Raw genomic sequence first — 72,089 nt, 5'->3', positions numbered from 1 at the left:
CATGCTGCAAGCTCTGACTGCTGACCCTGTGAACAGATTATAGATGAGGTAGAAAGGATGAGCATCACAAAATGCAGAGATTTTTGCAAAAAGAATGATCCAAAAACTTAGTTTTAGTTTCCCACTGAAATCATCTCGGATCTACCGATTTTCAAACTCGGTGATACCGAAGCAGTTTTGGAACCTAAACTAGTGAACTCGGTAGGACCGAGTCACAGTTCGGTGGCACCGAGACTGCTAGGGTTTCACAGAGTTCCAAAATCGGTCACACCGATAAGTAATTCTCGGTCAGACCGAGTCTCACTTGTGCAATGGCATAAGCCAAATCGGTGGGACCGAGTTTTTCAACTCGGTGGGTCCGAGATGGTTTCGGCGGAAACCTAAACCTAGAATTTTCGAATCAAACCTAATCTACGGGCGTTTTGACTGGATAGGAGTGTTTCAATCGTGGCAAGAATCATGATGATCACAATGTGCTAGGAATCAGATTGAGGAATAGCACAAAGATCAAGTCCATACCCTAGTTCGGCGGGGACTTGCTACGGCGGCAACGGCGGGGCAGAATTCCCGTTGACGGCGACAGGAGACCAGCTACTGGAGGCGGCTGGCGGCGAGAAGACGATCCGGAGACCACGTGGCAGAGCAGGCTATCGCGCGGGCGAAGGGGTTCGGAGAAATTTCCAAAATTTTGCCCGTGACTATATATAGCCCGACCCTGTCGGTGTGACCGAGTGGAACAACTCGGTGGCACCGAGATTCATAACTGCGTGCAGTTACTGAAACTCGGTGTGACCGAAATGTTCAAATCGGTTGCACCGAGATCGAAAACCTAGATCAACTTAATGATCTCGGTAGGACCGAAAGTGGAGTATCGGTCAGACCGAGAATCATAAAGAGGTTTTGGAAGTTTAAGTCTATGACGAATCGGGGACTCCGAGCGCTCCTCACACAGAGTGGTTCGAATCTGACTTGATCAAATTTTGTGATGCAGCATGAATAGAGTTTGAGACGAGAAAAGCATAGATAGCTAGAGGAGGTACTTAGGCATTCTTGTCCATCCACTTGGCAAGAAGAAATAAAGCCGAACAATCAAAACAACAAGTGGATGTCCTCGAATGAGTAAAATATGCAACCAGCATGCTCACACAATAAGATGGCAAATGAAATATGTGACAAGGCATGCACAACCAATTCTAGCATCTATCAAGCAATTTGCGATGACTCGGTCATCTATATATGAGTATATTGACTTAGGAGTCAAGTGAGAACACTTGATCATAGGTCATACTCATCGTTTAAGCTCAAGTGGGGTTACCACTTTTACATAAAGCATTGTTGTGTTCACATCTTTAGAGTTGCTTTAGCTCAAGTCTTAGAGTAAAGCTCCCCCTAGATGTGATATCCCCCCTAAGAGGGATGAACTAACCTTGGGTTTTGTCGATGATGACTTCATGTAGATGTTGAAGATGTGGATGCTCAATGTTGATGTAGATCACTTGGAGCTATCCATTTGAGTGAATTGCACTTTCAATACCTACATGGGTTAGTCCCACAAGGAACAAACAAGGATATCCATAGACATAGAGTGATGCACACACAAGATGATGTCCATGAAAACTTTTAGGTTACCTTGTCCCTTGTCTTACCAACAAGAGGGTTTGTGACTCCTTGAACTAGTGCAAGATGTGGAAGTTGATTGCACTTGTTCTTGCCAAAATGATGAGAGTGAAGTATGTTGGCGGAGTCACCCTCAAGAACTCTCTAGTTCTTCTTCTTTTGGATCCACATCATCTTGATGGGAATCCTTGGAGTTGTAGTCGTACTTGATGAAGTGGAACTTGAAGTAGTCTTGGGAATCCACTTGACTAAGGTCTTAGGAGCTTCTTCAAATGCATCAATTTCCTCTTGAAGCTTGTCCTTGCCTTTTTGCTTGTAGTCTTGTGGTGGAAGATCATCTTGAGCTTGTGTCCCCTTGAAAGAAGCATCATACTTCTCTTGTTGAGGGACAAACTTTGTCTTGGGGTATTGATCTTCTTCCCACTCAACTCCATTGGCATTGAACTTTCGTTCAAAACCAACACCTTGATTCTTCCGGTGCATTCCTTGCTTGCGTACAATTTCCTCGAATTGCTTACTCCCGGCAAGGCTTTTGTACACTCCTTTCTCTATAATTCCCTTCAATAAACTATTTTCTTGCTCAAGTGTAACTTGGCTAAGAGAATCATTAGTGGAATCAAGAGAACTACTAGAAGCAACAATATTGGATTTAACATGATCATTGTTACTGCTAGAGGAAGAATCTTTCTTGTTCTTGTTACTAGACTTGACTTGAGGCATGTAAGTGGATAAGAGTAAACGCTTGGCAATGTAAGAAGAACTTTTCTTGCGGAGATCATCATTGATTGCCTTTAAGAACTCATGCTCTTGCTCAAGATTGAGCTTTTCAAAGCGTAATTTCTCATGAGCTCTTAAAAGTTCTCGATGATCTTCGAAGATAGTTTCATGAGCTAACTTAAGAGTGTTTAGTTCTTTAGTTAGAGCCTCAATCTTCTCCTTATCATTGTCATTCGTTTTATCTTGATTAGCATGATTAATTGGTCTTTCATCATAATATTCATCACTAGAGTTGTCAACAAGCAAATCATCACCTAACAAGTCATCTTCATCACTATTGAAATCAACATACTCGGGGTGTGTTACCTTAGGACCTTTGGCCATGAAGCATCTTCCAATTCCTTCATTTGGTGAGTCAAATATGTCGTAGGAGTTGGTTGACACAAGTGCTAGACCGGCAACACCTTCATCTTGAGTATCTTCGGAGTCGGAGTGATAACTTCTCTCGGAGTGGCTGTCGGAGTCGGAGCCGGATACCCATTCACCAACATGAGCTTGATGTCTTCGTCTTGTGTAGCTCCTTGATGATTTTTCCTTCCTTTCCGAATCCTTGCTTCTCCGTGAGTATCTTCGTTCATAACGATCATCTCTACTCCTTCTCTCTCTTGGTGGTGATTCTTTGCTTCTTCTTCTTGGAGAATCTTCTCTTCTCTTGTAGGGAGCCGTACACTCATTGGAATAGTGTCCGGGTCTTCCACAATTGTAGCAGTTTCGCTCTCGACTAGAAGATCTTTTGTCATTGTAGGACCTTGACTTGAAGCTTCTATCTTTGCTTCTACTCTTGTAGAACTTGTTGAAGTTCTTCACCATTAAGCTCAATTCTTCATTGAAGTCTTGTTTCTCACTTGATGATGTAGGGGCTTCACATGAGGCTTTATAGGCACCACTTGATTTGTTGTGAAGTTCCTCTTTATCCTTAAGTGACATCTCATGAGCAACAATTCTTCCAATCACCTCCGTTGGCTTGAGATCTTTGTAATTGGGCATCATTTGGATCAATGTGCACACGGTATCATATTTTCCATCCAAGGCTCTTAGAATCTTCTTGATGATGAATCTGTCGGTCATCTCTTCACTTCCTAAGCCGGCAATCTCATTTGTGATGAGAGCAAGCCTAGAGTACATTTCAGCGACACCTTCACCATCCTTCATCTTGAACTTGTCAAGTTGGCTTTGAAGCACATCCAACTTGGATTCCTTGACGGAGTCGGTACCTTCGTGCATATCAATCAAAGTGTCCCAAATTTCCTTTGCATTCTCAAGACGGCTGATTTTGTTGAATTCTTCGGGGCACAATCCGTTGAAGAGAATATCACAAGCTTGAGCATTGTATTGCAACATCTTCAACTCATCCGCGGTAGCTTCACGGTTTGGTTCTCTCCCATCAAAGAAGTCACCTTGCAAACCAACACACACAATAGCCCAAACGGCGGGGTTATGTCCAAGAATATGCATTTTCATTTTATGCTTCCAACTAGCAAAATTAGTACCATCAAAGTAAGGACCTCTACGGTGATAATTTCCCTCGCTAGACGCCATACTCTCCTAGGTTGTGAAACCAAGGCTATGACCACCAAAAGCTATGGAGATCAAGCAAATGGAGACCAAAGCTCTGATACCACTTGTAGGATCGAAAGTATGTCTAGAGGGGGGGTGATTAGACTACTTGACCAAATAAAAACTTAACCTTTTCCCAATTTTAGTTCTTGGCAGATTTTAGCTAATTTAGGACAAGTCAAGCAATCATCACATAATTCAAGCAAGCATGCAAAGAGTATATAGGCAGCGGAAAGTAAAGCATGCAACTTGCAAGAATGTAAAGGGAGAGGTTTGGAGAATTCAAACGCAATTGGAGACACGGATGTTTTTCCCGTGGTTCGGATAGGTGGTGCTATCCTACATCCACGTTGATGGAGACTTCAACCCACGAAGGGTAACGGTTGCGCGAGTCCACACAGGGCTCCACCCAAGGGTAACGGTTGCGCGAGTCCACACAGGGCTCCACCCACGAAGGGTCCACGAAGAAGCAACCACCCACAAAGGGTCCACGAAGAAGCAACCTTGTCTATCCCACCATGGCCATCGCCCACACAGGACTTGCCTCACTAGCGGTAGATCTTCACGAAGTAGGCGATCTCCTTGCCCTTACAAACTCCTTGGTTCACTCCACAATCTTGTCGGAGGCTCCCAAGTGACACCTAGCCAATCTAGGAGACACCACTCTCCAAGAAGTAACAAATGGTGTGTAGGTAATGAACTCCTTGCTCTTGTGCTTCAAATGATAGTCTCCCCAACACTCAACTCTCTCTCATAGGATTTGGATTTGGTGGAAAGAAGGTTTGAGTGGAAAGCAACTTGGGAAGGCTAGAGATCAAGATTCATATGGTAGGAATGGAATATCTTGGTCTCAACACATGAGTAGGTGGTTCTCTCTCAGAACATATGAGTTGGAATGGTGTGTGTGTTCTGATGGCTCTCTCCATGAATGAAGAGGAGGTGGAGGGGTATATATAGCCTCCACACAAAATCCAACCGTTACACAGTTTTCCAATCTCGGTGGGACCGAATCAATAGGCTCGGTCGGACCGAAAATGTAAACCTAGTGACCGTTAGTGATTTTCGGTGGGATTGACATGCAACTCGGTAGGACCGATATGGTTAGGGTTTGGGCATAACGTAATCTCGGTGAGACCGATTACACAAACTCGGTGAGACAGAATTTGGTAATTAGCTAACCAGAGAGTTGGTCAAGCAAACTCGGTGGGACCGATTTTCTCTTTCGGTGAGACTGAGTGGAACTCGGTGAGACCGAAAAGTTACAAAGGGGAAACACTGAGTTTACATTGCAATCTCGGTGGGACCGATTCGCTCTTTCGGTGAGACCAAAAAGTTACGAAAGGGAAACAGAGAGTTTGCAACCCCATCTCGGTGAGACCGAGATCCTCATCGGTAGGACCGAATTTCTAGGGTTTGGCAGTGGCTAATGACAAGTGAAACTTGGTGGTGCCAGATAGGAAGAATCGGTAGGACCGAGTTTGGCTTAGGGTTTAGGTCAAATGTGGATATGGGAAAGTAGTTGAGGGTTTTGGAGCATATCACTAAGCACATGAAGCAAGAGGCTCATTAAGCAACACCTCATCCCTCCTTGATAGTATTGGCTTTTCCTAAAGACTCAATGTGATCTTGGATCACTAAAATATAAAATGAAGAGTCTTGAGCTTTTGAGCTTGAGCCAATCCTTTGTCCTTAGCATTTTGAGGGTTCCACTTTCACATCCATGAGGGTTCCACTTTCACATCCATGCCATGCCAATCATTGAGCTTTCCTGAAATAATCATCTTGGAATAGCATTAGCTCAATGAGCTATATGTTGTTATGAATTACCAAAACCACCTAGGGATAGTTGCACTTTCAGTTGTATTCCAGTAACTTTTAAAATTTCGAAAGCAGACTAAGGAATACTAAGACGGTGCTTAAAGTGCCATAAAGAAGAAAGTTTTAACAGAATAAACCCAAATAATAAAGTTTAAAGATACACCATTTTTAGTGAAGATGGAGTAATATGTGGGAGCATGTTGTATGACCTATACAACACCTGCTGTTAGCTCTATAAAGGAGGAATGAGTAAACATGGATCTTGTGATAAAGGTCCCTGTAAAACCTATTGCTTCTCGGAAATGAAAGACTATAGAATTAATTTGCCTCTTGGAAATGACAGAGCAACAACAGCCCCATATGAAAGAAGTGCTATTACCTGAGACATAGATGGTCTCAAGGAATGAGAAAAAAGCAGATACTTCTGATTATTATAAAGTATATGTTAGTGAAATTCAAATGGAGGTTGATCCTACCTCATTTAAAGCACTCAGACGAGCTTAGAGAAGTGTATGTTTGTCTAAATGATAAGAGACTATGTGAGATGAAATAAAATTGGTGAATCCCGACAATGTTTGGGACTCATAAATAATTTTCAATGGAGCATAAATAGTAGGCTTTAAAGGGTCTACAAGGTCAATGTGACTCAAAAGGAAATATGTAAAGGTGTAAAGCGCGACTAAATCGAAAGATTTTGTGCAAATAGAACGACCAAATTACAATAAGTGTTAGTGGAACATCATGACCGACATCATGATCTGAGTTACATTAGATGAAAGTAAAGACCACAAGGGATACTGCTTCAAGAAGTCTTTTATGTACTAGAGCAAGTCTCTAGACAACGGCATTTAATGTTAGAAGAATCAGATGTTATTTTGGGTTAAAGAGAATGAGAGGACAATTGTATTCATGCAAAGTTATAGAATGAGAAATTCATTCCCTAATCCTGTGCATGTGGATGGCGTCCTACTTGCTAGTGGTGATGTCAATCTACTATAGGAGGAGAAAAGAATTTCTTGTCCTCAAAGTTCAAAAGAATGTTCTTGGTAGAGTGTCTCTCATTCTAAATATCGAGATTCACCAAGAAAAGAATAAAATGGGGTATTAGGAATGTCGCATGGACATGCTAAGAAAGGTCTCTAAAGTATGCATGAGAGAAAACCTACGCCTATTCTTATAGTCAAGGGTAATGGAACTAGAAACTACGGTGTTCCAAAAGTTGATGAGAAAAGATTGAAAACATATATGCATGGTACCATATACTTCAGCTGTTGGAAGTTTAATGAATACAAAAGTATGATTTTACCCTAACGTAGTTCATGTATCCGGGTTTTTCGGCAATGCCCAATCCATATATAGATCATGGAATGGAGTCAAAGATATTGGCCTCATGCTGAAAGAAATAAGTGCTCTCAAAAGATTGTGAGTACAAAGACAAGACTTGTGAAATGTGTAGCGGAATCCACAATTGTCGCTAAGTTTCACACTTGGAGTTTTTTTTTGTGGAAAAGCTCCAAAGAATGAAACAATTATCACCAATGTGATGTAGAGATATGTTATAGCTTGATATGAGGCTGAGGGACGGGCAAAATGATTAAGGGGACCTGTACCCGGAGTTGATAATGGTTGACAACAACGATAACCATTTCAAGTTTTTCGCTCCTATTCAACGAGTCAAGTGTTGATGCCAAGCACACGGTGATGCCCTCGATTCAATCATACACTAATCATACACGCAAATGTGTACGATCAAGATCAAGGACTCACGGGAAGATATCACAACACAACTCTAGACACAAATTTCAAATAATACAAGCTTTATATTACAAGCCAGGGGCCTCGAGGGCTCGAATACACAAGAGTCAGTGGAAGCAACAATATCTGAGTACAGACATAAGTTAGACAGGTCTGCCTTAAGAAGGCTAGCACAAAAGCAACAATGATCGAAAAGGCAAGGCCTCCTACCCGGGAGCCTCCTAACTACGCCAGGTCGTCAGCGACCATCATGTAGTAGTAGGCACCCTTGGGGTAGTAGTAGTCATCAGTGGTGTCGTCTGGCTCCTGGGATCCGTCATCTGGTCGCAACAATCAGGTATAGGGGAAAAAGAGGTAGCAAAGCAACCGTGAGTACTCATCCAAAGTACTCGCAAGACTTACATCAGATCTAAACTAAGTATGCATCTGTATCAAAGGAAATGGGCTATATCTGTGGACTAAACTGCAGGATGCCAGAAGAGAAGGGGAAAGCCTAGCCTATCGAAGACTAGCATCTTCAAGCATCTTGCAGCATTTAGAAGAGTACGGATCAACATAATGTAAAGTAGTAGTAGTGTTATCAACCTCGGCCAGAGATCCTTTCTCGACTCCCTGCGAGAAAGCAATCCCAGAGCCATACTATCCAGTTATCACCTCAAGTATCCAGTTCTAGTTGTATCGATCGGGATGCAACTCCAAGTGTCTGTTACCGTAGGACAGGCTATCGATAGATGTTTTCTTCCCTGCAGGGTGCACCAACGTACCCACCACGCTCGATTAACTCCGGGCGGACACACTTTCCTGGGTCATGCCTGGCCTGACCAAACAATACGCCGCAACCCGACCTAGGCTTAATAGAGAGGTAAATCACGCCGGGCTACACAAATGCCCACAGGGGTCATGGGCCATCACCCCGGGAATTCCTGCATGTTGCGAACGCGGCCGGTGAGCAGACCTAGCTACCCCCTTCAAAAGGGTAGGTGCTTACCAGTCCAACCCCGCATGCGCCGCTTAGTCGCTGACATCTATTAAGCTTCTGCTGATGCATACGATGCAGAACGCCCATACACTGCCCACATGATGGTTACTGCTATCAGGCCAGATGCCCCTCGGATCAAATATCCAAATCGTAGTGAATTAGGAATGCGCGGTAACAAGCAGAGACTCACGAAAGATGTGACCCCGTCACCCCGTCTCGAGGACTTGTGGCAAGGGCTAAGAATGCCCAGCCATGCCTCGTAATTATCTCGCGGGCACCCTCCAGGTGAACCCGACTCCTCATCACTCGCAAAAATGCTCGCGCGGGTACCCCTCATGGCCGACCCGTCTTTAGTAACATGGTTTAGTGTAAAGTCATAGTAACCATAGTAACTGTGTGTCTAACACCAAGGGGAAAACCCAAGGAATCACCCCTGGTGAATTGCACTTGATGTAATCATCAAGGTGAACGTAAGAGGATCCACCCTCGAGGTTCACACTTGAGGGGTTGCATGACAGAGCCGTATCGGAAGTTGTTAAGGAGGAAATCACCCTCGATGACCACGACCGGATAGCTACACTACAGAGATCTCATCAGGAGTCATGTATGAGGGTCCACCCTCGGCACTCGATGGTAACTCTGCAGAGTCGAGCAACAAAAGGGGCATGAAGTGATGTGAGGTGTCGGGCTCTGGTCTTCGATCACGTTGATCGAGTCATCGATGATGAAGCAGGGGCAACAAGGACAAGGTGGGGGTCACTGATGGATCACTAACCAACCTATACTAAGAAGTTAGGATATGCAGGTAAGGTAACAATAAGCAGGTTACAAAAGCAGGCTATGCATCAGAATAGGAGCAAACAATAACAGTAGCAAAATCTAATGCAAGCATGAGAGAATGGAATGGGCGGTATCGGGATGATCAAAGGGGGGGCTTGCTTGCCTGGAAGCTCTATTGAAAAGAAGAAGTGTCGTCGACGTAGTCGATCACAGGGGCGGCATCGGTCTCGGGGTCTACTGGAGAGAAGAGGGGGAAGAAACAGTAAATATAGAGCAAACAGATGCATCACTAAGCATTACATGATGATAGGCAGAGCTAGGGTTGTCCTAATGTAGTTCTACACGTTGCAGACGGAGGGGATAAACATCCGAGGATGAATTCCCGACGTTAGACGAATTTCAGACAAGGGGAAGAGAGGGGACGGTTCCATGTTCATCATGCTAGGAGCACGTGATAGATGAAAGGATCATGTAATTGGATTCGTTGGATTTTTTGAGCAACTCTCATGTAGAAAACATTTTCATCCGAGTTACGGTTTATTTTCTATGAATTTTCAAAGATTAAACCACTTTCTGGGATTAATTAAATTAACAGAAAAGAATTACTATGTCATCATGACATCACTGTGACGTCAGCAGTAAACAGGACGGCTGACCAGGTCAAATTGACCAGTGGGTCCCAACTGTCATAGACATAGGGGCTAACAGTGTTTTATTTTAACTAATCAGAGTTAATTAGCTACTGGACCCCACCTGTCAGTGACTCACTAAACTAACTAATTAAGTTCATTTATGAAATCATTTTAATTAGTTTAATTACATGGTGGGGCCTACATGTCAGTGCCAGGGGGCTAGCCCAGTCAGCAGTTGACCGGGTCAACAGGTCAACTGGACCCACTGGACAGTGGCACGGTGGGCCCCAGTAGTCAGCCGAGGTCAGCAGTGGCCGGCGACTCGCCGGAATCACACCAGCGAGCGCGTTCATGGCGGCACGAGTACGGGCACTGATCAGAAATGGCGCACATACCACCGTTTTGGTCGTGGTTGGGTGCATTTGAACGGTGAGTCGACGACGCATCGATTGGCGGTGGTCGGAGTGGCTGAAAACGACCGGAAACGAGCGGCACGACCTCGCCGGCGACGAGCTTGTTCGGGAGCTCTGCGGGGAGACCATTTCGGCGCGTGAACGAACGGAAGAAAGAGCTAGGCAGGTGCTACGCAGTGCGGTGAATCTAACGGGCACTCGCCCGTGACCATAAGGTCACCAGAGACTCGCCGACGACGAGCCCCGCGGCGCTGCTTTCAGGCGCGCGTGGAAAAGGTAGTTAGGATATGCATTAGGGCCAGCGGGGAGTGGGGAAGGAAGAGGACCTCACCGGGAGGCACAAGGTGGCCCAGTGTCAGCTTAGTAGTAGCAGCAGTTGCCGGAGATGACGAAGTTCGCCGGCGACAGTGGCGGAAGGGGTCGGCAGGCTCCGCTTGTTGTGGAGCTCTCCGACTCCAACGAGGGGCACCAGACGACGCGACTCTTCACGATGGAGAGCTACGGCATGATGTCTCGGCTTGGAGATGATAGGGACCGCGAGGACTACGGCGCGCGGCGGGAGATGCGTTCGGCGGTGGATCTAAGAAGGAGGCGAGGCGACAAAGCAAGCCTGGAGAGGGGGAGAATGCCGAGGAGGACAGGGGGAGGACTGGAGGAGCCAGAGGGAGGGTGCTCTTATCCACCCGTGGCGTTGCCGGCGAGGTGGTCCTGCAACGACGAGCCCGTGTAGCGGCGCGCACCGGGGAACAGGAGGGAGGAGAGAGCGACCGGGGAGGGGGCGTGGGTCGGCCTAGCTAGGCCAGCTAGCTCGGGTGGGCCGAAGCCCAAGGGGAGGCCAGGGGCTCTCCCACCCCTTCTTCTTTCCTTTTCCTTCTCTTTTTGTTTTTCTTCCCCGACAACTTTTGCATTTTTATTTTGCCACAAATTACTTTGCAAAAATATGCCACTCGCCAAAACAAAGTCAAAGAAGTATTTTTCACTGCCACAAAAAGATTGTGAGACTTTTGAAATAGCTTGCTCATTTTATAAATTAAAAAGGCATTTAATCTATCGATTTAGCCACTGCTTTAATTGGTTTAGGCCATTTAAACACCTTGCAAAAATGTTGGTTCACCACCAATATTAATAAATGATTATTTATCACATGATGAACATTTTAGTTTTCATGTTTGAGCATTTTAGAATTTCACTCATAATTTGAAATTGAATTCAACTGAAATTTGAAATGAGAGAGAACCAAGGATGATCAAACACTTGTTTAGCAAAATGATTAAGGTAACCCAGGGGTTACTATAGCATCATTACACAGGGGTGTTACAACTCTCCTCCTCTAAAAGAAATTCTTGTCCCAAGAATTAGGAGGTAGAAGGGAAAAGATCGGGGTATTCAGCCCGGAGGTTATCTTCGCGTTCCCAAGTGACTTCATCTTTGGTATGATTCGACAATTGCACCTTGAGAAACTTGGTAACTTTCTGGCGGGTTCGACGTTCAGCTTCTTCAAGAATGTTGATCATATGCTCTTTGTATGTGAGATCATCTTGAACTTCAATCAATTCCAGATCCACTTCACGTTCCGGATCCTTGAAACATCGACGAAGTTGCGACACGTGGAAGACGTCATGGACGTGAGAGAACTGAGGTGGCAATTCCAATTGATAAGCCACCAGTCCACGATGGGCGAGGATACGGAAGGGACCAATGTAGCGCGGAGCTATCTTGCCCTTGACTCCGAACCGATGAGTGCCTCTCAAAGGAGTGACACGCAGATAAGCTTGTTCACCAGGTTGATAAGTTGAACCCCAGTGTTTCCGGTCATAGTTGCTCTTCTGGCGGGATTGGGCCGCCTTGGGATTATTCCGAACAATGTGAACCTGCTCTTCAGCTTGTTGAATAATGTCTGGACCAATGAGCGTCCATTCCCCTGTTTCTAACCAATTCAGAGGGGTTCGGCACTTACGTCCATAGAGCAATTCGAAGGGTGCCATCTTCAAGCTGACTTGATAACTGTTGTTATAAGAGAACTCCACATAAGGGAGAGATTCTTCCCACTTCTTGCCGAAAGAAATAACACAAGCCCGAAGCATGTCTTCAAGAATTTGATTGACTCGCTCGACTTGGCCATGGGATTGGGGATGATAAGCAGTGCTCCAGGTAATATGAGTTCCCATTGCCTCTTGGAAACTATCCCAGAACTTTGAAGTGAATATACTACCACGGTCTGAACCGATCTCCTCCGGAATGCCGTGGACAATTCTAGAGATATACAAGTTTTCTAATTGACTAGCAGTGATAGTCTCCTTGACTGGCACTAAGTGAGCAGCCTTCGAGAATTGGTCGATGACGACCAAGATAGCATCGTTACCTTTCTGAGACTTGGGAAGGCCAGTGACGAGGTCCATTTTGATCTTATCCCACTTCCATTCAGGAATCGGTAGCGGTTGTAGAATTCCAGCGGGTTTCTGATGTTCTGCTTTGACGCGACGACAAACGTCACATTCTTCAATATATCGAGCAATATCTTGCTTCATCTTGGACCACCAATACTTCTGACGAATGTCTAAGTACATCTTGGTACTTCCCGGATGAATAGAGAGAGGGGTGTCATGCGCTTCTTTCATCACCTTCTTTGTCATAAGCTTGAACCGGGGTACTACAGTGCGATCTCTGAAGTACAAGGTTCCGTCTTCAACAAGTGAGAAATCTCTTGATTTCTCTAAGGCAAGATCCTTTTTCATCAGATCAACATGAGCATCTTTGGCTTGAGCAGACTAGATTGCTTTCAGAAGAGTTGGTCCCAAGACAAGGTTATTCAGAGAACCCTGTGGAACTAGTTGAAGGTTCAGCTTGCATAGCTCTTCATAAAGGTAGGTTTGAGCTTTGTAGACCATGTGATTGTTGCAGTAAGATTTACGGCTTAGGGAATCGGCCATGACATTAGCCTTACCAGGGGTATAGGATATACCGCAGTTGTAGTCAGCAATAGCTTCCATCCATCGCTGCTGACGGAGGTTCAGATCTGGCTGAGTGAATAGGTACTTCAGACTCTGATGATCGGTAAAGATCTCACAACGATTACCAAGAAGGTACTATCGCCATAGCTTTAGTGCATAGATAACCGCAGCAAGCTCGAGGTCGTGAACTGGGTAGTTCTCTTCATGAGGACGCACTTGACGGGAGGCATAAGCAATCACTCTAAACTCTTGCATTAGGACACAGCCTAATCCTTGTCGTGAAGCATCACAATAGATGACGAAGTCCTTGCGAGAATCAGGGGGAGCAAGCACTAGGGCAGAAGTCAGCTTGTCCTTGAGTGCTTGGAAACTTTCTTGACACTTTTCAGTCCAATCAAACTTACCGCCCTTGTGTAGCAGATTGGTCAGACGCTTGGCAATCTTCGAGAAGTTCTTGACAAAGCGGCGACAATAGCTGGCTAGACCGAGAAAGCTTCTGACTTGCTTGACAGTCTTTGGAGGGGTCCAGTCAAGAATAGCCTGAACGCGCTCTGGGTTGATGGTAATACCATCCTTGGAGATGACATGACCAAGGTAGGTGACTTCGGGAAGCCAGAATTCGCACTTGGAATACTTCGCATAAAGTTGATGTTCTCGAAGCTTCTCTAGAACAAGTCGAAGATGTTTAGCATGTTCTTCTTTGTTCTTCAAATATACCAGGATATCATCCAGATAGACCACGACGAACTTGTTGAGGTAATCCATGAATATGTAGTTCATCCAACAGGAGAATGTGGCTGGAGCATTTGTCAAGCCAAAAGACATGACGGTGTACTCGTAAGAACCATAACGAGTGACGAATGCGGTCTTTGGAATATCCTCTTCACGAACACGGATCTGGTGGTAACCCAACCTCAAGTCGAGTTTAGAGAATATCTATGAACCAGCCAGTTGATCAGACAGATCATTGATCCGAGGAAGAGGATATTTGTTGTGAATTGAAGCTTGGTTGATAGGACGGTAGTCTGGGACCAAACGATTCGCTCCATCCTTCTTCTTCACAAAGAGAGAAGGTGCTCCCCAAGCTGACGAACTTGGATGAATGAATCCACTGTGAAGAGATTTATCAATTTCCTCCTTAAGTTCAAGGAGCTCATGAGGCGGCATCATGTAGGGTCGTTTGGCAATAGGAATAGTGCCTGGTTTCAAGTCGATGACGAACTCGACAGCCCGGGCAGGGGGTATTCCTGGAAGTTCTTCTGGAAAGACATCTAGGAAGTCGCGAACAACTGGAATCTTTTCAATTCCCTCAAGAGGTGATGCGTTCAATGCATTCAATACATAAAGCCATGCTTCGGCGTTTTGAACTAGACGAGCATTGTAGCTTACTATCTCATCTGAAGGGTGTAGAAGGTGGATGGTTTTAGTGGCGCAAACGATAGAAGCAATATGTGCTTTCAACCAATCCATTCCCAGAATGAGGTCAATATTGGAAGGCTTTAGAATAATGGGGGAGGCAAAAAATTCCAACCCTTCGATTTCAACTGAAATGTTGTGGCTAACCATGGAGGTTTGGCATTGGCCCGCAGGGTCTTTACCACTAGTGGTGTGTGCATCTCTTCATATTTAATGCCATGCATGAATGCAAAATCTTCTGATATGAAAGAATGTGATGCTCCTGAATCGAATAAAACAGAAGCCGATACTAAATTAATAAGAAGCACTACAAAAAAATACACTTCCGTGATGATATGTGTTTGTCACAGTAGGTCACGTTTTCTGTCATGCATGTACATCCATCATAATTTTATGACAGAATCAAGATAGTCATACCTGTGTTGTCGTAGAAGTGTTACATGACATTACCAAAATTATCATCATGGAAGTGTCCACTTCCATGACGATAAATCACGTGTCACAGAAGTGCTTTCGTCAAGGGTGACCAACACGTGGCATCCACCGTAACGGAACACCGTTAAGCTATCAGGTCCGGTTTTGGATCCGATAACCCGTTAACAACCCAGAGCAATGGGGATTTTCCACGTGTAAAATTCTGATTGGCTGACGGAAACACGTGTCAGCTCCGTGTTGGCACAGATGTCACTCATCCAATGGGTGAGATGCACCTATGATATGTTGACACATGGACCGGCCCAAAAGTGGCCCATAAAGTTTAAATGGGCCAGCCCAACTAAATGCCAGCAAGATTTTGCGGACGCTAAAGGCCCACGAGATTTTGTTGACCATAATGGGCTGGCCCAGCTAAAGGCCCACAAGATTTTGCGGGCAATAATGGGCCGGCCCAAGTAAAGGCCCACAAGATTTTTGTGAGCCATAATGGGCCGGCCCAGGTGAAGGCCCACAAGATTTTTGTGGACCATAATGGGCCGGCCTAGCTAAAGGCCCATGAGATTTCGCCAACATTAATGGGCCGGCCCAGCTGTAGGCCCACAAGATTTTGAGGACCCTAGTAGGCCGGCCCATTAACTGGCTGCCATGTTTTGGGCCAAATGCCGGCACATATTTGATCTGGTCCATTAATGGCCTGTCACGTTCCGGGCCTAACAATGGCCCATATGAGATCCGGTCCATTAAACGCCTACCACGTTCTGGGCTAAATTACGGTCCAGATCAGGTCCGGCCCTTTAAGAGGCTTTGGGCTAAATTATGGCCCATATTAGATTCGGCCCGTCAACTGGACGCTATTCTTTTGGGCCCACTTGCTAAAGGCCCATTTAGTAATTCAGCCTGATATTAGTTTCGGCCTGTTAAGGGCACGTTTAACATTTCGGCCCTATATTAATTTCGGCCTGTTAAAAGCCCATCATATAGTTGGGCCTAACTACGGCCCGGTTTGATTGGCACAATCATGAGCCGGGGTCCATTTCGGGCTACCGCCGGCCCATGAGCTGTTCGGCACGTTTCAGGCCCAACCTACTCTCAGCCTCCTAAAAGCCCATTGGGTTTTCTTGCGAAAAGAGGGCCAGCAGTTTACTCGTCCTATTAAAGGCCCGAATCTACTAGTGGGCCCTTTTACATGTAGGCCTTCTAACGGACAAAGATGATGGGGCCCATGATGCGGATCATACATCGTGATTGCATGACGGCTCGGTTATGTACCGTAATTTTATGGTTTGACTGGTTTACTGCGAAGACAGGATATATATATATATATATAGTAAAATAAGAAAAAACCTAGACTATACAATAAAGAAATTACGGCATATTACATCCACTGGGCATCAAAGTTCACCACTATGATTACAAAGCACAAGCAGACAGCAGATTACATACACGGGGCATCAAAGATCGCCACCAGTGCAACTAAACACGCCGACAAAATAATATACAAAACTGACAACACTTCAATAGAGTTCAAGAAAGGTTAGCCCTGCTGGGGAGTTGCAGCGCAAGCAGCTGAGCAAGCTGATGAGACTGCGCTTGTTGAACACTTATATCATCCTCACTCTAAAAGATAAACAAGCAGACAGATGACAGGTTTTGCACATAAAAGTATCAGTGCTGGCAATTCATCACATTTCTTACTGACCAATAAAGTGACACAGTTCAAAATTGCATTAACACAATATGGTATTATTCAGGTCAAGACATGGCAGGAAATGACATTGTGAAGGAGTTGGCAGCTTCATGGCAGGATATGACATTGTTCATAGTTAAGACATTGCAGAATATGACATTGTGCTGTAGTGGGTAGGTTCACCACACCACTGGATTACGGATCAAGAACAGAAGCATACATGCAGTGCAAAAGAAGATCACTTGCTCTGTATAGTTTAATTTACATGGTATGAAGAAGCAACTTGGTTGTACAACTGAAAACTTAAATTGAGTAGGACAAACTTTTGTTTATGAACTACATAATAAACTTTAAACATGCAATTTAATGCAAACACCAAAAATAAACAACTATTGCAGTCATGTCTAACCAAATATACACAACAAAGTTTGTAGGCTTGAGAAGGACAAAGTTACATTATTGGTGAAGGCAGGCTCTATAAAGCCCTTGTCCATGTTGATGGGGGGGGGGCAATTGAAGAAGTTTACCATAGAATCTTCTTTATAAGCATTGCCTTTATTCTACATTTTGTTAAGAGTAAATATAGATGTGAAAATATAAGAAAAATGGAGAATATTTAAGATAAGATGAAGAGTGATGCTACATAACCAAGTAGTTATAAATGTAAGTACAACGATACAGGAAAAAGGTACAGCCAAGAGCAATGCAGAGCTAAACTTCTTCAGTACCATCGGTGTTATCCAACCTTATGGTAAGAGTAAATATAGATCTTATGTGTAGAAAATGGAGGGCAAAGGAAAATCAGCTGCAGAGTGATGGTACATGAACAACTACCTGTCAATATAAGTACACTGATAAAGGACAACATGTACTTACAAGAACAATGCAGAGCTAAAAAATTCATCGGCATTGGATATATTCTACACTAATGTAACCATTCATACAGATCAGATAATTTGGAGCGAACAATTGATAATCAAGCTATCATGCATACTTGAGGGAGTCCTGGATTAGGGGGTCTCCAGACAGCCGGACTATATCCTTTGGCCAGACTATTGGACTATGAAGATACAAGATTGAAGACTTCGTCTCGTGTCCGGATGGGACTCTACTTGGCGTGGAAGGCAAGCTAGGCAATACGAATGTGGATATCTCCTCCTTTGTAACTTACCTTGTGTAACCCTAACCCTCTCCGGTGTCTATATAAACAGAAGGGTTTTTAGTCCGTAGGACAACAACCATAACATACAAGCATACCATAGGCTAGCTTCTAGGGTTTAGCCTCTCTGATCTCGTGGTAGATCTACTCTTGTACTACCCATATAATCAATATTAATCAAGCAGGACGTAGGGTTTTACCTCCATCAAGAGGGCCCGAACCTGGGTAAAACATCATGTCCCCTGCCTCCTGTTACCATCCGGCCTAGACGCACAGTTCGGGACCCCCTACCCGAGATCCGCCGGTTTTGACACCGACATTGGTGCTTTCATTGAGAGTTCCTCTGTGTCGTCGCTGTTAGGCTTGATGGCTCCTACTATCATCGATAGCGATGCGATCTAGGGTGAGACTTTTCTCCCCAGACAGATCTTCGTATTCGGTGGCTTTGCACTGCGGGCTAATTCGCTTGGCCATCTGGAGCAAATTGAAAGTTACGCCCCTGGCCATCAGGTCAGATTTGGAAGTTTGAACTACACGGCCGACATCCGTGGAGACTTGATCTTCGACGGATTCGAGCCACAGCCGGGCGCGCCGCACTGTTGCAATGGGTATGACCTAGCTCTGCCGCCCAACAGTATCCCAGAGGCTGCGCCCGCATCAGCTCCGACCCTTAGCTAGGAGCCAACTGCGCCAGTCGAGGACGGGTGGTTAGACACCGCCTCAGGGGCTGCAGTCTCAACGGCGATCAAGCATAACACTAGCCTAACCCTCTGCGCAGCCCGTGACTCCAAGGTGTCGGACTCTTTTCCGAACTCTGAACCATCCGCGCCCCCACCAATCGAATCCGATTGGGCACCGATCATGGAATTCACCACCGCGGATATCTTTCAGCACTCGCCCTTCGGCGACATTCTAAATTCACTAAGGTCTCTCTCTTTGTCAAGAGAGCCCTGGCCGTATTATGGCCAACAGGATTGGGATGCAGACAACGAAGAAATTCGACGCCCACCCACCACCCACTTAATAGCCACTGTCGATGACTCAACCGACATGCTCGACTTTGACTCCGAAGACATCGACGGTATGGACGACGATGCGGGAGGCGAAGAGGAACCACCGCCCACAGGGCGCTGGACGTCCACCTCATCATATGATGAATACATGGTGGACACACCAAAAGAAGTCGAAGACGAGGAACGGAAGCATGCACCGAAGGCTTGTTCCCTCGAGAATCAGTCAAAGCAGCGGCGCAAGCGCCGCCCCAAATCCTGCCTCGGCAGAAATAACGATCATACAGACCCAGCGTTGGAGCAGGGCGAACCACTGCCCGACTATGGCAATACGGAGAATCAAACCGAACAAACTAATTCTGTCAAAGATAATAGTCCGGACGACATAACGCCGGACAGGCACCCGGAGCAGCAGAATGCCCGTTAAAGGCTTGTTGCCACCGCGAGGATTCTGAAAAAGCAGAAGCAAAGGCTCAAGGCTGCGCATGACACACTCCAAATCAGATGGAGTAAAGTACTCAACACAGCAGCGAAGTACGACGACAATCGCCCCACCAAGAGCTACCCAAAGCGGAAGTTGCTACCTGAATTCGATGAGGAGGCCTCAGACCCCCCACAACCAAAAATCAAAACAGCCACCTGGCCAGATAGACGACCTCACGGCCAACATCGAGCGGCAAACAACGCCACTCATAAGTCAATACGCGATCCACGCAAGGGCTCGCACGAAAAGGATGGCGCAACCAGATCCATCTATGGACCACGCAAGCACGCCGCAGCATACGATGTAACACAACAAACATCCGAACAACGCGGTACACCCAGATACAGGGGTGCCGCACACCCCCTATGTTTCACCGATGAGGTGCTGGACCATGAATTTCCAGAGGGATTCAAACCCGTAAACATAGAGGCATGCGACGGAACAACAGACCCTGGGGTCTGGATTGAGGATTATATCCTCCATATCCATATGGCTCGAGGAGATGATCTCCACGCCATCAAGTACTTACCCCTCAAGCTCAAAGGGCCAGCTTGTCACTGGCTTAAAAGCCTCCCCAAAACTCCATTGGAAGCTGGGAAGAGCTCGAAGATGCTTTTCGGGCAAATTTTCAAGGGACTTATGTCCGACCTTCGGAAGCGGACGGTTTGAGTCATATAACTCAACAGCCCGGAGAGTCAGCCCAAAAACTTCGGAACATGTTTCTTACTAAAAAGAACCAAATTGTCGACTATCCGGACGCCGAAGCCTTGGCAGCTTTTAAGCATAGCGTCCGTGACGAATGGCTTGCCAGACACCTCGGCCAAGAAAAGCCGAGAACAATGGCAGTATTAACAAGCCTCATGACCCACTTTTGCGCGGGTGAGGACAGCTGGCTAGCCAGATGCAGCACTAGCGACCCCAGTACATCTGAAGTTAGGGATGGGAACGGGAAATCATGGCGCAACAGCAATAACAAACACCGGAATAAAGAAGACAACACGAAGAGCACGACAGTAAACCCCGGATTCAAAAGCTCTCGGCCAGGTCAGCAAAAGCCGCCCTCTAAAGGCACCAGAGACGAACTGTCCAACCTAAACAAAATTCTGGACCAAATATGTCAGATCCATAGCACCCTGGTAAACCCGCTAATCATACGCACAGAGAATGTTGGGTCTTCAAGTAGTCCGACAAGCTCAAGGCCGTACACAAGGGGGAGGATACACCAAGCGAAGACGAGGATGAGCCTCTCAAGCAAGACACTGGGGAACAAAAGAAATTTCCACCAGAAGTCAAAACAGTAAACGTGTTACACGTGATCAAAGGAAGAAACAAAACGGCGCTCCTAGAAAAATATGCCCAAGGGCCTATCACCGCGGAGTCCTGCCACTGGTCGTCTCAACCGATCACTTTCGACCATCGTGATTACTCAGCAAGTATCTGGCGTGCAGGATGGGCTGCCCTGGTATTAGACCCAATAATTGACAGATACCACTTCACACGAGTCCTGATGGACGGCGGCAACAGTCTAAACCTGATATACCAGGACACAATCCGCGAAATGGGGATAGACCCAACAAAAATTTGCCATAGCAATACTACCTTTAAAGGAGTAACGCCAGGCCAAGGGGCTCATTGCACGGGCTCCCTGCTACTAAAGGTTATATTCGGCTTCCCCGATAACTTTCGTAGCTAACATTTAACCTTCAACATCGCTCTGTTCCAAAGTGGCTATCAAGCACTACTCGGACGCGAAGCTTTCGCTCACTTAATGCAATACCGCACTACGCTTCCCTCACACTCAAGATGCCCGGCCCACGTGGCATCATTACAGTAAATGGAAGTATTAAGCGATCTTTGCGCGCCGAAGAGAGTGCGGCTGCCTTGGCAGCCGCACACTAAAAACGGCCTCACCAACTAAAGCATTTAATAGGTCGTCAAGACCTCGGACACGGTTAGACGAGTCCGGCGCAGCTATATGTAATTCATACCAGATTAATGGTCACACCCCTATTACAAATACAAGGGGCTCAACGCGCGCAGACAAGTGGCAATTTTTACTCATCTTGAATTATACATGGTTTCTTTAAAAACTATCTTTTTGCACGACAACTTTTTCACCTAAGTTCCTCTCTTTTACAGATGATCATCGTGCTACACCCGTCCAGGATACGGCACAATGGAGACACATGCACAGACATGCAGCAGGGACCCGCTCCAAGGATTCCTTTTAGATTAAGACCCTGCGTAAACCTTTTTTACTGTCTCTTGTTGATACATATCCACTGAATTCTCAACACAGTTGAGAAGGATGCTGACGTCTTGGCATGTGGCCACGTCAGAATATTGCACATACCTGGACACAAGGGCTTCTTACAAAGGGCACTATTTAGGCCCGGTTTATACCATAAAGACCGAATACCTTAGGGGTGTTCGGCGTCGCGAGTTTGGCCTTATATGCATCAGCTCCGAATCATTGTCTTTGGTCAAATGTTGGGTTTGCCCGGCTCCTGTGTTTTGGTGCCTTACGTTCTGCTTTATCGGCTAAGGTGGCACCAGGAGAACTACTGCGATTGTGCCCTGGTTCATCCGGACGAGCACCTCAATAGAGAAAGTCAAAAACTGACTGTCATGATATAGCGTGAGACTGGTCAACCACTCGATGACCTATCAGAATGTTAGAATTCCTTTGCCTTAACGAAGGGCCGTTTTCCGGCCAGGCATGTACGCACCCCGCGATCGGGAGAGTGTGGAGCCACCAGGGGCTATCTAGTAGCCCCATTGTCAAACTCCTATGGCTAAGTGAAAGTGTTAAAGCAATATAGTCCGGTTGCCTCGCTCGCTACGCTATCACCTCCTTAATAGGACCAAGACGTTGGGTTAAGTGTGAACACGTGTTTTTTGCGAGCACCTCCGCATTATATGCGTGGGGGTTGAAGCCGACGGCTGCAATCTTTCAGGTTATACACATGTATACATAAACGGCCGCACAGGAGGCATCATACTACTTTCAGGCAAAAGTATAAACATAGCCTTATAAAAACTTCATAAAAGCATTGTGTTTACAATGAGAATATATATCACTCAAACATAATATTCTTCGAGCACTTGGCCTCTATCAAACGAGCACCCTCGAGAACCTCCTCGAAATAATGCTCGGCAGCCACTCGGCCTATGGCCGAACCCTGCGCCGCAACAGTGGTAGCGTCCATCTCCGCCCAGTATACTTTAACACGGGCAAGGGCCATCCACGAGCCTTCTATGCACGCTGACCTCTTCATTGCATTAATGCGCGGCACCGCACTAAGGTGCTACTGCACTAAGCTGAAATAGTTGTTCGGCTTTGGCTTTTCCGGCCACAGCTGATCCACAACAGACCTCATGGCGAGTCTGGACAACCTATTTAGTTCGGCCCATTCTTCTAGCTGGTCAGTCAATGAAAGCAGACACTCTGGAACATGGAATTGCGACCAGAACATCTTATCCACTTCACGATATGTCTGACCTGGGAAGTACTTGGCCGCATCGGCAGCGCTCGCCGCCAAATCCATATACACATCTGCCGAACTCCACAGCCGATCCAGAGGGGCATACCGTGGATCTCCGAACTTCCTCCATAACATGAAGGGTTTCCCAGCCGCAATATCCCCGGCTTCCCGCAGCTCCTCCTTCTTCGCTCTCATAGCAGAACGGGTGTCTTTGTCTGCCGCCGTGGCCTTCTCAAGGTCCGTTGCCTTCGCTCGTTTTTCCTTTTCAAGGACCCGTCAATGGTCGGCAGTGTCTTTTAATTCTATGGCCATCTTGGCCATCTTCTCTTGGCTCTTGCAATGCGCGGCCTTCTAGGCTTTCAACTCTTCGGCCGCCTTCAAAGCAGCGGCATTACTAATCGTCGCTTGTTCCTTGGCTCGGGCAAGTTCTGCCCGCAAGGTTTCCATGGTGGCAGCTCCATCTGTAGTCACAACATATTAAAGATACTGGCATCATGCTGGTCTTACTATGTGGCGTTCACCAGATAGTAACACTTACCCTGTGCCTCGTCAAGCCTCTTGTTAACAAGCTCGATGTCGGCGTCTGCCGCATCCAGTTGTTGTTTTAATTTGGCAAACTCACTAGTCCGGCTAGCCACCGGAGCTTCCACCACCTGCACATAGGGGCAGTCTGGTTATTGCCTGGGAATATGATCCTCTGTTCGCCGCCGTTCTCGACAACAACCAGAGTCTCAGGGGCTACTATCTACACAGGGCACACCTAACATGTGCAGTACTATCACACATTATCTCACGTACCTCAAAGCCTGTCAGTAGACTCATGAAGGCTTCATGTAATCCGCTTTCGGCGGTCAAGATTCTCTCCATCACCGTACCCATCAGCATACGGTGTTCTTCTGAGATGGCTGCTCACCCCACCGACTCCCTCAGAACGTCCGGTCGCACACCATACGGTGTCGGACTCTTTTGCCTGCTCTCTTCGGGAGCCGGACGCTGGGGACTTTGGGGGTCTATGGGATTATCTTCTGGCCTCACCGGATCCGGAGAGGCCCTCCGTGACAACACTTTAGGGTCGCCCGCTTCTTGAGCGGAGGAGTTCGAGGGAGGCGTTTCGCTCTCCATCATCTCTGGAAGGAGATCCCCCGAAGACGAGCTCAGTTGAGAGGGGCTAAGGCCCGAACCGCAAGATATATGCGGTGGTTATTTTCTCAGAAAAAAGATAGCATACCTTTACTATTAAAGTATTTTGGATCACTTACGACTCATTGGAGGGCTGACCCCCCCGCGGACTTTGTGCAGCAAAAGCACCCCCGAGGCAGGACCCTCTGTGGGAGACTTCTTCTCCCGTTTGGAGGCTTCGGCTTCCGGATCCTCGGAAGCAGTCTTTTTTCTCCCCCGGTTGTCCTCCTTCATGGAGATGCTCATTCCCTCGGTTGGAACAGGCAGCGATGGGGGCCCGCGTCCACCCGTATTATCCCCCCCGGTATCTTCCTTCGAGGGCTCCGGGCAAGGTGCGACCTCGAGCATCTTTTCCAATACTGGATTTTCCAAACCCTCATGAAGGAGGGCCTAACACCGAATCATCTTCTCCTTTGTTAGCCAGTCCTGGTCAAAAAGCAAACTCTCAGAAATAACTTCGTGACGAATAAAAGACAGTGTGTTCGGCCAGAGGATTTCTTACTTGTTCGGCGGCGCGGTTACTGCTCAGGCCCACGTCCTCGGTAATATCCAGACACTCTACTTGAGGTCCGAAGAATGACTTGTACATCTGCTCGTGCGTCAGGCCGAGGAAACTTTGAATGGCACGCGGTCCCTCTGGGTTGAACTCCCACAAGCGAAGGGGCCGGCGTTTGCAAGGCTGGACTTGACGAACCAGCATAACTTGTATTACCACAGCCAAATTAAAATCTCCCTCGAAGATATCTCGGATGCGGCTTTGCAGTATAGGCACATCCTTGGCTGGACCCCAGCTCAGACCTCTGCTAATCCATGACTTCAGCTGTGGTGGGGGGCCCGGGCGGAAAGCGGGGGCAGCCGCCCACTTGGCACTTCTGGGAGTCGTGACGTAAAACCACTCCCGTTGCCATAATTCGGACACCTCTGGAAAGGAACCTTTCGGCCATGGACCTCCTTCCATCTTGCCTATTGATGCACCTCCGCACGCTGCATGTTGCCCCTCGATCATCTTCGGCTTTACTTCAAAGGTCTTGAGCCACAGGCCGAAGTGAGGGGTAACGCGGAGGAAGGCCTCACACACGACAATAAATGTCAAGATGTGGAGAAAGGAGTCTGGAGCTAGAATGTCGAAATCTAGCCCGTAATAGAACACTAAACCCCTGACGAAGGGATCCAGAGTGAGGCCTACACCTCGGAGGAAGTGGGGGACAAACACGACGTTCTCGTTGGGTTCGGGAGTAGGGACGATCTGCCCTCGAGCAGGCAGCCGATACCAAACCTCGGCGGTCAGGTACCTGGCCTCCCTCAACTTCTTAATGTCCTCTTCTGTAACAGAGGAGGGCATCCATCGGCCTTGAAGGCTGGATCCGGACATGACTGAAGATCCGGAGCACCTAACCTGGGCTTTGGGTGTTAGAACTCGAGGCAGGGGAAGGGTTCGATTGAGCACGGGAGGGAAAAAGTGAAAACCTTGTCCCTTTATAAAGAGGGTGAATATCAAGCGTCCTCTCCGTAGCCATTTAGGACTTGCCTATAATCTAGGAGTCCTAGACACGGTTGGGTTACCCATGACCGCATTAATGAGAATTCCTTAATTGGGGGAATATGATCTCCTCTTCGACAAGACGTGTCAAGAAACCACCTCACGTTATGTGTGGAGAAACGGTTCGAATAATCACCGGGCCATGACATAACGTCGTGCTGCCAAAACAAGCCAGCAGATTAGATCTGTGAAAATATTATTCTCTCTACGATGGAATGTGGAACTTATTTTGCAGGGTCGGACACTATCCTCGTATTCAAATTCTTCTGTGATGTATTCGGAGAAGGAACCCGCCTTGCAATGCCGAAGACAATACTGCGCGCCGGACTCATCGTCATTGAAGCCTGGTTCAGGGGCTACTAAGGGAGTCCTAGATTAGGGGGTCTCCGGACAGCCAGACTATATCCTTTGGCTGGACTATTGGACTATGAAGATACAAGATTGAAGACTTCGTCTCGTGTCCGGATGGGACTCTACTTGGCGTGGAAGGCAAGCTAGGAAATAAGAATGTGGATATTTCCTCCTTTGTAACCGACCTTGTGTAACCCTAACCCTCTCCGGTGTCTATATAAACCGAAGGGTTTTTAGTCCGTAGGACAACAACCATAACATACAATCATACCATAGGCTAGCTTCTAGGGTTTAGCATCTCTGATCTCGTGGTAGATCTACTCTTGTACTACCCATATCATCAATATTAATCAAGCAGGACATAGGGTTTTACCTCCATCAAGAGGGCCCCAACTAACGGGTAAAACATCGTGTCCCCTGCCTCCTATTATCATCCGGCCTAGACGCACAGTTCGGGACCCCCTACCCGAGATCCGCCGGTTTTGACACCGACAATACTACTGTCACATAATGAACCAGGTGTGTATGCAAGTATAGTGATACAGGACAATAGGTACTAACAAGAGCAAAGCAGCGAGCAGCATATTTGCGATATCTTGTCATTCTTTTCAAACCGGAATTCTTTTTCGAGCAGATTTCCTGCAAAAAAGATCCGTAAGGCACATGCGGAAAAGTAGAAGTTCAAATTGTCATGCGATATCATAGACAGTACCTCATCCTCGGAAGGAGACCAGTGCATAACAAGGTTTTTCCATTCAATGTCTTCTAAATTTAGCACAGGAGACTTCACCAGAAATTCGTTTATAGACTTGCCATCAAAGTGTGATTTCCTCAGGTAACACCAATACTGTTGCAATGCTTCCTTGAAAAGCGCAGGCAAGATTTGCTCGTCATGACTATCAAGATTGACCCTCGCCTACTTACAACAATGTAATGTAAATCATTCATTTGTTCATTCAGTAGAAAACAGGAAAATAATCACCATGAATAATAGCACTTACACGTAAGTGGGACAGGAAGATGTGAAAATGGTGTTTGTCTTCACTATAATCTTCCCATGATGGGAATATATTTGCGTAGTCGCTAACAACATTGAAAGCATTGTCTTTTAAACTGGGAATAACTGGAATGGGGTTCCAATATGCAAGAATTGGCCGTCTCTGCAGTTGGGATAGGTCTTCGGCCGGTGGACTTGCTGTACTTTTTGCTGGAGTGGGATTTTTCTGTGGTATGGCTGATGCCATGGCAACTGAAATCGGCATACCTTTTGCTGGAGTGCAGGTCCTGTGTGGTGCGGCTAGTGGTGTGGCCAGTGAAGTATGGTTACAGTCTGCTGGAGTCGGTCCTATGTTTTGTGTCACTGGTTGTACAACCAATATAAGTGGGGTGTTGTCTGATTTCTCCGGCACAACCATGTTTTTCAAGGACTTTGCTGGTGCTCCTTCAGGTTCGACAATCATCCTCTTCCTTTTTGATGTCTGATGCACAAGAACAACATTTGAGTGGAAAAACATGGTATGATGACAGATGGAAAATGTATGGATAATGGATGGGCATGGCATCTCGACATATATAATGAGTAAACTAAGTAGATGGCGGTGCAACAAAGTAGAAGAAATGCAAGACAACATATGAAAGAGACGCGAAATCAATAAAACCTTGCCAAGTTAGAACATGCACCTTGATGGGTGAACAGGGCAGGCCATCTGCCTTTGACTCCTTGAGGTTAGAATAGTTATTAGGATCATATTCTGAACAAGAATCTACAGGTGGGAAGCGTATGAGTTTCATTGCATCCATAATGGCACTCAATGCCTTGGTGCCAATTTTGTAAGTCATTGCAGTGTTTAGCTTCAAGAGTGGACAACTGCTAGTGCGACACAAAGCAGCTACATAGATCATAGTGTAGATATAGCTGGAAAACCGTAAGCATCAGAGTAAAATCAGCAAAGTGGAACTTGCTAGAATATATGTGCTAGTATTATCGGTGCGGCTAGAAAGGCTTCGGATACCATCTCTCTTCAACTGAAGGTGCGGTACTGTTAATATCAGTGTAACTCTCAAAGGCGACACAGCTCCCCACATTTCCTTACTATTCTTATAGGATTCAAGTGGGATGCCACTACAAATCCTATTCCCATGTTTAGAAAATCCTACGAGTCAAAGAGGCCCAAAGAGTTCAAAGTGTCCATACCAACTGACCGTATAGACCTCTACACTACAAATGTCCCTGCTCATCTTCACTACAAGGAACATACTGTACTACTATCATACTCCCTCCGTTCCAAAATATAAGTCTTGGTAGAGATTTCCACTATGGATCACACACAGATGTATCCAGATACATTCTAGAGTGTAGATTCATTCATTTTGCTCCATATGTAGTCCATGGTGGAATCTATACAAAGACTTGTATTTAGGAACGGAGAGAGTACTTATTAAAGAAGAACGGAAGAGGAACATGGTAAAGAAGAGCAAGCAGATTTTGGATAATAAAATGTTTGTTGCGCAATGCCCACACAAGATGAACCAGAGCGCATTAAGAAAGCAACTCCCTAATGTCTCTCTATATGTGGTGCACGTGATTTTTAGAAAGTAAAGTAGTAACATTAGCTGACCAATTAGATGTTATCTGTTTTAGTAATATCAGCATCATAGCAGATTCGTACTTGAGCAACAAGTTTGGAATTATGAGTGGCACGTTGTTTAGCTTGATGGATTCAGGAGCAGTGCTAAGCAGGTGCGATGATGGTATTGAATATAAAGGCATGTATGCATGCATGTCGCATGACTTCCGTCATTTGGGCCAGTCGTCCATTTTAGGCAGTTGGATGAAGATCCTACGTCTCCTAACCCTTCTTCTTCCTCAACTCTGATTCTTCCCATACAAAACACCGCACGGGCCATCGGCCGGACCACCGGCCCCCACCGCATGTGTTCCTCCACCACCCCACCCCCACCCTCGCCCCACCCACGTCGAGTTTTGTTCATTCGGCGAGGCCCCACCCCACCCAAAACCAAAGTCCCCACCCGAGCCCCATAGTTCGCACCGGCGAACTATGGCGAGCTCTGAAAAATCGACTGACCCAATTTTGAAATCTAGTCTATTGTGATTTAACTAGTGTGGAATATAAAAGGGGAAAACCATATGCATTGCGAGTATAGTGTTGAGCGGGCCATGGCGGATCTGAAGGTGCAAACCAGACAAAGGTAACTTCGCAACCAATGTTTGCTTTCAACTAGCAAGTAAGTGATGCACAAGAAATCAGAGTAAAGCAGTGGCAATCTATTTTGTTGCTGCGATAAACAAGTTGAGCTGATACGAAAGAGTACCGCCTCTGGTGCGGCGCCGTGTATGCATCTACTGAGAATTTGACAGTGCTGCGGCAGCGATGGCTGTCGATGGCGTGGAAACAGATCTAGAAGGGTAGACGGTGGCGGTGGGGCGCGGTGGATGAGACGGTCGTAGGAGCAGCACCGGCAAGGTGGACGACTGTGAGGATGAAGCGAGAGGACGGGATGCAAGGATCCCAGTCCGAAGTCGTGGACGAGAGAGGTCGTTCTTTTGTAATAGACGGCGGCGGCGGGGTATTAGCTCCGACATGGTGGAGGAGGACGGCGGTGGATGGGGTGGCGGACGGAGGAGGCTGGGGTGGAGAGGGTGTTTTGGCGCCCACGGAGTACGAATGGGGAAATGGAGGTGGAGAGGAAGGGGGGAACCATGTCTTTAGGGCGCGCTTGTCTCAAATGCGAGGAAATTTCAAACTTAGCCCGTGTTTCAAATTTCCCACATCACAGCAATATTAGTCGGTTGGGGATAATCTCGCATACACTGAAATTTGCCGACGAGAGTTTGTTTTTGGCGCCCGCCGTGTATGAATCGGGGAGGGAGTCGATTTTGGCCGAGGACGCACTGTGTTTTGGCGCCCACCGTGTATGAATCCAGGTGAGAGGAGGTTATGTCATGTTTGAGTGAAATTACAAACCTACCCCTATCAAAACCTATAGAAATCGAGCAGATAGGATTTGCGTGGTAGGGATAGGCAGTAGTAATTTCCATCTTGCAGATTTTGGTTTTGGGCAATTACTGCAACTTTCCCCGCTTCGTTCAAATTTTGCAGAGTGCACGTTTACCATGCCAACTCAATTCAAATCCCGTTTGTATTCTATTTTTTCGGGCGGGATCCATTTTCGATTGGATGAAAATTCTATATACATCATTATATATATATATATATATATATATATATATATATATCCCTAATAATAAAGCACGGATTGAGTCTCTGGGTTCACCGTCACAATACGCTTTCTTCTCATGTCATAATACGCTTTTATAATTTGCATGGACAAAAACGTAATATAAACGAGGTGGTACTAATAGCAACATGTTCGTCAGGCTGTCCATTGGCCAGCTCGGCCCAGCAGTGCAATCCGAGCGAGGAGGTATGTGGGCCTGCAGGATGTCCATTGGCCAGCTTGGCCCAGCTCCAATACAACACTAGGAAGAAAAAGGAGCAGCATGTTCGTCAGGCTGTCCGTTGGCCAGCTCGGCCAGCACTGCAATCCGAGCGAGGAGGTACGTGAGCCTGCAGGATGTCCATTGGCTAGCTCGGCCCAGCTCCAGTACAACACTAGGAAGAAAAAAGAGTAGCATGTTCGTCAGGCTGTCCGTTGGCCAGCTCGGCCCAGCAGTGCAATGCCAGCGAGGAGGTACGGGGGCCTGCGGGATGTCCATTGGCCAACTCGGCCCAGCTCCAGTACAACACTAGGAAGAAAAAAGATACTTGCAAGAGGAATCAAACTCACAACCTTCCAGGTGATACGTTTGACGCCAACCAACTGAACTATGTCCATCTTTCGAAAATGTGCACATTGCTTCGATTTGTGAATAAATTTAGAAAAAAGAAACATTTTCATGTATTTCTGAACAAATTTTTGAAATCATGCGATGAGACGTGAATAAAATGTGGTCATCGTGATTGAACATTATGATTTTTTTCCCGTTGCAACGCACGGGCCCTTTTGCTAGTATACTCTCAAAAGCACAACAAAGAATTCTGCTCCTTTATATGTATAATATGATTTACAAATACAATGATCTCAAAATCATAATGTTGAATTCAAAAATTTAAACCAAATTATGTTCTACTAAAATGTATGGATCAGTAATATCTACATATTAAATAACATAGATGTGCGTGAATTCATATGAGTATGCATGTTTGATAGATCAATTTTGGTTTGAGTATGGATTACATGTATCATCATCTCGAATTGAAATATTTGAATCCCTTTTATGTTCACTCCTTTCACGCCCATCTCTCTCTCGCATGCATGCTCCTTCATGTAGCTATCACTCTCTTTTCTCCAGCTCACCCGCACGCTCACTTCATGTTTCTCCTATCCTCGCAAAAATGGTCTCTCGACGTCTCCCTTGAGAAGTGTCACACTCTCCCTATCATTATACATTACGCGGTTTTCATTATCTCTCACGTCTCTACCGTTCTCTCATATCACTAGGTACCTAAGCTTTACTTTTGACCGCCACACACACAGTCTCCACTCGTCTTCCACTTTGTATTTCTCTCTATGGGATTCTCTCACACACCCTATATGTTTCTAGATATGAATCATACCACTAAAATTACTCTCTCTCTCTCTCCTGTAGACACAACATTTGTTGCGTCTCCTTTTCGTCTCCATCCCAGACTGACATTATTCATTTGTTTACCAATCAGACAAACTCCCCCCCTCTCTCTCTCACACACACAACTCCTGCTTCCACTCCCCATCCCGACTACCGTCTCTCTCTCACACACAAAACTCTCACTTTCGCACCCCCGACTCGTATTTCTCTCACAATTTATCGACTAGCCTCTAGATAGGTTTATACACCCGCACACTCGTGCTTCCACTATCACATACATGTCTCTCTCCCGCTCCATGTATCTATGTAGATTTTTCTTCCCTTCTTGAGACACGCCCTCTCAATCGTGCACACACACTATCACCTCATTTTAAACTGATACCTCTTGCACACACACTCTTTGTGTCTTTGTCACACGTGCACTCCGTCCTCCTCCTCTCTCTCCCTCTCTCTCTCTCTCACACACACATGGGCTTTCTGCAACAACTAGCAAGATGCCCATGCGTTGCACGGAACATGAAAATGCATTTGTATGAGTAGTTTATCTTGTGGTAGAAAAGGATAAACAAGGGAAGGCCTTATTTGCAAGTGTGGGGAGGGGTGTGGGTATCTTTTTGCAAATTTGCCATAGTTTCCTTCCTATCCGTCAGATATAGATCGGACGGCCTATATTGCAGGATGGCAAGCACACGATCATCACCAACTATGCTTTTTATAAGAGTAGGGATAAAAACAGAGTTGGTAATGATGGTGGGCCTGCCATCCTGCACTATAGGCCATCCGATTTATATCTGACGGATAGGAACGAAACTATGGCAATTTACCTGCACTCCTCTCCACATTTGCAGATAAGGCCTTACCTCGTTCATCCTTTTCTCCCACAAGATCTTGATGTTCCGTGCAACGCACGGGCATCTTGCTAGTAAGAGTAGAAATTAGACATATACCACTTCTCGAATCTTGAAACCAACAACATTCCTGCCTTATCTCATCAAAACCGCCAAAGGAATATATTTTGAGTGAAACATAATATTTTTTAGTGATATACGTATTTCAAAACTAGACTTTTTTCTATCAAATCGATGAATATGTATTAATCTACTCTGATCGTGTGGCAACGCGTTGGCACATTGCTAGTAGTTATCATAATTTTTTGGACACCAGACAAACGGTGGAGTACATATACGAAGAGAAGAGGCGCACGGACGCAGTCGGTCTCTCGCTGTCTCGCACACATGAGTGTTACGTAAAGGCAACGTTAACAAATAAACCCTAAAACCCTGGGTGCACGATTGCTGCATTCGCAGATACCGGGTATGTGGTGGAGCGCACCTTTGTAGGAATAGTCAGCTCGTGTGATAATTTGATCTGTAGGAGTTGATGGTCGGGACCAGAGGTGAACGACTTGGAGGCGGTGGCTCGCCAGTTGCCACAAATCGAGTAGCCAGGTTTAAAATATCATTTTTTAGCGGGGTTAAGAGTTCCGATTTTCAATGGCACGTTATAAGTACTAAGTAGTTTTTAGAACGATTGGTATGGAGCGAAAATGGAATTCATAGTACTACGTACCTCCTTGGCGTATGGTTGTATAGGTTTATGTTGCGAGATCTTGAACCTGGTAGTTCTGGCGCAAAATACTATGGTTTAGATTTAGATGTTGGTTTTCAGTAATGAAATCGGAAGGGGGAAACCCTTCTTTGATTAAGAAAACAACTACCTCCGTTCTGGTTTACTAGTCCCCATCCTATTTTGGGTCAAAGTTTGTCCACGAATTTTACTTGTAAAATGTGAATGGAAAACGAGATTTTGTTATACGCAAACAAAAAAGGACTGGAGGGAGTGATTGCTCTAACACAGATGCCACCTCTCATAGCGCAGGCATTGAATCGGCGCGTCGGCCAAGAGGGCCCCACTTGCTGCAGGCCCGGCTGAACACGCCTCCTCGCCGCATGCAACCGGCTTCAGACTGCCCTGCCTGCCTTCAATGATTCCGCTCGTGTGCCGGCAACATGTCCTTCCGTGAGCCGGCTGGCATTTTTGAACACAAAAAATGACCAAAATATATAATTACACATGGTCTTGACTTGTTGTGCTCGCACTGGTAGCAGGTCACACCGTAGCTAGTTCATGCATTAGAGTGCTTGCATCATGTTTAAATTTTAGAGAAAGGTGAAATGGGGATGACAGAACCCCCAGCACCCCCTTAAACCAACTAGGGTTTACTAAAATTGGTTTCAATGAACCCAAAATGCCCTTCACAAAATGTTCATCATTTCTGGTTTGGGCTAAAACCCCTAGCAAAAATGGTGCACTCTTTTCTAGGACTTTCTGGATTTTTTGGATTAAATCATAAGTATTTGAATTTGGGCATTTAAATACTATAAAATATTTTAAATGCCCAAATAATTCTGGATTTAAGTAAGGGCTGTTAGGAATAATCCCAACAGAGCCCACAATTATTTTCATGATTTTTGGAAACGTTTTAGTATTTCTAATAAAGCCCTAAAGTTACAGAATAAATAAAAAAAGAAAACAGAAAGCAGAAAGAGAAAGGCTTACCTGGCGCCCACCCAGCAGGCCCACCTGCCGGCCCAGCCCAGCCACCGCTCCAGCAAGCTGCTTGGCTTGGCCAGGCAGGCAGGTAGGTGCTCGACGCCGGCATCTAGGCGCGCCACGCAGCTGCCCGCCGCCCTGCTTCCTCCTCTCACAGTGCTGCAGCCTGGATCGGTCACACACCTCTCCCCCAAGCTCGCGGGCACGCCTCTCTCTCCCTAGCTCCTCTCCCTCGCTCCCCCGAAGCCATGGCCGACGCAACTGCCGCCGTCTCACCGCCGTAGCCGTAGCCATCATCGTCCCCGTGCCGCATCATCGTGTCCACTAGCTCCGCCGTCGTCGACTACGTCGAGCAGGCTGAGCCCCGAGCGCTCGCCCGCTCTGGAGTCGCCACTGACCCCGTCTCCCCCAACTCTGGCCGCCGAGATCGCCGTTGTCGCCCCGCTCAGCTCCGGCCTTCCCCGAGCCCACTTCGACGCTTGCTGCAATCGCCGTGAGCCCAGTTCCGTCCTCCCCCTCTCCATTAACCCCCTCCTGCACCGTGTGCACCGTACCACGCTCACCCGAGCACCCGCCGCCGCCGAGCTCGTCGCCGACGTGACACCGGCCACCCACCGGCCACACCATTGCGACCAACGCACTCACCGCACCCGCAGGAGCCCGTAGCACCATTCCACGCGCCTCGCCGTGCCCCGCAGCCTCGGTTTCGGCCTCGCCCAAACTCCGGCGGCCGCCAAGGTCGTCGCCGGTGACGTTTCCGGCCACCCTAGCTCCACCCACTGCCACTACTCGATGCGGCTTGCTCCCAGCTATGCGTAGATGCTCTCTGCTATCGCTTTGGTTGCCGGAGCACGAATCCCGCAACCCTCCGCCGCGTCTGGCCTCGTCGACGGCTAAACGCCGGCGAGTTGACCACGTTTGACCCGTGTGGGCCCAGGTTGACTTCCCCCCTGAGACTATGAAAGGTGGGGCCGGCCTGTTAATTAGGTTAGGATTAGTGCTAACTAATTTCAGTTAGTTTAGGTCACTGACATGTGGGCCCAGGCCCCACGGACAGTTAGTTAGTACTAACTTAATTCTGTTAGTTAGCTGAGACACTGACAGACGGGGCCCACCAGTCAGGTTTGACCTGGGCTGGCACCTTTGACTCGCTGACATCACAGTGACGCAGTGCTGACGCAATTACTCATTTTTCTGGATTTATTCTTATATAGGAAATTCCAGAAAATAGCGTAAACTACTAAAAATCATAAAAAATCAACCATAGCTCCAAATCAAACAAATTATATATGAAAAATGATCAGAAAAATTCAATCTATCCATTTGTAATGGTTTCATGCATGAAAAGAAATACTTTAACCTTGCTGTTTAGGTGAAACAAGCTAATACACTTATTATGCATAAGAGCTTAAGCTTTCATTTGAATCTTTGATTCAAATGGACCCATCTCAACTTGTTTCACATTGCATTAGGCAGTTAAACCCTTATCCTCTGCATGACCCGTCATTGCCAAAGTAACTAGATGAAACCCACTAGCATGTGTAGGAGTTGATTGAGCCATGTATGTGTTTCCTACTTTGCTATGCCTGCTATGCTTAGAGTTGTGTCAGGTCTGGTTCATCTGGGTGATGGGCTAGAGTGAAATGATTATCGGTAATGTGAGGGATGTGTTGAACATGTTTTGGTAAAGGTATCAATGAGAGGCCATGTAGGAGTACATGGTGGGTTGTTTCATTGAGGCCGTCCATAAGAACTGAGATCTGTATGCGTGATTTAAGATTCAGCTACTACCACACATTGGGCCCTGAAATATGACCCCTCTCGTCCTTTGTCCAGGAGTTGCAACTAGTTTCTGTTGTTTGTAGGTTATGTGTTGGCGGCCTTGTGTAGCGCTGACCCTAGGGGTGGGCTATGATGCGGTAGATACACCATGGCGCGGTGTACCGAGTCGCCCGTTTGGTGTCTCGGGAACCCTCAACACATCGTTTGGGGCCGTTGAGGACACCCGTCCAGATTTCCTTGCGGATGGAACCCGAATAGGCGATAAACCTGGGCTAGAGACTTGTGCGGTTAGTCAGGGTGTGGTCTACACCCACATCGACTTTCGCTTGAAGTCTGCCGAGCACATGTCGTGTGGAGACGCTAAGTGGTGGAAACATGTGTGACGAAGTACACCCCTGCAGGGTATAAAACTATTCGAATAGCCGCGTCCGCGGTAAAGGACTACTTGGTTGCCTATACAGTTCATAGACAAGTTAATGGTTACTACTAAAAGACTCAAGATAAGTGTGAGTACCGAGGATGGCTCTCTCGTAGGATGATGAGGGACGATCTCCGGTGGAGTATTGTGTTGGTGATTAGTGGACTCATGTGCGAAAACTATTTTACTAGTGGTGTCCCGTAGGATAGCTTAGCCAAGAGTCAAAGCTGGCTTGCTGCAATAACTCCACCACCTTCTTGAGAATGAGCATGTCTAGTAGGTTCTGATGTAAGACTTGCTGAGTACCTTTGTACTCATGTTTGCTTTAATTACGGCTTTCAGACAACAACACCGCCCCCTCCGATGGGTTTTATGTAGATCTCGACGTCGATGAGTGACTTGCCACCCAGGTGGTGATCCTGGCCATGGAGGGCCCTATGTAGATAGATAGGCTTCAAGAAGCCTTCCTTCTTTCTAGTGTCTGTACTCAGACTATTTGCTTCCGCATGTGCTTGTATGCTTGTATGCCATGAGTGTCAGGTCATGTGACCCCTACCTGTATGAACATGTTATGTATGGCTCTCTGAAGCCTTGAAATAAAGTACTTGAGTTGTAGAGTTTTGTTGTGATGCCATGTTGTATTTGCACATATCGAGCATATTGTGTGTATGATTGAAATGCTTGGTATGTGTGGGATCCGACAATCTAGTTGTTTATCCTTGGCAGCCTTTCTTCTGGGGAAATGTAGTCTAGTGCTCCTCGAGCCATAGTAGTCCGCTACAGCCCGGTTCACCGGAGTCCTGCTAGCCCAGCACTACTGCTCAAGACACTTGACTGGCCGGCATGTGTTTCACTTCGTTCCTAGGTCTGTCCCTTCGGGGAAATGTCACTCGGTGACTTCTGGAGTCCTGCCTAGCCTACTACAGCCCGGGTTCCCCGGAGTCCTGTTAGCCCAATGCTACAGCCCGGATTCACTCGCTGATGACCGACATGCTCGATGTGATTCATGTATGCCTGTCTCCATAGGTCTGTGCCGCTTTGGGTTCACGACTAGCCATGTCGGCCTGGGTTCTCTGTCATATGGATGCTAGCGATACTATCATATACATGAGCCAAAAGGCGCAAACGGTCCCAGGCCATGGTAAGGCGACACTCGTGGGGATACCGTGCGTGAGGCCGCAATGTGATATGAGGTGTTACCAGCTAGATCGATGTGACTTGGAATCGGGGTCCTGACAGCGTTGGCATCAGAGCCGGACTGCCTGTAGGTTCGTTCAGCCAAACTGGTTTATATGTAGGGGAATTGATTGTGGGAGGGAACGTAAGGCTCTTTTTACTCCTTTACCTTATGCCCTCTATCTGAGTCATTCTCTTCTCTTTCAACGTGGGTTAAGGACTAGGCTCTCTTCTTCTATCAGGTTCATGTGTTACTAATCCGTAGTAGCTTATAGGATTGTTCTTACCAGCCTCAGTACAGTTTCTACTACTTTTAGTATGTTGCCAGTTGAATCAGAACCTTGATATGATGTTGTTGAGTGGTATTGCAAACTGTTGTGGATGTCTCAAATCTTTTTCTAAGCATTTATAGCCATTATGCTGTCCGATTTCCCCTAGAAAATTCTAATGCCTTTGCATTATTCTGTGCTTTCAGATGGCCAACCGTTCGCAGAACCAAGTGGTTCGTCTGACGCGGTGCCTCGATGTGCCCGGCCACACGGCCATGTTGGTTCGAGTGATGGTCGAGTCTGGCTATCAGTGGTATCTGGAATATACCGTCGAGGAGCAGTTCAGAGACTTCAACTAGAGCCAGTACCTCTGTATCGTCAGGATATATCCCTCTTATCCTGGAGCCATTGAGCCCCTTCACTGCTCCTATGGACTTGGGGTCACTATTGAGATGTCTGTCCCGGATGCAGCCTATTCAATGATGACTATCATTCGAGCCAGGACTGCCTTGCTACAGAACACCGATTTCCGTTACATGCCAGCCTCACTTCCCAGAGCACAGGGGTACTATCAGGCTTTGTACTATGACTCTTCACATGAGGAGTCACTACTCCGCACCACTGCCGAGATGCTCGAGGATAAGGACCGCAAAAATCGGACCTTGCGTATGGAGCTTTTCAACTCTCGTGCTGATCACTTGGCCACATTGACTCGGTTTGCACCTGCGGTATAGGCAGGATACATGGACCTTAGGGATCTGTACCCTGTACGGTCTGGATTGCCAGATTGTATGGAGTGGCGCGATGTAGGAGGCATCACCCCTCCTCATGGTCCCCGTCTGCCACCACCTGTGGGACCGAGGCCACATCCGAGTCCCTATGGTCCGCAGGCTCCGTAGGACCGTCTATTCCCAGATGATCATGTTCCACTTCCAGGCTTTGGCGGCGACTTCTATGAGGATTACTACGGAGCCGTCTGAGCTAGTAGTAGTTTCACTAGTACTATAATAGTTGTATTCTCCACAGTCCTGCGTGACCCGTGGGATACGACTTGGAGTGTATCACGCTCCGAAGGTGTAGAAAAATAATGTATAGGAGCTTGGAATGCCTCCGATGAGATGTAATGTCTTTCACCGTAGTTGTACTCTAGCCTGGGCTTCTACTAAACTATGTATGGTGTGTATGACCAATGGTATATATATGGCAGTTTCTATATTACCATGTCGTGCAATGAACATCTTAGCATTCCATGTTATCCATTACATTCTGCACTTCCTTGCTAAGTTCGTGCCATCCTTATCTAAACCGTTGTCTTCTTTTCTCCTAGGATGGTCAACACCCGCAGCAACCCTGCTGCCCCAGAGCAGGGGGAAGCCAGTGCAGCTAGGGGTGAAAATCTGCCTCACCTGCCTTCTCTGGCCGAAGTGATGCTGGAGGTGGAAAGAAACAAGCGTGAGACTAACTTCTTGCTGGAGCGGATTGAGCAGAACACTGCACGCCATCAGCGAAATGACTTGGTGTCAATCAATGACTTCATCAAGTTGTACCCACCAAAGTTCAATCATTCCGTCGAGTCCCTAGACGCGGATGACTGGCTCCACAGCGTCACACACAAGCTACATTCTGCTAACGTAGCCGAAGCTGATAAGGTTACCTATGCTGCCTATCACCTCGAAGGCCCTGCTAGCCTTTGGTGGGAAAACTTTGAGGCTATGCGCCCAGTCGGCCAAATCACTACTTGGGCTGAATTCAGTGAGGCTTTCTGTGAGCATCACATCCCGGAAGGTCTCATGGATCGCAAGAGGGAAGAGTTCTGCAATTTCACCCAAGGGAGACTGACTGTGGATGCATATAGTCGTGAATTTGGGAATCTGGCATGATATGCTCCTGAAGAGGTATCCACCGACACTAAGAAGCAGGCAAGGTTCCGCAAGGGACATAGCCCTGAGCTTCACTGCGATCTTCATCTGCACGAGTGCACCTCCTTTCAGAAGTTGGTCAATAAAGCCATCAGTGCTGAGACAGGCCAGTCTGACTATGACGCTTCACGCAAGCACTCTCGTGATTTTGGCTCTTCATCCGGCTCTGGATCTCAGAAGCGCCGGGTGTGGATTCCAAGCACGGCACTGGCACCCAGGTTCATTCTGAGGCCATCCTTTGAGGCACCTCACCCCAACCAGCAGTTTGCATCGTCCAAGCCCTATGGTGGCCCCGCTGCTAATGCTGCTCCACGCCCCAATGTTGTGACATGTTTCAAGTGTGGGGAGCCGGGTCACTATAGTCGAGAGTGTCCCTAGAACAACAACCCCAATCAGTCTGGAAAGTCCGTTGGCCGTGATAAGCCAGCGGGAAAGACATTCTATGCCAAGCCAGTCACCACTGCACGTGGCCATGTCAACTATATCTCAGCTGAGGAGGCTCATGATGATCCTAACGTCGTCCTTGGTACGCTCCTTGTTAATTGCCATCCGGCATCTGTTCTTTTTGATACTGGAGCATCTCATTCATTCATATCTGAGAACTATGCTCGATTGCATAACACGACATTCTGTGACATGCCCACCTCCATGGTAATTCAAACTCCGGGTTCCAAATGGCAAACTTCTAGAGTAAGCCATGGGAACGAAATTCTTGTTGATAGACTTGTCTTCCTTGCATATTTAATAGCTCTCAAGTCCTCGGACATAAACATCATCTTGGGTATGGACTGGATGTCAGCTCATTATGCTAAGATTGATTGTGCCACTAGAACCGTTCAGCTTACTCACCCATCGGGCAAGACAGTCAATGTCTTAACTCGAGTGGCCAAGCGCCAGCTTTACTCCCTAAATGCCAACCCCCTTCCAGACCTTGAAGATATTCCGGTAGTCGAGACTTTCCGGATGTCTTTCCAGAAGAACTGCCAGGTGTTCCACCTGACAGGGATGTCGAGTTTGTGATAGACCTTGTTCCAGGAACCGTTCCGATTTCTAGGAGACCCTATAAGATGGCACCCTTAGAACTAGCCGAGCTTAAGAACCAACTCGATGAGTCCTTGAAAAAGGGTCTCATCCGTCCTAGTTCCTCTCCTTGGGCTTGCCCCGTCCTCTTCGTCAAGAAGAAGGATGGAACGGATCGGATGGTTGTAGATTACCGACCTGTCAACTTGGTCACTATCAAGAACAAGTATCCGCTTCCCAGGATCAACGATCTATATGACCAGCTCGCTGGATCCTCAGTCTTTTCCAAGATGGATTTGAGGTTGGGCTACCATCAAATAAAAATCAGAAACGAGGACATTCCCAAAACGGCCTTTGTTACTCTTTATGGCCAATACGAGTACACCGTTATGTCCTTCGGTTTAACCAATGCCCCAGCCACTTTCTCTCGGTTAATGAACTCGGTCTTCATGGAGTATTTGGATAAATTCGTCATAGTATACCTCGATGACATACTCATCTATTCCAAGAATGAAGAGGAACATGCCGAACATCTAAGGCTGGTATTGACGAAACTTTGAGAGCATTGCCTTTATGCCAAATTCTCCAAGTGTGAATTTTGGTTGCCAGAAGTGACCTATCTAGGCCATGTAATCTCTGGTAAGGGTATTGCTGTCAATCCCGAGCGAGTTCAAGCCGTCCTTGATTGGACTCCACCTGAGACGGCCAAGCAAGTTCGGAGCTTCCTTGGCTTAGCGAGCTACTGCGGCCGCTTCGTCGAGAATTTCTCCAAGGTTGCTAAACCTCTAACTGAACTCCTCAAGAAAGATAAAAAGTTCGAGTGGACCCCATAGTGCGAGTTCAGCTTTCAGGAACTGAAAAGACGCCTGACATATGCTCCTGTACTGGTACCACCAGATTTCTCCAAGGACTTTATTATCTATTGCGACGCCTCGCGACAAGGACTAGGTTGCATACTCATGCAAGATCATCAGGTAATTGCCTATGCTTCACGGCAATTACACCCCCATGAGGAAAACTACCCCACACATGATCTAGAGCTTGTAGCTGTACTCCATGCCCTCAAAACTTGGCGACATTACCTTCTCGGTAATCGTTGCGAGATCTTCACCGATCACCAAAGTTTGAAATATATCTTCACCCAACCGGATTTGAATCTCAGGCAAAGACGTTGGGTCGAGTTGATCTCGGATTACGACTTAGGAATAACTTACACCCCGGGCAAAGCCAATGTCATGGCTGATGCGCTAAGTCGTAAATCTTATTGTAACAACCTGATGTTACAACAAAGTCAACCACTTCTCCGTGAGGAATTTCGTAAGCTTAATCTTCACATTGTTCCTCGAGGATTCCTATCCACCCTGGTGGCGAAGCCTAACCTTACGGATCAAATCATAGCTGCCCAGAAGCGTGATAAGGGCATATCCCAGATTAAGGAAAACATTGCTAGTGGAGTTGCTAAATGTTTTTCCATGGATGAACGAGGTGTTGTTTTCTTTGAGAACCGCTTGGTGCTTCCCAAGAAACAACATCTACGCCAATTGATTCTTAAGGATGCTCATGAATCCCCTCTCACCATTCATCCCGGTAGTACTAAAATGTATCAAGACCTACGCCAGAGGTTTTGGTAGACTAGGATGAAGAGAGAAATTGCTCAATACATTGCTAGTTGCGACGTCTGTCGTCGTGTTAAAGCAGAGCATCAACGGCCTGCTGGCACCCTTCAACCTTTGGCTATTCCTGAGTGGAAATGGGATAAAATTAGTATGGATTTCATTACTGGGTTTCCCAGGACCAAGAGAGGGAATTTGTCGTAATCGACCGTCTTTCCAAGGTGGCCCACTTTCTACCTGTTCGTGAGAGTATCACCGCTAGCCAGCTAGCTGATTTATACATCTCCCAAATAGTGTCTCTTCATGGTGTCCCATTGGAAATTAACTCAGACCGTGGGAGTCTCTTCACCTCTTGATTTTGGGAAAGTTTCCAAAACGCTATGGGAACTCGTCTCTCTTTTAGCACCACCTTCCACCCTCAATCAAGTGGTCAAGTAGAGCGAGTCAATCAAATTCTAGAAGATATGCTCCGAGCTTCTGTCATCTCATTCGGAATGGGTTGGGAGAAATGCCTTCCATTCGCGGAGTTTGCTTATAACAATAGTTATCAAGCTAGCTTGGGCAAAGCTCCTTTCGAAGTTCTCTATGGACGAAAATGTCGAACGCCTCTTAACTGGTCAGAAACTGGGGAAAGACAACTCTTTGGCCTGGATATGATTCATCAAGCAGAAGAGAAGGTTCGCATTATTCGTGAGAAATTGAAAACAGCCCAATCTCGTCAAAAGAGCCAATATGATCGTAAACATAAGCTCATGACTTATGAAGTCGGTGAGAAGGCTTACTTTTGGGTTACTCCATTAAAGGGAACCCATCACTTCGGTATCAAAGGAAAATTGGCTCCTCGTTACATTGGACCCTTTCGCATTCTTGCCAAACGAGGAGAAGTTGCCTACCAATTGGAACTACCTCCGCATCTTTCTAGAGTTCACAATGTCTTCCACGTTTCTCAACTCAGGCGTTGCTTCGCGGATCCTATCCGTGGAGTGGACCACGAAACGCTTGATCTACAAGATAACCTCTCATATCGGGAATATCCCGTTCATATCCTTGATCAAGCCGAGCATACCACTCGACGCCATAACATCAAGTTTCTCAAGGTTCAATGGTCACACCATTCCGAGAAAGAAGCCACTTGGGAAAGGGAGGATCATCTTCGACTCGAGTACCCCACCTTCTGCCCAATAGATCCTAAATCTCAGGACGAGATTCTTTTGAGTGGGGGTGAGTTGTCACACCCTAGCTAGTTCATGCATTAGAGTGCTTGCATCATGTTTAAATTTTAGAGAAAGGTGAAATGGGGATGATAGAACCCCCAGCACCCCCTTAAACCAACTAGGGTTTACAAAAATTGGTTTCAATGAACCCAAAATGCCCTTCACAAAATGTTCATCATTTCTGGTTTGGGCTAAAACCCCTGGCCAAAATGGTGCACTCTTTTCTAGGACTTTCTGGATTTTTTTGGATTACATCATAAGTATTTGAATTTGGGCATTTAAATACTATAAAATATTTTAAATGCCCAAATAATTCTGGATTTAAGTAAGGGCTGTTAGGAATAATCCCAACAGAGCCCACAATTATTTTCAGGATTTTTGGAAACGTTTTAGTATTTCTAATAAAGCCCTAAAGTTACAGAATAAATAAAAAAAGAAAACAGAAAGCAGAAAGAGAAAGGCTTACCTGGCGCCCACCCAGCAGGCCCACCTGCCGGCCCAGCCCAACCACCGCTCTAGTGAGCTGCTTGGCTTGGCCAGGCAGGCAGGCAGGTGCTCGACGCCAGCATCTACACGCGCCACGCAGCTGCCCGCCGCCCTGCTTCCTCCCCTCGCAGTGCTGCCGCCCTGGATCGGTCACACACCTCTCCCCCGAGCTCGCGGGCACGCCTCTCTCTCCCTAGCTCCTCTCCCTCGCTCCCCCGAAGCCATGGCCGACGCAACCGCCGCCGTCTCACCGCCGTAGCCGTAGCCATCATCGTCCCCGTGCCGCGTCACCGTGTCCACTAGCTCCGCCGTCGTCGACTACGTCGAGCAGGCTGAGCCCCGAGCGCTCGCCCGCTCTGGAGTCGCCGCTGACCCCGTCTCCCCCAACTCCGGCCGCCGAGATCGCCATTGTCGCCCCGCTCAGCTCCGGCCTTCCCCGAGCCCACTTCGACGCTTGCTGCAATCGCCGTGAGCCCAGCTCCGTCCTCCCCCTCTCCATTAACCCCCTCCTGCACCGTGTGCACTGTACCACGCTCACCCGAGCACCCGCCGCTGCCGAGCTCGTCGCCAACGTGACACCGGCCACCCACCGGCCACACCATTGCGACCAACACACTCACCGCACCCGCAGGAGCCCGTAGCACCATTCCACGCCCTCGCCGTGCCCCGCAGCCTCGGTTTCGGCCTCGCTCGAACTCCGGCGGCCGCCAAGGTCATCGCCGGTGACGTTTCCGGCCACACTAGCTCCACCCACTGCCACTACTCGATGCGGCTTGCTCCCAGCTATGCGTAGATGCTATCTGCTGTTGTTTTGGTTGCCGGAGCACGAAACCCGCAACCCTCCGCCGCGTCTGGCCTCGCCGACGGCTAAACGCCGGCGAGTTGACCATGTTTGACCCGTGTGGGCCTAGGTTGACTTCCCCCCTGAGCCTATGATAGGTGGGGCCGGCTTGTTAATTAGGTTAGGATTAGTGCTAACTAATTTCAGTTAGTTTAGGTCACTGACATGTGGGCCCAGGCCCCACTGACAGTTAGTTAGTACTAACTTAATTCTATTAGTTAGCTGAGACACTGACACACGGGGCGCACCAGTCAGGTTTGACCTGGGCTGGCACCTTTGACTCGCTGACGTCACAGTGACGCAGTGCTGACGCAATTACTCATTTTTTGGATTTATTCTTATATAGGAAATTCCAAAGAATAGCGTAAACTACTAAAAATCATAGAAAATCAACCATAGCTCCAAATCAAACAAATTATATATGAAAAATGATCAGAAAAATTCAATCTATCCATATGTAATGGTTTCATGCATGAAAAAATACTTTAACCTTGCTGTTTAGGTGAAACAAGCTAATACACTTATTATGCATAAGAGCTTAAGCTTTCATTTGAATCTTTGATTCAAATGGACCCATCTCAACTTGTTTCACATTGCATTAGGCAGGACACATCATTTTTGCCATGTCATAGCATGCATCATATTGTTGCATATTGCCATGTGTTGATTATACTCTGTGGTGTCTTTTGTGGTAGGTTCTATCTCCGAGGATATCTCCGAGTATCCAACTAAAGGGCAGTACCCTACTACCACTCCATCAGGCAAGCAGCCCCATTGATCATATTGATACAATCCCATGTTCTCACCTCTGCTCTCATTTACTGCATTAAGACAACAACGTTTCAAACTGCTCTGTGCTACGGTAGTTGAACCCTTATCCTCTGTATGACCTGTCATTGCCACAATAACTAGATGAAACCCACTAGCATGTGTAGGAGTTGATTGAGCCATGTATGTGTTTCCTACCTTGCTATGCCCGCTATGCTTAGAGTTGTGTCAGGTCTGGTTCATCTGGGTGATGGGCTAGAGTGAAATGATTATGTCGGTAATGTGAGGGATGTGTTGAACATGTATTGGTGAAGGTATCGATCAGAGGCCATGTAGGAGTACATGGCGGGTTGTTTCATTGAGGCCGTCCACAAGAACTGAGATCTGTATGCGTGATTTAAGATTCAGCTACTACCACACATTGGGCCCTGAAATATGACCTCGCTCGACTTACTGACCCCTCTCGTCCTTTGTCCAGGAGTTGCAACTAGTTTCTGGTGTTTGTAGGTTATGTGTTGGCGGCCGTGCGTAGCGCTGACCCTAGGGGTGGGCTATGATGCGGTAGATACACCGTGGCATAGTGTACCGAGTCGCCTGTTTGGTGTCTCGGGAACCCTGCACACATCATTTGGGGCTGTTGAGGACACCCCGGTCGGATTTCCTTGCGGATGGAACCCGAATCGGCGATAAACCTGGACTAGAGACTTGTGTGGTTAGTTAGGTTGTGGTCTACACCCACGTCGGCTTTCGCTTGAAGTCTACCAAGAACATGTCGTGTGTAGACGCTAAGTGGTGGAAACATGTGTGACGAAGTACACCCCTGCAGGGTATAAAACTATTCGAATAGCCGCGTCCGTGGTAAAGGACTACTTGGTTGCCTATACAGTTCATAGACAAGTTAATGGTTACTACTAAAAGACTCAAGATAAGTGTGAGTACCGAGGATGGCACTCTCGTAGGATGACGAGGGAGGATCTCCGGTGGAGTATTGTGTTGGTGATTAGTGGACTCGTGTGCGAAAACTATTTTACTAGTGGTGTCCCGTAGGATAGCTTAGCCAAGAGTCAAAGCTGGCTTGCTGCAATAACTCCACCACCTTCTTGAGAATGAGCATGTATAGTAGGTTCTGATGTAAGACTTGCTGAGTACCTTTGTACTCACGTTTGCTTTAATTACTGATTTCAGACGACAACACTGCCCCCTCCAATGGGTTTTATGTAGATCTCGACGTCGATGAGTGACTTTCCACCCAGGTGGTGATCCTGGCCATGGAGGGCCCTATGTAGATAGACAGGCTTCGAGAAGCCTTCTTTCTTTCTAGTGTATGTACTTAGACTATTTGCTTCTGCATGTCCTTGTATGCTTGTATGACTTGAGTGTCGGGTCATGTGACCCCTACCTGTATGAACATGTTATGTATGGCTCTCTGGAGCCTTTAAATAAAGTACTTGAGTTGTAGAGTTTTGTTGTGATGCCATGTTGTATTTGCACATATCGAGCATATTGTGTGTATGATTGAAATGCTTGGTATGTGTGGGATCCGACAATCTAGTTGTTTATCCTTGGCAGCCTTTCTTATGGAGAAATGTAGTCTAGTGCTCCTCAAGCCATAGTAGTCCGCTACAGCCCGGTTCACCGGAGTCCTGCTAGCCCAGCACTACTGCTCAGGACACTTGACTGGCCGGCATGTGTTTCACTTTGTTGCTATGTCTGTCCCTTCGGGGAAATGTCATGCGGTGACTTCCGGATTCCTTCCTAGCCTGCTATAGCTCGGGTTCCCCGGAGTCCTGGTAGCCCAGTGCTACAGCCCGGATTCACTTGCTGATGACCGACATGCTCGATGTGTTTCATGTATGCCTGTCTCCATAGGTCTGTGCCGCTTTGGGTTCACGACTAGCCATGTCGGCCCGGGTTCTCTGTCATATGGATGCTAGCGACACTATCATATACGTGAGCCAAAAGGCGCAAACAGTCCCGGGCCATGGGAAGGAGACACCTGTGGGGATACCGTGTGTGAGGCCGCAATGTGATATGAGGTGTTACCGGCTAGATCGATGTGACTTGGAATCGGGGTCCTGACAGGAACTAGAGGTTTTTCTTTATTCATAACTCTCCTCAATTTTTTGGCTTTGAAGTGAATCATGGTTGTGGACATTATGTACGAATGTGGAGATATTTGTGAACATCAGTTTGATGTGGAAGTTGAACTTGGAATGTCGGGCTTGCGCGTGAACTATACCATGTCCAATGCTTCGTCTGTTATTGTTTGGAAAGTAATTGTTGTTATTACATGACCCGAAAAAAAAATTGCCACATCAGTAGATGCACGGACATCACAACAGGCATGCTGATTGGATAAACATTTGAACCTAGCTACTATGAAGGAAATTTTGTATTGACAACAATTTTAGATAGCAAGAGATGCCTAGCCTGCTCTGCCTCTGCTAGCTTATTTCTGGCTTCTTCCATCTCTTCTTTGGCATGGGTGAAGAGAGCATCTGATTGCTCTTTTTGCTTCTTCATGAACTCAGCTACATTATCAAGGGCTGCTGCACGCTTTCTTTCAGTCTTTACTAGAGCCACGAGGACACAAACAGCTAACGGCTCCACCTAGCTTGTGTGTAATCCAACATCATATGGGAATTTGCACCTTGTGTCTAATCCAGCATCATTAGGGAACTGGCACCTTGTGTGTAATCCAGCCTCATTCTGGAAACATGATCTCGAGGTTGACCATACTTCCCTCCTCGCAGGAACTTCATCCTGACATGAAGTTACTTCTTTTTTAGATCAATACTCAGAGCAACCCAGATCCATTTAGTAGAAGCCAGATAAACAGAACTGGGAGAAGTGAATTCAAAAGGAAAAAAATTATAAAAACATACTACAAGGTGAGAACACCCACTTCCTACATCAAGATAAAAATGAAAGCATTAGGACGATTAAGACTCTTCTTATGAAACATCAAAGAACGTGTTTTAAGAGAAACAGAAACTACAGCATAGACACATCGAAGAACACGAGGCTAAATGAAAGTAATTGAAAGGGTGTTACTTACCAAAGCTTGTTTTACAGGTTCGGTCCGGCTCCTCTTTAACTTGCCACGCTCCTTGAAGATGGCAACAAAAATGGAGGCTATAACCAATTACTTTTACGGGAACAATAGCACCCAGGAAATTTGAAGGGTAGGTATGAACAAAATTGGAACTGCACATGTACTGCTAAGTGATTCAATACACACATTACCAATCGAGGAGGAGAACGATGGTCGCGGCGGCCTCTGTGAGTCATGGTCGGCAACGGGAGTCAGTTCATTGCCCACGACGGTGGTGCTTCTGCGCTTGGCGTCGGTTTCCGAGAAGCAGATCCGAGACCATGGAAGACGGTGCCGGGGAAGAGCCACCGTGTACAACGACGACGGTGGACCGGCTCCAGTGTGGCATACGAGGTCGTCGATGAGGCAGATGCATTGTGATGGATGAGTGTGCTGATGTAGAAGGGGAGGAGCACGAAGGCTGCGGTGCCGTGGAGAAGTCTATTTTGCGGTGGGGATAGAAAATGGGGAGTATTCAGGTGTACTACTCTGGGTGCCGGGGTGGGGTTGGCTGGGTAGGGTGAACCTGAAGTTACGAAAACAGCCCCTACCAAGCGTCATCCATAGGCCTGTTCCGAAGGCTATGATGGTAACTTCCCACTGCTCAAATCAGGGTCGCGGGAGATTTTCCCGCCGACCTCAAAATTTTGTGACACTGAACTCCCCGTGTGGTGTGTTGGGTGATTCGGCTAAGCAACTAGCAAGTAGTACTAGTAAACTATGCATATTAGGTTTGACCGAAGTCAAACTTCCTAAAGTTTGACCAAGTTTATAGAAAAATATAAACATTTACCATAACAGATATGTATGATGTGAAAGTACATTCAATAATGAATCTAATGGTATTCATTTGTTATTGTATATGTTAATATTTTTTGTTATAAACTTTCTGAGAGTTTACAAAACTTGACTTTGACCAATGCTAATACGCGGACTTAAATAAAAACGGATGGTGTACACATTTGTTTTCTTAGTATGTAGTGAATTAATAATTTGTTGAAATTGAGAAATAAATATATTAGGCTACTGACTTCGAATGTAATGGTCTATACAATTCAATAGTTACAATCATTGTCAAATTCCAAGATGTATACAAGGTCTATAGTACTTCAGAACATGCTCAAACTCGCATAATCCCAGTCAAATGAGAATCAAAATGCATTTCATAGTTATTACTTTGCAGGATGCAACAAAACCAACAATAACTCTACATCAGCCATTACAAAAGCAACATTTTGAACATATCCCAATGTGTGAATGAAACATGCAGAGAGAGCTTGCGAAGATGGAGCAGATAGGGCGGGAAAGACTGTATGTATGTGGACAAGAGAGTAGGAGACAAACCTAATGAAATAGAGAGAGGGAGATAGAGAGAGAAAGGGAGAGGAAGAAGTTAGGTCTGTGAGAAAGATGGAGACATGTAATATATGTGAGATGCATGTGCATCCGGATTCTGTACACGTGGAAGGAGAAGAGACAACATGTTTGATGAGAGAGCTGGAAAAACATGGATGAGAGGGGAAGGATCTCGTGGGTTGAGGGATTGATAAATTTGTGCGGGGGAGAGAGGGATTGGTAATTTTGTGCGAGAGAGAGAGGGTGGGGGGAGGAGTCAGTCAGCCATCGTCACATCATCCTGCTTCCAAATGGCCCCGCATTCTCTAGCGCTGTGTGGTCGCCGTCTTCGATCTCCTCGATTCCCTCTTTGAAGATTGAGGTGTTGTGCATGCTGGGGTGCAGAGAAGCACAAGCGAGAGTGGTCGCCATATAACCTTGGATGGGGATGAATTGTGTGCTCGTGGGAGGGGTGTGTGTGTGCTGTGTGCTATGTGTGTGTGTCAGATATTGAGAGAAAACAAACCTAAGGAGAGAAATGTGTGTGTATGTGACGGAAAGCTACATGCTAAACAGGGTATTAACGAAGAGATTGTGCGTGCGAGATAGAGAGCGATGTGCGGGCTTTGAGGTGGGCAGGGGCCAGGTGAGGGTGTCAAAATGTGCGCGTTGATGCATGTGTTACATGCGATCGTGCGAGGGATGGACGAATTGAGAGAGATGGTTGTTGGGTTACGGATGCTCCTCTCTCTCTCTCTCACACACACACACAAGTAAAATAGAAGACCTTCTCTCATGTATACACAAGTACACAACGTATCGGCATCTGTCTATGTCTCACTCATGCATGATCATTTGCACATTCACACCTCTCTATGTCTCTATCACACGCACATCGTCTCCACATTGCCCTTCCGCCACAACACACATATGGACACATACACACGTTCTCTCTTAGTCACACACACAAAATCAATATTAAAAAAACTAGGGCGTACCTAAAACGTCCAAATCCAAATAAACATGGACTGGAGCTAAATTCAAATATATCAAAATATTGTAGCGTCAAGAACTTTTCCAGGAAAAAATGTTGTGTAATATTCGTGGATTGTTTTCACACACACAAAAAGGTTCGGTGGATGTCCTTCGAGCGCGACACGGTGACGCACCGTTCGATCGATCGCACGGTCGCGGTTCATGCACTTGCACAGGATTCTGTATCATGGCTGTGGTAACTAATAAAAGCGCTGCCTAAGTCTAAAGTTTACGTGTACTACTACGGTTTTCTTTTAAGTTTGACCAACCCTATATAAAACTAAACTAAGCTTCCATACGCGCACTCATCAATATGCCGCCGCCGTTGCGCATGCCGGCGCACGCCTGCTCCGGCCAACAATTTCTCGCCCATCACCACCGTGTCGCTGCCAAGCCGAAGGCTTGCCCGCTCACGTCATCTGCAGTCCCTCGCGATGTCGCCGCGCTGCCAAGCACGCGAGCAGCTGGTGGAGCCGCGTCTATGCATGCAGCGTATGAAGAGGAGGACGAGCGCATGATCCATCACGCCGGCGAGGAGGAACTAGCGTGTCATTGTCGTCTCCGCCCGCATAGAGGAGGTGTGCATGGTGGCTGTCGCGGCAGAAGCCGGTCGCGTGCGCGTCGAGCCCGCAAACCGGGTGCGGAGGCGGAATCTACCTTCGAGACCTTGAATGCCATGTGGATCCTGCAATCTGAAGGAGCAATTTGGGTCAGTCAACTCTTGTGAGCCGTTTGATGCAACATGGATGGCTAGAAGGGCTTCTTCAACCTCCGAAATTGATACATGGTTCATCTTCTCAGCCCGCCACACGCCTAACCATCTGCCGCCGCCGCACCCTCCCCAGAACCGCCTGCTACCGCCATGCTCCCCCCACCCCCGCCATTCGTTTAACCCCGGGCACGATCCATTTTTTCTGGCGAACTGCATTCCACACCCAACACTCATAAGATAGATCATGGGCACCCTGCCACCCTAATATAGATACTGGGGTAGCTTCTCTGCCGTCTTCTTCCTTCGCTCCATCGAACTTCTTTCACAAATTGACTGACCCAAATTATACTACTAGTACGAATGTGTTAAGTATAGTAGGAACATGAAGATACGAGAAGTTGTACCAACTGCAAGAAGAACAGTAGTAAGACATAGAACTAGTACTATTGTACATATAGAAGAGTTCAAATAACGAGAAAGAACATAAACATAGTTCTGCTGGGGCCTCAGCAACACACCCTTGAAAATAAACTAAGCAACTAGTCCGCTTGACACTGCAGTAGAACCAACATGAGCGATGGCACTGCCACCTACTCGGAGTCCGAGTCCACGTCCTCGACTTCGTCCTCGTCCCTCTTCCTCTTCCTCTTCGCTGATGCTTCTTTGATTGAATCAGACACTGGGCTCTGCTTCTTCATCCAACCCTTGTAGATATTTAAACAAAGGTAGGCATCCATTGCTGCGTACAGGATGTGATCTTCATCTAATGTCTTCGACTCCCATGCATGATGAAACTTGTGGTGAGGTTTCTTCAGTTTAGTGTACGAAGGATCAATCATGGCTGCTTCCAGGGTCAGCATTGAAGGCTGAGAGGACAACACCAGGCTTGCCTTCTGGAGATCGAAGGGCTGGCCTACAATCCGACCCAGGACATCCCTGTCGTTCCTAAAGTCTACAGTAACAAATTTCACTCTTCCGTCCTTGAGGAAGTTCTTAAAATCCTGGCACTCAACATTGGCATGGCATATGTGGTAGACCAAGGACATGTTATGTATGCAAACCTGGATCACGGCGGGCTTCTTCTTCTCTAGCTCCTTTAGTTTCTTCTCTCTTTGCAGGACTGTGGTGTACTCAACATCTGGGCCAGCGACCCACTCATCTGTTGAACTATTGAACATGCATAGGAAGCGAGCAAGGCATGCTTTCACCGTCGCGGATCCACATGTGTAGATGATGAAGAACTCATCGCCGGTGATGGCTCTAACCTGGTACTCAGCGGCGACCATGGAGATTTGGGAGGCCATGGATTTTGGAGGAGGGTTAGGACAAGTTGACCTGGTATAATGTGAAAGGACGGGATGACTGGGAGAGAACTATTGTAAGGTACTGTACTAGTAGAAGATGGGGACAAGTAGGGCATGCGAACGACATGGGGCTGCTGGCTTGCCCGGTGGATAAACGGCTGCAAGCCCCCAAAGAGTTCTCGAGAACTATGTGGAGCCCAGTAGATGTCATGTCTACTAGACCCATATCGTAGGCCTGACGGTATAGCTTCTGCCTGTTCGCACGACATGCCAGCGCGTGGGTAACTTCACTTAATTCCGTGAACCGTCGCGCCTTCCACGACCTTCGCCTCCCTCGTGCGGTCGCGCCCTTTGAGACTTCGACCAGCTATAAATGAGCATTTTTTTGCCTACTCCACATGCATGATACTCCCTCTGGTCCTTTTTACTTCCGTCAACCATTTGCAAAGTGTTTGACAAAATTTATTCTAAAAATATCAATATCTACAATACTGATTATAATGAGTATAAGAAGTACTATTAGATGAGTTAAAGATTCTAATCCTGAACTAACCCTGAAGTAACTCTAGCGAAAGAGGTGTTTGGATGACATGGTTAGATGGAGCGCGGATACGGTGAGGTGCCTTCATGGGCGGTGCGAGAGGGAGGGAGGGAGGGAGAGGACGAGAAGCTTTGAGGAAGTGGGGAGGGATCTGCTGCGGGGAGAGCGAGAGAAAAATGTGTTTTTAGTGTCCCGAGAAGAACTAACCCAAATAAGCACCTCTTGGGTGGGTTAGATTTTTTGGGTTAGTTGAGTTCAAACTAACCCAAACTAACTCTAACACATGGATCCAAACAGGGCCAATGTTAGCTATTAGAGTACTACTACCTCCCTTCTAGTTTAAAGGGCTCGATTCAAAATTTTCACCTACTCTTAGCAAGATAGAAGCGGTGGAATAGTTTTTGTAGTTCTTCACAAAAAATGTGTTTACCAATGCATGCATGAACACTAATTACTCTAACCCCCCCCCTCTCTACTTTAATTCTTTGCCACATCAGCATGTTTTCTATTCCCGTGTGCATGATACCAGCTAAGATACCACCATTATGGCCAGCCTTAATCATCGGATGCAGTAATTTAGTGCACCTTGAAATATGAACATGTGTGGGCAGTGTATGTTTTTAATGACTTGAGACTATACCTAGCCCGGCATGCAAGATGAGACTTATTATGCACCGTTCCCCATACCTGCAGGAAGCCTGTTCATCTCCAAATCTTTTCCTCTCCATGTGTGGAAACAATATGCCTGCCAGACTCTCCTTCTCCCTCCCGCGGTCCCACCACTCCACCCTGTGTGGAAAAAAATCTGCATGCATGACTCTCCTCCCCCTGCGCTCGTCCAGTCCGTTGTGACCAGCAATATTCCACCCCTTCCCTCACCCGTAATTTACTCCAACAAATATGCCCACATACTACCTCCTTTCCGGTTTATAGGGCTCAATTCAAAAATCTCACCAAACCACAGTAGATGATGAGTGGTGGAATAATTTTCATGGTTTGTAAAAGCACTCAATTAATGCGCTCGTTTTTCTAAAAGAATTGTGTTTACCAATGCATTAATTGCAATGCATGCATGCATGAAGTACATGCATTGGTCAAGTTTCTCATAATCCTCGTATGCAATGAATTAATGCACCTTGAAATCTGAGCATGTGATAGGAGTAGCTGTTACGTTAATCACGCAACATATCTTCCGGGACGTTGCTTCAGTTACTTAACTGCGGGTGCATTGGGTCAATGACATATGGGACCAACAGGGGTCTGGCCCACATGTCAGTGACGCAACTGGGCCTGCAATTAATTCAGTGCAGCTCAGTCCATATCTTACGTAGGTGTGCCATTGCTCGCTATAAATACTGCGCGTCCCATGACATCGCTATCTCCTCCCCCTCACGTTCAGGTTCATCGCTATCTCCTCCCCCTCCCTCTCACTTCGACCACCATGGCATCGCCCCTCCCAAGCCCTAGGCGCCCCTCGCTGCACCGCGCGGATGGTCACGCATTGCCGTTCCATTCCTCGCCACCACTAGTTGAGGAGGACGCGTCGGCGTTCTGCTCCTCGTCGCGACGCATCAAGGTGGACGCGTCACCGTTCCATTCCTCACCGCCACTAGTTGAGGAGGACACGTCGGCGTTCTGCTCCTCGCCGCGACGTGTCGGCGTTCCCAATCTCGCCAGCACGCGCGTCGGAGGACGCGTCGGCTCCCCGCTACGAGGAGAACGCCGCGCCGCCCGCTGAGCCCCCAGCCTTGAGGAGCTTTGGAAAGAAATGGATGTTGCCTTGTGGGAGACTTTGCCTCCAGCAGAGCGCGACAAAATAGAGGTAGAGAAGAAGGACGAGGAAGAGAAGCACACCGCAGAACAAGCTGCCTGGCAGTCCTATGTCGCGTCTGAGAGAGTCAGGCAATTGGCTCTTTGGCAGAATGCTCGTGCGAGGGCCGTGAGGGTGGCGGAGGACGCCCGTGCCGAAGCCCTGAGTGCAGTCAGGCCCAAGCGCCTCATCTACACTTGGCGGTACATGGACCGGGTGCACGCTTCCAACAAGGAGGAGTACCTGTTGGCGCCGGATCACCACACCCGTGAGATCGCGCTCGCCTGCTGGCAAGCCGGCAATCAGCACCTCGCGAGTTGCAAGGCTGAGGAAGAAGTGTTGTGTCGGCGTGCTGGGAAACGGCCACGCACCAGGGAACTCGTGGCACGCCGCAAGCGCTGTTGCGAGCGTCGTGGCTTTTAGTAGGAGTATAATTTTTGTTTCGTAAGGCGATCTCATTAGTTTTGGGACGCGAATGATAAATCCCGAAAGTCCAGGAATTATTAGCGTCCTTAATTAAGCATGTAAAAGGGAAAATTTGGAAACCTTGTGTATTCGTACGCATTTTGTAAGTATGTGCATTTAGCACAAACTTTACTATATACTATCGCACTACACGTCTCTCTATATATATGCTTGCAGACTGTGCTACTCCCTCCGTCCAGGTCAATAAGTCATCTTTGGTTGTGCACCGTGACCAAGAAGGAGGGAAGACTTATACACCTAGGACATTTTGATTAGTGAAATTAGGATAGCTGTCATGATAACTTTACATACAAACAGAACATATTGTTGATTTGTTAGACTTTTCAAGGACTTCTTTTTTGAAGAAAAAAATCAGCGTGGGAGATCTGTTTGCACGAATTGAACTTTGCATGTGCTATGCACGTACCCGCGTACTAGTAATATACTAGTTGTAGTTGTCAAATCGAACAGTATTGCACTGTCCACTACACGCCCGGCTGAACACGCCTCCTCGCCTCCATCAAACCCCTCCGTTAAACCCGCATGCAAATCGAGAAACCTACTCCGGCCCGCGGGAGGATATTTGCCGGTTGCCGTTGGAGAATAATAGAGTCACGTCCAATCCATTTGAGTTAATTGCGTGTATGATTCTCCCTCTATAAAAAGTTAATTGCACCCTTAATCTTGTATTCTAAGTACTTTGTGGGTTCCATTGTCAGTATAGTGTACATGACTTGCAGGCTGGCTACAGATTCGTACATAAAGTTAAAAAGAAACAAATCCATCCTTAATCCTGTATTCTAAGTACTCTGTGGGTTCCACTACCACCAGTACAGTACCGAAAGAAGTATAGTATATATTAAAAAAATATATAAAGCTAAAGTTTAGGATAGAATTCGAACTCAGGTCATCGCGCTGCGGGCATCCGGCCCAGACCAGTACACTAGGTGTTGGTTGCGGAGAATGCAAGAGATAAACCTTTATAACAATGAGCCCGTCCGTTGCAACAGATCCAAAGTAGAATAATACATATTCACAAATTTGAAAGAAAACAGTTTACTTTTGATATACGTATCACTAAAAATATCTTATGTTTCACTCCAAACAGTTTACTTTTGATATAACAATAATTGGACCAGTACTGTGATCACTCAAGCAAGTTGTCTGACTTCGATATGACCCTACGCTACTGGTATGTGTCTCGTAAGTCAAGCGGCATGCTGTAGTCATCATCACCTGTCCACTTCCTGCGGCACATATTCGCTTCTCCATCTTTGTCCGCTCTTCCATCCCCGTGAAGGTGCCTCCCCCCTCGTCCAATCTTCCATCCCTGCTAAGGTGCCTCCCCCCCCCCCTCGTCCGAAACCCAAGCACTAACAATGGTAGAACCGAGCAGCATCCGCCGAAAGAGTGGCTGGAATTCGCTCCCCACAGAGGTAATCAAGCTCATTGTTCAGTGTGTGGACAATCTCAGTACCATGCCGCTCGCCGCGTGCTCGTTGGGGCTATAGCGTTAACTCAAAGCCCTCAAGCCGGAGCTTTTTAAGCCAGCTCCTTGCTTGCTGATGCCGCCTGATCTTCAGAAATGTCGTGTCACACAGCATAACGATCGTAGGGTGGCAAGCATCAACCCCCTTAACTGCGATCCGATCCCCGTCACCCTCAACTACATTAACGGTATGTACTGGGTCGGCATGAACATGTCTTGGATGGTGCTCGTCAACGGTCGTGGTGGCTGGATGCTCGTGGAGGTCTACACCCGGTGATTGATCCCCCTTCCTTCAATTAACACTACACTGCTTTGGCACCACGGCCCAGAATACTCTGAATCTTACAGTAGCCAACATGATACCAAGTTTGATTTGCTCAAGGTTGTAATCTGCCAAGTTCCCACAAGATCTGCGAATTATAAAGACTTCAGGCTAATTGCGTTCTTCAACCGCGGTCTCGCCTATCTGACAGGTCACTGTGGTAAGTGGATAAATCTGCACGTCCATCGCAGGATGATACATCCTCCATGGTTCTCTGATGCCATTGAACACAAGGGCTTCATTTACGCTGTCGACTCCTTCTATGGCTGGACGTATTGCTGGCCTACTCCAGTCATCGCTACAAACGGTTGTCACAGCAGTACGTTACTTTCCTATGATATCGTGATGGCTTGCTTATATTACTGTCAATATTTACTGAAAAAATATTCATGCTCATAACATGATGTTCTTAAGATTGACTACATCAAGAGCCCTTTTTTATTTGACTCCAACTTTTTTTGAGGGTTATTTGACTCCAACTTGATATGATGTTGTAGGCCGCCTGGTGTCCCTACCCTTCCTAATCCCAGAACCTTTCAAAGAAAAGAGGCATGGCAGTTGCAGGTGGTTCCTGGCTCGATCATACGATGGCGAACGATTGATGATCGTTCGCATGTACCGGACATGTTGTTCCGCGAAATAGAATAACAGTCACTGCAAGGTCTTTGAGCAGGATCCCAGCTTCTCTGGGCCTTCAGGAATTTTTGACTGGAGGTTGGTAAGTAGCCTTGGTACACGCTCTCTGTTTGTCGGACTAAATTATCCGATTAACCAGGAGATAACCGACGGCAAGGATCATGATGGCAGCGCGGTTTCGTTCATCAGGCAAAACTGTGTGTACACAGCGTACCATGCGTCTCTGCATGCACCATACCCTGATATGTGCCGCCATGCTCTGCAACCCAAAGTAGGAGAGAGGGTCGCAAGTATCAGACTTCGACCTGCTGGCTTGAGTTTCCCCCGTCAGGAACCCATCTGGTTCAAGCCGTCAGCCAATCTCCATAGCTTAATAAATAGTAACGTCTAACTGAGCCAGTTAGTTAGATGCGTACACTTGGTGTAGTAGGATCTTTATTTAGTTTGATGCATACACTTGTTCTTTTTTGGTAGCCCTTTTGTAATGATGGCTGATGTTTGGTTTGGAAGAGAGAGTTGCATCTTCACTCTTCTGGCCTGCTTACTGCTTCTGTTGCACCCCAGCCCTGGTTGCTGCTGCTGCTATTTTCAATGTACAATTAGTAGTATATTTCGTCTGTTGGTTGAATAAATGTGTTGTTAGCACGACAAACACAATGTTTAGGAAGTCGTTGCACGGTTTGATCCTTTAGTGCCCCGTATCGTATGTAGAGCATACTATTTTTCGTACGGAACACATTTTCCACTTGTTGATAACATGCATCCCACTGATGAAGGCCCAATAGAGAAGCCCATAATTAACTGGAAGGGAGGCTCTTACATGAATCCGGCCCAGGTACATGCTCATGGTCCCCTAAACATAAATAAGTAAATAAATAAATAAAGCTAAATGCTCATGCACCAGTTCTTTAAATTCACGATTTAATAGGAGGATATTATTTCCTATGATAGTGCCATTACATTCAGTCGATATTATTCTTCGGCAAAGATAGCGACCAGTCTTCTTTCTCCCAGCATTTTCTTCCTGCAACCAGCGGACCCATGCAAATCATAGTCAATGTCGTAAATAGATCCGGTCCATTTTTATTTTTCAATAAGAATGTCCAACCCAGCCCAGCACATTGGCGACAACACTTTATCCTCCACCTTGGTGCGCTCGCTGCGGTGCCACCGTCCGGCCCTGTCGACATAGTTTTTTTCAAAACGGTCCTTGTCAACATAGTGAATCGGGAGAGGATTGTAGTTGTGAGTATGATAGTACGGACCCACCAGGTCCACTCCCGAACACAAGCAAGCGCCTCTTTTACTACTCAGATGAACCCCTCGTTTTTTACTCTAATCCACCCTGCTGATATCTGGGACCCACGTCATTTTCAACGTATAGTCAATTAACGATAGAATTGCACAACTTTTTTAGTAGTAATTCGGAGGAGCAGGCTATAAACTGGGTTGTGCGGTCTCTGTGACCCGTCTAACAACATGACCAGCCCAGCAGTTTCTTCTTTGGGATAATAGGTAGCCCAGTATTTCTTTTTGAAGAATGCCCAAGCTAGGCCTATTTGTTTTCTCCGACTTACTGGGCTGCAAATCTTTCAAGACGAGGAGGGATGCATTCCGGCCTGGCCAAAGAGTATGGTCAGTGTCTGTTAAAAATAATATCAAAAGGCGTTGAAAATTCCAAAAAAATTATAGCAAATGAAATATTAGTTTCTTTTTTTGTTTTTGTTCTTCACTGATATCTTATACTCCCTTCATCCCAAAATTCTTGTCTTAGATTAGTCTAGATACGGATGTATCTAATACCAAAATGTGACTTGATACATCCGTATATAGACAAATCTACGACAAGAATTTTGGGACGGAAGGAGTATTTCATTGGATTTAACATGACATAGTACTAATTTATTTTAAAATTTGTTTTAGTATAGCTACTAATTTTTGAATTAATAATATTTTTCCTCAGCAAAACTTTGCGAATTTTCAAAATTTCCCACATATTTAGTTAATTTTTTTAACCCTGGTACTGACTAGAAAATGGGCAGCAATTCTAAAAATGGAAAACGGGCTGCAATAAATTCCATATGAATTAGAAAATGAGTAAAAATTATAAAAATAATATCAAATGGGTTGTACACGCTACAGATTCCGAGGCTGACTTGTTTAAGCAAGGCTTTGTCAGTCAACACACGATTCTAGCAGCAGTGACTGTTGGATGTCCATCCAACGGCCGACGTGCTTCTTCAATCTCTGATCTTCCTGCTCCAGCCGCCTAAACTAGCGCCGATGGGACTACCTGCTCCCTCCTCTTGTGGCCCGTTGTGATGCCGCGGAGGCTTCCTCGACCCACCCTACTCTCTCCGCTGGGCTAGCCGCACACAATCAACGGCCTCCTTATTACGCGAAAAAAATGATTCCTCCCACTAACATCTGGGGCGCGCCGGTTGGGAGGCTGACCTGTGGGCCTACTAAGTTGACGTGTATGCAGGGCTTGTCAACTTAGTCAACAAACGATTCTAGCAGTAGTAACCGTTGGATTTGAATCGAACGGTCCTGCTGCTTCTTCAATTGCTCCTCTTCTTGCACTAGCCGCCCAAACCAGCGCCGGCGAGACCGCCTGCTCCTGCCTCCAGTGGTCTGCTGTGCTGCCGTTGAGGCCTCACCGCCCCCTACTATTCCCACCGCTAGCCAGGCCCTGCGGGGACGGCAGCCTCACACCGCAGCCGAACCAGTGAACCCTCGTACTCCTCTCCATGTGGGCATCCACTGCTGCGTCTTCCCAGGCTCCGCGTCGTCCCCTTCCTAGGCCTCGCCGTCATCCACCGCCTTGGTGCTCTCGACGCGGCATGGTCAATGTGGTCAACGACCGACTTCCATCAGAAGAGTACTGTACGTGGAGAGGCTGACAGCTGGCTCCACGGCCACAACCTAGTTTTTTTTGTGATTTACCAAGTAAGTCGCTTTGTCACGCCTGTTGGGCTGCAAATCTATCAAGACAAGGAGAGCTTCATTCGGCTGGCCGAGAAAATGGCCTATCAATAATGAGAAATGGGCTGAACATTTTTAAAACACATCAAACCGGCAATTAGTTTCAAATTTCGTTTTTCAGTTCGAGATTTTAAATTGCATTGATTTTTATGCGTGGACAATTTGTTGGATTTTATATTGACATATATTTATTTTTAAAATTAGTTTGAAACGTGGCTCAAAATTTCAGGATTAAAAACAGTTCGGACCGCACCGGAATATGCAAAATTTCGTATAATTTTTTAGCCGTGGCCACAATATGGGTTGTAATGCTAACAAAAATAATATGGGCTCCAAAAAAACCTTAAAATTAGCAAATGGGCTGTAAATTATTAGAAATAATGGCAGATGAGTTGTATGCTGTTTTCCACAGATTTGAGGCTTTCCTAAAAAAGGTTGACGCACAAGCAGTGACTGTTGGATTTCCATCCAGCGGTTGTCGTGCTTCTTCAATCTCTGCTCTTCTTGCTCCAGCCGCTCAAACAAGCGCCGGCGGGACTGCCTACTCCCTCCTCCCCGCGGCCGGCTATGCTGCCGCACAGGCCTCACCACCCCATCATACTCCCATTGCTGGCCTATCCATCCCTCTACTCACCCACACCTGCTGTTATTCTCCGGCGACGGCAGACGAACCAGTAAACCCTCGTACAGTCGTACTCCCCTCCGCGTGGGAAACAACTGTCAAGTCTTTCCTGGCTCCGTGTCGCTCCCTTCCTAGGCCTTGCCGTCGTCCACTGCCCTGGTGCTCTCGGCGCGGCCTGGTCAACATGGTCAATGACCGACATGCATCTGAAGTGACTGTGCGTGGAGAGGCTGACAGCTGGGTCCATGGCCACACAAAAGGAAATGCCTCCTTATTACGCGCAAAATAATGATTCCTCCACCTGACATCAGGGACCCACCGAAAGGGCCTCTGTATTTCGTGAAAAAAACATTACCGCCACTGATAGCTCGGATCCACCAGCTATATCTTCGCACGCATGGAAGTGCCTCCTTATTACGCACACAAAAATGAATACTCCCCCTGCTAGCTGGGACCCAGTATAGTGGGAGGCTGACTTGTGGGCCTACTAAGTTGACGGGGACGGAGGGCTTTGTTAACTTAGTCAATATGCACGATTCTAGCTCCATTGACCGTACGATGTCCATCCAATGGCCGTAGTGCTTCTTCAACCTCTAGTCTTCTTGCTCCAGCCGCCCAAACCAACGCCGGTCGTGCCTCGTGCTCCTGCCTCCCGTGGCCGGCTACGATGCCGCGGAGGCCTCACCGCCCCCTACTACTCCCACCGCTGGCCAGGCCATCCCTCTACTCACCCACACCCCCTGTTATTCTGCGGCGACGGCAGCCTCACATCGCAGCCGAACCAGTGAACCCTCGTACTCCTCTCCGCGCGGGCTTCCGCTGCCGCGTCTTCCCCGGCTCCGTGTCCTCCCCTTCCTAGGCCTCGCCGCCGTCCACCGCCCTGGTGCTCTCGGCGCGGCGTGGTCAACTTGGTCAAGGAACGGCTTCCATCGGACATGGACTCTACGTGGAGAGGTTGACAGCTGGGTCCACGGTCGCAACAAGTGCCTCCTTATTACGCGCAAAATAATTATTCCTCCACCTGACAGCGGGGACCCACCAGCTACATCTTCGCATGCAAGGAAGTGCGTCCGGAAAAAAATGATTCCCCCCCTGACTGCTGGGACCCACCAGCTACATCTTCGCACGCAAGGAAGTGCCTGACAGTTGGGATCCACCTGGTCGAAGCGTACGTAGCGTTGTCATCGCGAACGTGTACGTACATACTTGTCGATGTAGAGGCGCGCACGTGTCATAGTAGAGGCACGCACGTAGCATGTACACGTACGTACAGCGACTAGTGTGCAAGAAAGAAAATACGGCCACATACGTACATATGGGCAGGATCTCGAACGCCTACTCGCGCACACGTACGGCCAGGGCTCGTGTACATGGCTGGGTCGGAACGGAGGAACAACGTCGTCGTTGTGTTCATGGGGAGCCAACCGGCTGGGTGGAATGGAATGCGTCGTCGTGTTCATCGGGAGGGCTTGGACGGAACAATCAATGAAAACGAGGCATGACGTACCGCGGAACGGAGAAACGGCCTTGTGTTCGACCGGCCACGGTCAAAACGGGATCCTGTTCATCGGGAGGGGTCTGGTGTACCACAAAACGGAGGAAACGGACCTCCTATGGTCGAAACAGGGGTCTGGCGTACCGCAAAACGGGACTCCACGGGATACTGTTCATCTCCACCGTCGACCCCCTCCAATCTCCACGGGCTACAGTTCATCCACTGTCGACCTCCTCCAGCTTCCACCTGCGACTGTTCATCCACGGGCTCCTGTTCATCAAGACTCCACCGCGCGCTACTCCACCGCGCGCTACTCCACCGGCTACTGTTCAACCAGCCCTCTCCACTGGCTCCTGTTCAACCACCCCTCCACAGGCTACTGTTCATCTAGCCCTCTGCAGTCTACTGTTCATCCTGCCCTCCACGGGGTGCTCCTGTTCATCCAGCCCTCCATGGGGTCCTGTTCATCCAGCCCCAACCGGCTCGATCGATCGGGGTCTTGTTCACCCAGAGGCAACACCACGGGGTCATGTTCATCCACCCCCACTAGGAACTGTTCATCCAAACCCCCCCCAGGAACGCTCACTGTTCATCTAGAGGCAGCATTGATCGGCTTCAGTTAGCAGCAGTAGCGAAGGAATCGCTCGATCGGGTTCAGTTAACAGCCATCGATCGATCGCTCGGGTTCAGTAACGCATAGCCTGTAGTGCAATCGCTCGGGTTCAGTTAGAGCCCAACGCCTCGCTCGGGTTCAGTTAGAGCCCAATGCCTTGCTTGCGTGTACGAGAGAAACATGCATCGCTCGGCCCCGACCACCCACCGTAATCGGGAACACCCTGATATTTTCCTCGCCCTCGCTTCTACCATGGTTTTTTTCCGTCGTGGACAGCCCAAAGAATGTCATGCAGCTACGTCTCCGGCCCGCCCAGGACGAAAAGCCCATTTTCTGTCATGATTTTTTGTCATAGAAGTAGGAGCCCACCACATCTGTGATGATACCAGGTTTTGTCACAATTATCGTCATAGAAGTGTCATAAGTATGACAAAAAAATTCGTTCGGCCCAAAATGTCACGGATGTGTCATTTTTTGTAGTGAAGAGTGCCCATAACAGTGGCAGGTTGGTCTTGAGCTTCATTCAGATCAACATGATTAGCTTGACCACGACCATAAGGTCTGGCATTGTCGCTGCGGGGCTGGTTGTTACGGCCAGTTGAAGGCAGAGCTAGCTGGTTCTTTTTCTGGTTGCACTCTTTGGCAAGGTGACCTGGATGGCCACATCTGAAGCACAAACCATCATTGGGATTGGGAGCAGGAGCCTGGGGTGGTACAACTTGAAGAGGCTGCCTCTGCAGTGTAGGAGGCAGACGAGTTGCAGCATAGGACGGTCTTGGTGCAGGTGCAGTTGGACAATACATGATGTGGGGAAATCCATATCCGACGTTTCTGCGTTGACAGGCCCGAAGATGAGCCAACATCATGGCTGCGCCTGAGGGATCCCTGGTGTTCCTGAAGACTAGTCTCAACCTGAATAGCCTTGTTCACTATGGTGGCGAAATCAGCAAAGTCATGCACCAGGAGCGCTAGCTTGATATCAGGGTGAAGTCCGTCACGGAACTTCTCTTGCTTACGAGCATCAGTAGCAATGTCTTCTTCAGCGTAATGGGACAAGTCAAAGAATTCTCGCTGATAAGCATCTATAGACTTGTTGCCTTGGGTGAGGTTGCGGAACTCTCGCTTCTTGTCCATGATTCCCTAAGGAATGAAGCGGGCACGGAAAGCGGCTTGGAAATCCGGCCAAGTGATGACCGTTCCAGCAGGTAGGGTATGCCTATGGTTGTCCCACCATTGAGCAGTGGGACCCTTCAGAAAGAATGATGCAAAGGTGACATAGCTAGCAGGAGCCACACTACCAGACTCCATTTCATACGTGATGTCGTAGAGCCAGTCATGAGCATCAAGGGGCTGATTTGAGCTACGGTAAATAGTTGGGCTAAGGCGCACGAAGTCCTAGAGAGTTACTGAGGTTGGCTGTTGATTCATGTTCGGAAGAGGAAACTGAGCCATCATTCCTTCCATGAACTGGTGGTTCAGCTCAAATGGTTGCATCATTCCAGCAAAGAATTCGGGTGGTGGTGGATCGTTGGCACCACGGCCACGACCAGCGGGTCTAACCATCCTGCTAACATGTAACAGGGGGTAGTTCAGCATTGAGCATTTGCAAAGACAAGGATCATTCACGATGAAATATGCACAATGAAAGAGGTATGTTGGATACCACATAGTAGTCAACATGACAGAGTGTGTACTACTCAAAATACTATTCTAAGGAATAACTATGGCTTATCCAACTTTGGGGTGAATGTGGTCACGGGATCCTAATGTTAGAGTTAGTAAATTCGTTTAACCCGAATGGAAGAGAGATCAGAGTCCCAGAGTATAGACGAGGAATAAAAGATCCTAATACCAGCGAATAGCGACGTGGGCCCGTAAGACACACAACCAATGTTAGTAAAAGTTTTTCAGTGACTAGACTCAACTTCGGCCAAGGAGTTGGAAAGGGGGATACCTACAGGCAGTTGGCTCTGATACCAACTTGTGACGCCCTCGATTCAATCGTACACTAACCATACACACAAATGTGTATGATCAAGATCAAGGACTCACAGGAAGATATCACAACACAACTCTAGACACAAATTTAAAAAAATACAAGCTTTATATTACAAGCCAGGGGCCTCGAGGGCTCGAATACATCAGCTCGAATACGCAAGAGTCAGCGGAAGCAACAATATCTAAGTACAGACATAAATTAGACAAGTCTGCCTTAAGAAGGCTAGCACAAAAGCAACAACGGTCGAAAAGGCAAGGCCTCCTGCGTGGGAGCCTCCTAACTACTACAGGTCGTCAGCGGCCATCACGTAGTGGTAGGCACCCTCGGGGTAGTAGTAGTCATCAGTGGTGTCATCTGGCTCCTGGGATCTGTCATCTGGTCGCAACAATCGGGTATAGAGGGAAAAGAGGTAGCAAAGCAACCATGAGTACTCGTCCAAAGTACTCGAAAGACTTACATCAGATCTAAACTAAGTATGCATCTGTATCAAAGGAAATGGGATGTATCTGTGGACTAAAATGCAGGATGCCAGAAGAGAAGGGGAAAGCCTAGCCTATCGAAGACTAGCATCTTCAAGCATCTTGCAGCATTTAGAAGAGTACATATCAACATAATGTAAATTAGTAGTAGTGTTATCAACCTCGGCCAGAGATCCTTTCTCGACTCCCTACGAGAAAGCAATCCTAGAGCCATACTATCCATTTATCACCTCAAGTATCGAGTTCTAGTTGTATCAATCGGGATACAACTCCAAGTGTCAGTTACCGTAGGACAGGCTATCGATAGATGTTTTCTTCCCTGCAAGGGTGCACCAACTTACGCACCACGCTCGATTAACTCCGGCCGGAGACACTTTCCTGGGTCATGCCCGGCCTGGGCAAACAATACGCCGCAACCCAACCTAGGCTTAATAGAGAGGTCAAGAACGCCGGGCTAAACCTATGCCCCCAGGGGTCATGGGCCATCGCCCCGAGAACTCCTGCACATTGCGAACGCGGACGATGAGCAGACCTAGCTACCTCCTTCAAAAAGGCAGGTGCTTACCAGTCCAACCCGGTGCGCGCCGCTCAGTCGCTGACGTCTATTAAGCTTCGGCTGATGCATACAACGCAGAACGCCCATACACTGCCCACGTGATGATTAGCGCTATCAGGCCAGAGGCCCCTCGGATCAAATATCCAAATCATAGTGTATTAGGAACGCGCGGTAACAAGCAGAGAATCACAAAAGATGTGACCCCGCCGCCCCGTCTCGAGGACTTGCGGCAAGGGCTAAGAATGCCCGGCCACGCCTCATAATTATCTCGCAGACACCCTCCAGGTCAACCCGACTCCTCATCACTCGCAAAAATGCTCGCGCGGGTACCCCTCAGGGCCGACCCATCTTTAGTAACATGGTTCAGTGTAAAGTCATAGTAACCATAGTAACCGTGTGTCTAACACCAAGAGAAAAACCCGAGGAATCACCCCCGGTGAATTCCACTCGATGTAATCATCAAGTTGAACGTAAGAGGATCCACCCTTGAGGTTCACACTTGAGGGGTTGCACGACAGAGCCATATCGGAAGTGGTTAAGGAGGAAATCACCCTCGATGACCACGACCGGATAGCTACACTACAGAGATCTCATCAGGAGTCATGTATGAGGTTCCACCCTCGGCACTCAATGCTAACTCTGTAGAGTCGAGCAACAAAAGGGGCGTGAAGTGATGTGAGGTGTCGGGCTCTGGTCTTCGATCACGTTTATCGAGTCATCGATGATGAAGCAGGGGCAACAAGGACAAGGTGGGGTCACTGATGGATCACTAACCAACCTATACTAAGAAGTTTAGGATAAGCAGGTAAGGTAACAATAAGTGGGTTACAAAAGCAGGCTATGCATCAGAATTGGAGCAAACAATAACAGTAGCAAAATCTAATGCAAGCATGAGAGAATGGAATGGGCGATATCGGGATTATCAAAGGGGGCTTGCTTGCCTGGAAGCTCTGTTGAAAAGAAGAAGTGTCGTCGACATAGTCGATCATAGGGGCGGCATCGGTCTTGGGGTCTACCAAAGAGAAGAGGGGGAAGAAACAGTAAATATAGAGCAAACAGATGCATCACTAAGCATTACATGACAATATGTAGAGCTAGGGTTGTCCTAACGTAGTACTACATGTTGCAAACGGAGGGGATAAACATCCGAGGATGAATTCCCGGCGTTAGACGAATTCCGGACAAGTGGAAGAGAGGGGACGGTTCCATGTTCAGCATGCTAGGAGCACGTGACATATGAAAGGACCGCGTAATTGGATTCATTGGATTTTTCTGAGCAACTTTCATGTAGAAAACATTTTCATCCGAGTTACGGTTTATTTTCTATGAATTTTCAAAGACTAAACCATTTTCCGGGTTTAATTAAATTAATAGAAAAGAATTATTATGTCAGCATGACATCACTATGATATCAGCAGTAAACAGGACGGCTGACCAGGTCAAACTGACCAGTGGGTCTCAACTGTCATAGACATAGGGGCTAACAGTGTTTTATTTTAACTAATCAGAGTTAATTAGCTACTAGACCCCACCTGTCAGTGACTCACTAAACTAACTAATTAAGTTCATTTATAAAATCTTTTTAATTCGTTTAATTACACGGTGGGGCCTGCATGTCAGTGGCACGGGGCCAGCCCAGTCAGTAGTTGACCCGGTCAACAGGTCAACTGGACCCACTGGACAGTGGCACGACGGGCCCCAGTAGTTAGCCCAGGTCAGCAGTGGTCGGCGACTCGCCAGAATCACGCCGGCGAGCGCGTTCTCAGCGGCGCGAGTACGGGCACCGGTCGGAAACGGCGCACAGACCACCGTTTTGGTCGCGGTTGGGTGCACTGGAATGGTGAGTCGACGACGCGTCGACTGGCGGTGGTCAGAGTGGCTGAAAACGACTGGAAACGAGCGGCACGGCCTCGCTGGCGACGAGCTTGTTCGGGAGCTCTACGGGGAGACCATTTCAACGCGTGAATGAACAGAAGAAAGAGCTAGGCGGGTGCTACGCAGTGCGGTGAATCTAACGGGCACTCGCCCGTGACCATAAGGTCACCGGAGACTCGCCGACGACGAGCCCTGCGGCGCTGCGTTCAGGCGCGCGTGGAAAAGGTAGTTAGGATACACACTAGGGCCAGAAGGGAGTGGGGAAGGAAGAGGAGCTCACCGGGGAGGCACAAGGTGGCCCGGTGTCAGCTTAGTAGCAGTAGCAGTCGCCGGAGATGACGAAGTTCACCGACGATAGTGGCGGAAGGGGACGGCTGGCTCCGCTCATTGTGGAGCTCTCCGACTCCCATGAGGGGCACCAGACGACGCGACTCTTCGCGGCGGAGAGCTACGGCATGATGGCTCGGCTCGGAGACGACGGGGACCGCGAGGACGACGGTGCACGGTGGCAGATGCGTTCGGGCGATGGATCTGAGAAGGAGGCGAGGCGACAGAGTGAGCGAGGAGAGGGGGAGAATGTCGAGGAGGACAGGGGGAGGACTCGAGAGCCGGAGGGGGTGCTCTTATCCACCCGCGGTGTTGTCAACGAGGTGGTCCGGCGGCGACGAGCCCCTGTAGCGGCGCGCACCGGGCAACAGGAGGGAGGGGAGAGCGACCGGGGAGGGGGCGTGGGTCGGCCTAGCTGGGCCAGCTAGCTTGGGTGGGCCGAAGCCCAAGGGGAGGCCAGGGGCTCTCCCACCCCTTCTTCTTTCCTTTTATTTTTCTTTTTATTTTTCTTCCCCGGCAGCTTTTGCATTTTATTTTTTCCACAAATGACTTTGCAAAAATATGCCACTGGCCAAAACAAAGTCAAAGAAGTATTTTGCACTGCCACAAAAAGATTGTGAGACTTTTGAAATAGCTTGCTCAATTTATAAATTAAAAAGGCATTTAATCTATTGATTTAGCCACTTCTTTAATTGGTTTAGGCCATTTAAACACCTTGTAAAAATGTTGGTTCACAACCAATATTAACAAATGATTATTTGTCACATGATGAACATTTTAGTTTTCATGTTTGATCATTTTAGAATTTCACTCATAATTTGAAATTGAATTCAACTGAAATTTGAAATGAGAGAGAACCAAGGATGATCAAACACTTGTTTAGCAAAATGATTAACTTAACCCCAGGGGTTACTGTAGCATCATTACACATGGGTGTTACACACACTGATATAGAGTTATGCGTTCTAAAGGAGAAAGTCCGGAATTATGCCGAAATGCTTGAAGCATAAAAGCAACAGACAAGTGTTTGCAGATCTGCTTAATAAAGACTTACCGCCCAGTGTGTTCGGAGAACACACAGTCGACATGGGTTTTATGGTATTGTCTAAGATTTCCGGACAATAAAGGGCCCAAGGTTAAAGAATTTGTTTCAAAATAGAAAGGTACGTTGTGGCTGTCTGATTCTATCGGCAATTGAGCTATGACAATGAAACATGTTCTATGTACCAATATGTGATGAATCAAATAAACTAGAAAGTATAAGGTTAAAACTAAAGCTGAGATCAAGGGGAAGAATGTTAGGTTGATCTCTTCCCCATTGAGCCCAACGGCTCGACGGGCCTTTGACCCACGCCCTAATCGGGGGCGCCCAACCAAACCATGGTTGGTGGGCCCCTGTTGCCGTGCTATATAAAGGCGTGGGGGAGCCGGCCACACGCGACACGAGATTGACCGTGCGTCCAGAACCCCACGTACATCCCTACTAATCTAGGGTTAGCGCGAAACAATGGGAAGCTCAACCACCGCCGCCACCCACGCACACTCGCGCTCATGCCGTTGCCCCTCCACCATGGCCACTGGCGCGAGCTCGTCTGGACAAACAGAAGGTAGGACCACCGATGATCTGACCTACTCGATCTGCAAGGTCTATCACATCCATCCCCACCGCCGCCGGAGTCGACATCTGATCTGATGTCCCCTGTTCAAGGAATTGCTTCAGCCACCTCACGACCAATGCAGACACCTCCACCCCACCCACCCCCTCCCCGGCGGCCTCCTATAGATTAACATACAAATTGAAGGGCATATGTTGCATTATGATTCGATCTAGATCACACATTCAAAGTTAAACCACAAGAAAACAAAACGACCATCAAGGACACTTTGAACGTTTAAATTATTCTGGTTGTGGTGCATGCTGTGTATGGGACTCTTGTAACTTGTTCATCAGTAAAATGCATGAGGTAGTTTGTACTTGACACATCATTTACCAAAACATATACTACACCAAACATGAGAAAACATGAAGAGCATAAAGCACTTCGAATGTTGGAACTCATGTGGTTGTGAAATAGCTAGGCACATGCTAGGTCTGGTACTTCTATCTTTTACATGAGTAATATACATAGGGATGAGGAAAAAAATGTGTGCCTAACACCGGGTTCCCGCACCACCCCAGCCGGCGCAATTAATTTAGACAATCCAAAATGGAAACTTGTCATTTTGGCACCTTCTAGTTTTGGAACTTTCTTATTAGCACATTTGAAATTTGTAGTACAGCCTTATAAAAAAACCTACATCGTTTTTCTTAATTTGAAAGTTTTAGAAGTTTTAAAATTTCAACTTTCATCTTTTTTAACTTCTACATATTTTAGCTTTAGATTTTTTTTTAGATTTCTGAATTTTAACCTTCAGATTTGATTGAAGCTTTAGACAGAAAAAGGAAATGCATCATCTGACCAAGGGCCGCAAGGGGGTAAGCAGAGGCGCTACGAATTGTTTTGGGAGAGAGATGGTGCGCTCCCAGATGTAATTAAGGAGGCTTGGGATTCGATTGGTAATGTTCAAAACCTAGCACAACTGCGGGATGCTTTATCAAAAACAATGAGAACTTTGGGCAAGTGGAGTAGGAAGTTTGGTAATGTTACTCGGGAGTTGGCA

Source organism: Triticum aestivum, chromosome 7A, assembly GCF_018294505.1.
Source record: "Triticum aestivum cultivar Chinese Spring chromosome 7A, IWGSC CS RefSeq v2.1, whole genome shotgun sequence".
Lineage (NCBI taxonomy): Eukaryota > Viridiplantae > Streptophyta > Magnoliopsida > Poales > Poaceae > Triticum > Triticum aestivum.
The sequence above is the reverse complement of the archived record's forward strand: the minus strand, read 5'-3'. Positions refer to the sequence as shown.